Source organism: Populus euphratica, unplaced genomic scaffold, assembly GCF_000495115.2.
Source record: "Populus euphratica unplaced genomic scaffold, PopEup_1.0 scaffold2.1, whole genome shotgun sequence".
In the NCBI taxonomy this organism is placed as follows: domain Eukaryota; kingdom Viridiplantae; phylum Streptophyta; class Magnoliopsida; order Malpighiales; family Salicaceae; genus Populus; species Populus euphratica.
Genome location: NW_011499846.1, coordinates 4,584,838 through 4,652,231, shown reverse-complemented (window position 1 = coordinate 4,652,231; position 67,394 = coordinate 4,584,838). Strand labels below are relative to the sequence as shown.

The 67,394-nt window shown below is 34.8% G+C and overlaps 11 protein-coding genes, 1 long non-coding RNA gene, 1 other non-coding gene and 2 pseudogenes across 18 annotated transcripts in view; 8 read left to right on the top strand and 7 right to left on the bottom strand.

The window, feature by feature from the left end:
* The window catches only part of SKIP4 (SKP1 interacting partner 4), a 2,277-nt gene extending 123 nt beyond the window's left edge, over positions 1 to 2,154 (top strand). The window contains exons 1-3 of the mRNA XM_011037854.1: positions 1 to 188; positions 669 to 1,142; positions 1,432 to 2,154. The exon at positions 1 to 188 is cut by the window's left edge and continues 123 nt beyond it. Of these exons, the coding sequence (XP_011036156.1) occupies positions 718 to 1,142; positions 1,432 to 2,035 (1,029 nt within the window). The 5' untranslated portion in view covers positions 1 to 188; positions 669 to 717 and the 3' untranslated portion in view covers positions 2,036 to 2,154. The remainder of the gene's footprint in view (positions 189 to 668; positions 1,143 to 1,431) is intronic.
* Positions 2,155 to 2,311: 157 nt separating this feature from the next.
* LOC105133741 (uncharacterized) lies at positions 2,312 to 4,270 on the bottom strand. 2 transcript variants are annotated; one of them, XM_011037837.1, is made up of 2 exons: positions 3,811 to 4,270; positions 2,312 to 2,825 (listed from the first exon to the last, which is right to left on the bottom strand). In XM_011037837.1, the coding sequence occupies exons 1-2, from the start codon at positions 4,070 to 4,072 to the stop codon at positions 2,605 to 2,607; spliced, it is 483 nt and encodes a 160-aa protein (XP_011036139.1). In that variant the 5' UTR covers positions 4,073 to 4,270; the 3' UTR covers positions 2,312 to 2,604. The 2 variants fall into 2 exon arrangements, with proteins under 2 accessions (XP_011036139.1, XP_011036148.1); XM_011037846.1 differs by having other exon boundaries at positions 2,733 to 2,852.
* A 4,689-nt stretch (positions 4,271 to 8,959) lies between these two features.
* Positions 8,960 to 9,033, top strand: TRNAV-CAC (transfer RNA valine (anticodon CAC)). Its single transcript has one exon. It is a non-coding gene; the product is annotated as a tRNA-Val (tRNA).
* On the top strand, positions 8,977 to 11,617 carry LOC105133731 (riboflavin biosynthesis protein PYRD, chloroplastic-like; annotated as a pseudogene).
* A 182-nt stretch (positions 11,618 to 11,799) lies between these two features.
* On the bottom strand, positions 11,800 to 14,813 carry LOC105133712 (Bestrophin-like protein). Of its 3 annotated transcripts, none has more exons than XM_011037798.1 (4): positions 14,009 to 14,804; positions 13,572 to 13,739; positions 13,065 to 13,271; positions 11,853 to 12,338 (listed from the first exon to the last, which is right to left on the bottom strand). In XM_011037798.1, the coding sequence occupies exons 1-4, from the start codon at positions 14,705 to 14,707 to the stop codon at positions 12,150 to 12,152; spliced, it is 1,263 nt and encodes a 420-aa protein (XP_011036100.1). In that variant the 5' UTR covers positions 14,708 to 14,804; the 3' UTR covers positions 11,853 to 12,149. The 3 variants fall into 3 exon arrangements, with proteins under 3 accessions (XP_011036118.1, XP_011036100.1, XP_011036109.1); XM_011037807.1 differs by lacking the exon at positions 11,853 to 12,338 and adding an exon at positions 12,377 to 12,744 and having other exon boundaries at positions 14,009 to 14,808; XM_011037816.1 differs by lacking the exon at positions 13,572 to 13,739 and having other exon boundaries at positions 11,800 to 12,338; positions 14,009 to 14,813.
* A 1,805-nt stretch (positions 14,814 to 16,618) lies between these two features.
* LOC105133661 (uncharacterized) lies at positions 16,619 to 18,498 on the bottom strand. The gene is made up of 2 exons (XR_843836.1): positions 18,237 to 18,498; positions 16,619 to 17,059 (listed from the first exon to the last, which is right to left on the bottom strand). It is a non-coding gene; the product is annotated as an uncharacterized LOC105133661 (long non-coding RNA).
* An 818-nt stretch (positions 18,499 to 19,316) lies between these two features.
* On the top strand, positions 19,317 to 20,194 carry LOC105133665 (putative ripening-related protein 1). Its single transcript, XM_011037752.1, has one exon. The coding sequence runs from the start codon at positions 19,476 to 19,478 to the stop codon at positions 20,040 to 20,042; it is 567 nt and encodes a 188-aa protein (XP_011036054.1). The 5' UTR covers positions 19,317 to 19,475; the 3' UTR covers positions 20,043 to 20,194.
* Positions 20,195 to 20,823: 629 nt separating this feature from the next.
* Positions 20,824 to 22,976, top strand: LOC105133671 (neural Wiskott-Aldrich syndrome protein-like). Of its 2 annotated transcripts, XR_843842.1 has the most exons (4): positions 20,824 to 21,430; positions 21,947 to 22,001; positions 22,456 to 22,837; positions 22,872 to 22,976. XR_843842.1 is itself a non-coding variant. In XM_011037762.1 (3 exons), exons 1-3 carry the CDS (start codon positions 20,987 to 20,989, stop codon positions 22,779 to 22,781), a joined length of 825 nt encoding a protein of 274 aa, XP_011036064.1. In that variant the 5' UTR covers positions 20,824 to 20,986; the 3' UTR covers positions 22,782 to 22,976. The 2 variants fall into 2 exon arrangements, 1 of the variants encoding a protein (XP_011036064.1); XM_011037762.1 differs by having other exon boundaries at positions 22,456 to 22,976.
* Positions 22,977 to 24,162: 1,186 nt separating this feature from the next.
* Positions 24,163 to 26,185, top strand: LOC105133683 (scopoletin glucosyltransferase-like; annotated as a pseudogene).
* LOC105133694 (probable serine/threonine-protein kinase At5g41260) lies at positions 25,960 to 31,428 on the bottom strand. Its single transcript, XM_011037780.1, has 10 exons — positions 30,460 to 31,428; positions 30,149 to 30,369; positions 29,465 to 29,600; positions 29,122 to 29,255; positions 28,928 to 29,033; positions 28,167 to 28,252; positions 27,782 to 27,970; positions 27,243 to 27,395; positions 26,876 to 26,989; positions 25,960 to 26,673 (listed from the first exon to the last, which is right to left on the bottom strand). Exons 1-10 carry the CDS (start codon positions 30,539 to 30,541, stop codon positions 26,419 to 26,421), a joined length of 1,476 nt encoding a protein of 491 aa, XP_011036082.1. The 5' UTR covers positions 30,542 to 31,428; the 3' UTR covers positions 25,960 to 26,418.
* A 135-nt stretch (positions 31,429 to 31,563) lies between these two features.
* Positions 31,564 to 32,665, top strand: LOC105133702 (protein PXR1-like). Its single transcript, XM_011037788.1, has 3 exons — positions 31,564 to 32,068; positions 32,152 to 32,213; positions 32,321 to 32,665. Exons 1-3 carry the CDS (start codon positions 32,011 to 32,013, stop codon positions 32,447 to 32,449), a joined length of 249 nt encoding a protein of 82 aa, XP_011036090.1. The 5' UTR covers positions 31,564 to 32,010; the 3' UTR covers positions 32,450 to 32,665.
* A 5,474-nt stretch (positions 32,666 to 38,139) lies between these two features.
* Positions 38,140 to 43,390, top strand: LOC105133650 (uncharacterized). The gene is made up of 5 exons (XM_011037733.1): positions 38,140 to 39,767; positions 40,818 to 40,885; positions 41,491 to 41,622; positions 42,232 to 42,393; positions 42,778 to 43,390. Exons 1-5 carry the CDS (start codon positions 39,353 to 39,355, stop codon positions 43,009 to 43,011), a joined length of 1,011 nt encoding a protein of 336 aa, XP_011036035.1. The 5' UTR covers positions 38,140 to 39,352; the 3' UTR covers positions 43,012 to 43,390.
* Positions 43,391 to 43,821: 431 nt separating this feature from the next.
* LOC105133640 (uncharacterized) lies at positions 43,822 to 45,623 on the bottom strand. The gene is made up of 2 exons (XM_011037724.1): positions 45,060 to 45,623; positions 43,822 to 44,307 (listed from the first exon to the last, which is right to left on the bottom strand). Exons 1-2 carry the CDS (start codon positions 45,621 to 45,623, stop codon positions 43,822 to 43,824), a joined length of 1,050 nt encoding a protein of 349 aa, XP_011036026.1.
* A 2,014-nt stretch (positions 45,624 to 47,637) lies between these two features.
* Positions 47,638 to 52,297, bottom strand: LOC105133632 (putative ripening-related protein 1). The gene is made up of 2 exons (XM_011037711.1): positions 51,722 to 52,297; positions 47,638 to 48,266 (listed from the first exon to the last, which is right to left on the bottom strand). The coding sequence occupies exons 1-2, from the start codon at positions 52,280 to 52,282 to the stop codon at positions 47,781 to 47,783; spliced, it is 1,047 nt and encodes a 348-aa protein (XP_011036013.1). The 5' UTR covers positions 52,283 to 52,297; the 3' UTR covers positions 47,638 to 47,780.
* A 3,544-nt stretch (positions 52,298 to 55,841) lies between these two features.
* On the bottom strand, positions 55,842 to 60,879 carry LOC105133616 (multiple C2 and transmembrane domain-containing protein 1-like). Of its 2 annotated transcripts, XM_011037691.1 has the most exons (3): positions 60,604 to 60,879; positions 60,544 to 60,552; positions 55,842 to 59,103 (listed from the first exon to the last, which is right to left on the bottom strand). In XM_011037691.1, exon 3 carries the CDS (start codon positions 59,016 to 59,018, stop codon positions 56,004 to 56,006), a length of 3,015 nt encoding a protein of 1,004 aa, XP_011035993.1. In that variant the 5' UTR covers positions 59,019 to 59,103; positions 60,544 to 60,552; positions 60,604 to 60,879; the 3' UTR covers positions 55,842 to 56,003. The 2 variants fall into 2 exon arrangements, with proteins under 2 accessions (XP_011035993.1, XP_011036001.1); XM_011037699.1 differs by lacking the exons at positions 60,544 to 60,552; positions 60,604 to 60,879 and adding an exon at positions 60,099 to 60,262.
* Between the last annotated feature and the right edge of the window lie 6,515 nt (positions 60,880 to 67,394).

The following is a 67,394-nucleotide window of genomic DNA, read 5'->3' as shown; positions in this document are numbered from 1 at the left end:
GCCACAAACTTGATTGCTTCACTTGTTATTCCAGTTTTATCCCCGAGAGAAGAATTTAATTACAAAACGCTACCACAGGACAAGAGGTGCACACAATCCCTTTATTTCTACTATTTATATATTGGAAAGTGAAATTAGAATGTTGATTGTTTCCAAATAGAAATCTGCAATCAAATTGCTACAGACAGGTAAGTCCCAAATTATATTCTCTACTTACTCTTTTAATTTCCTCGCATTGATTTTTTAATCATTATTAGTAGCTCAGAATTATTTTATTCGACGAAAAATGGTTCGTCTCAATCGAATTAGGGCTTCGAGTTGATTAAATTTAATTTTCTGTTCTTTTCTTTTTAATACGTTATCCTTCAAACTGCTCACAACCAGATTCTAATTTAGTTATTTTTAGTAATGTTAAATTTGCGATCTGCTTACTAGATAGATCTAAGAAAAGAAAACATTTTTAGATTCTATTATAATGGAATCTAGTATAATAGATTAGATTAATATTACAACCTGTTTTTTTAGCAACTATATAACAATCTTGGAGATTAGACATTGGAATCCTGCGAAAGCAAGTTCGCTTGTTCATGGATGGGTTGTTTCTGGATTGATCAAGGCAATGCAAGTTGGGGGCTTGATGGGTTTCTTTCTTTTTTACTTTGTTGTAGGAGTCGAGCTAACTGTTTTGGGATCCGGTTGGAAGTGGAAGAGAATCAAATGCCGCTGATATGTGGGCTTCCAGATGACATAGCTCTTTCTTGCTTGGCGAGAGTGCCCCGGAAGTACCATGCGGTATTAAAGTGTGTTTCCAAGAGATGGAGAGAATTCGTGTGCAGTGAGGAGCTCTATGATTATCGTAGAATGCATAGTTTAAGTGAGACTTGGATATATGCTTTATGTTGTGACAAGTATGGGAAGATATGGTTTTATGTAGTGGACCCTAATGAATCACAGAGGCGTTGGAAGTGTGTTCCAGGTCTTCCAGCTCGTGCTTTGAATAAAATGGGTATGGGATTTGAAGTTCTAGGAAAAAAGGTTTACTTGTTGGGTGGTGGTGGTTGGTTGGAAGCTACTAATGAAGCCTTCTGCTATGATGTTTCAAGGAATTCATGGACTCAAGTTGCTTCCTTGTCGACTGCTAGGTACACAATTCCTTCCACTTGTGTTCTCGTGCATAGTTGTCTGTGCAAGTGATGCTGAACTTAAATCCTGCCTTTAAATTGCCTTGCAAGTGCTCCTCATTTACTGTGAATTGCTTTTTGGAAATGCTATAGCAACTCAAACGAAAGGAAATTTAGTGTCAAGTCGCTTGTGGAGTCTGCCTTTCGAAATTGTAGATTATATATGCATGTAGCCAGTGGACTAGAGTTCCTCTTTTTGTATCATGATTCTAACTCTTATGTTGATTGGAAAGTTCATGTATTCATTCAGGTACGATTCTGCTTGTAAAGTTTATGATGGGAAAATATATGCCATTGGTGGGTTAGCATCAACAAGGAGTGATCCATATTCTTGGGACATTTTTGATCCCCATACAAATAGCTGGGAATTTCATTCCAATGACTGCGCTGTTCCTGAAGTTGAAGATTCCGTAGTCTTGGATGGGAAGATTTATATCCGCTGTCAAGCTTCTGCTTCTACCATGTCTTCTCCTTTCTATGCAGTCGTTTACGAACCTTCAAGTGGCATGTGGCAGCATGCAGATGCTGATATGGTGTCAGGCTGGCAAGGTCCAGCGGTTGTTGTGGATGGCACCCTTTATGTGTTGGATCAGAGTTCAGGGACCAAGCTGATGATGTGGCAGAAGGATAAAGGGGAATGGGTGGCAGTTAAGAGGCTGGCAACACAGCTTACAAAACCACCTTGCCAACTGGCAGCGATTGGGAAGAAGTTATTTATTGTAGGAAAGGGGCTCAGCACGGTTGTGTTGGATACCAGCCAAACTGGAAGTGTGGACGGAGCTATGGTTGGTACATCCATACCTGGACTAATCACTGCTGATAAAGTGCTCAATTGTAAATGTCAAACAATTTGAATTCGTGGTACTTGTTGTCATTTATTGCTGTTGTGCGATCATGTGATGACGATGAGCTTGCAGCAATGTTATGGATTGGACATTATGGGACTTTTAAATTTTGTTGAAAATGCCCATAATTACTTTGGTTTACAGACAAACCATATACAGATCAATCCTGCAAGAATGCAGTCGATCCTCCATTTAGCCGACTGGCAATTCAATTGGTTGAGGATTGCATTCCTGTTCCAAACACAGCCAAATGAGGTGTATAGATAAGCGACAGCCTAACACAGATGGCCACAAAACAGCTTCTCCCATCATAATTAAATAATTAATGTATCAAGTCAATGCAAGATGTCTTGCTGGAAACTATCAAAACCTATTGTACACATTAAAATTGATGCTTTTGGGTAATTACAGTACAAAGGATGCTCCTAAATCCTAGGATTGCAAGACAACGGTGGTTAGTATAAGCCCTTCCTTTCCACAGCAGGATTCATGGATCCAGTGTACAAATCTAGGACAATCGTAGGCGACCCAAGTCATTCACCTTGAAACTAACACCAAATGCTAAAATTACAGCGAACTCAGCTAGTCCGCTTCTTTTTAAACGCCGGATGTATGCTTCCATTGTAGGAATATAGTTCGTCAATCTTAGAAATACAATCTTCCATCCTCTTTAAAACTACAGGCATAGCAGAGACATTGCTGGAAATTTTCTCTTTCAATAAATGTGTTTTCTCGGCAGTCTTTCGGTCCTCTTCTGTTAGTAATGCTGCTCTACTGGATGTGTCCTGTCCTCCTGAATCTGCATAATGTTATGATATGGTCAATGCTGCAATCACAATAAAAAAACACAAATTTAGAACAAGATAGGGGCCTCTGAAGCCTTGAATGCAAACATCACCATTGAAAAGAACCAAGAAAAAATGAAAAATACTGCTCTGCTCCGCTCTTTAGGATGAAAAAACAACTGCAATCAAACAATTATGCCATTGAATTTTGAAGTGTAAACATAAATGCAGTAAGCTTCGAATTATTTGTCATTTCCTATCATGCTAGTCTTACATTCTATACTTATCACACTATCGAACTAAAGATGCAAATATCTAACTACCTCTAATGCCATAGATATCAGTAGAAAACCACAAACTCCATCTTTATTTCTGTTCTAATCACCACCGCCAAGCATGCAATCCTGCTATTTACATTGCACAACTACACATGCCGAATACCAATCCTGCCACTAACCACTCGATCAATGTCTGCCTTCCTAGCTTTATTTTGTTATCTTTCCAATTTACATAGAATCCCTCTAAAGGAAAGAACCACCGTGGTGGAATATTCGATACAGTTCAGCACAGTTTGTAGATAGCACATCCATCAGCCTAATACGTACCTAAAACTAAAATAATTCATTAACCTTCAGCACTGCAGCATACATTCACTAACTTTAAAACTCGTTAAGTCATCAGCAAATAATTATAAGACAATCACAAAATAATAATTTCATAAAGCTTGTAAAAGGCGCAAAAGCTAAGTCCATAACTAAAATTAAGTTGAAGTTGAAGCTCTAATCTTTTAGGAACTAATTCTAAATAACACTAAAATTAAGGTAACCCAACAAGTCATGAACACTTCTAATCAACAAATTTTGCAATTAAGTTGAAAATCAAAAGATACAACACCTAAATCCCAAAAAAAAATTAAGTACCCAAAAACACTGACACGCAATTTTCACTTAACCCTGATCACATTTAAAACCCTAACAGAGAACACAATAGCTAACCAACCTGGGTTAAGTTCACCGGAGGGTCCAGGATCCGACCCTGAATCGAAATGCGGTAAAACGGGTCGTTGCGAGGAAAGAAGCGAAGCGACGGTAGTTTTGAGTTGATCTGGTAAAGTGGTTCTGTACTCGAGAATCCTCTTTGCCATTTGCTTCACTTCTGTCTCGAGCTTTTCCAATTTCTCCACCTCCTCCTCTTCTTCTTCGAATCCGGATTCCGGTTTTTCAGGGCTCCGAATGATTTCGCTCGGATTGCAAGACGACATGTTTGGATCTGTAAATGTAGAGTAGAGAAGAAGAGCGGAGGGTTTTGGAGGGTATTTTTTCGGGTTTTGAAATTTGAAAACAAATTTTTTTTAGCTTCTCTTATTATTAGTATTTTTTATTATTGTTGTTGTATGTGGATTATAATTTCCGATTGGAGAAACTGAGGTCTCCACTGACAGAGACTGCACCGCGCCACCTGTTCTTTCAGTATTAATTATTTTTAAAAATATATTTTGTTTAGAAAAAATTAAAATAATATTTTTATTTTTTAAAAATTATTTTTAATGTCATCGTTTTAAAACGACATAGAAAGTTATCTTGATCGGGTTTCATTGCTGTGACCGCCTCCAATGAAATCTCTTTTTAAGCTTCACTGTTACGAAAATAAAGCATGCAATCAAATAAGATGAAGGAAATAACCATTGGAAATCAGGATGAGAGTTTCGAGTAAAAAGTGATATTGATCCCATGTTTAATAAATAATGATTAATTCTACAAACTGATTGACACTTCAAATATTGATAAATAATGATAAATTTTTTAAATTGTTTGACACTTCAAAAGTATATTTTTCAAATTATTATCTTATATTATATATAAAGATGTTTTAAAATCGGGTTTGTGAGTATTTGAATAAAGAATAATTATAATATTGATTCTTTATTAATAAATAATAATGAATTTTACAAACTATTTCACACTTTGAGAGGTGTATTCTTTAAATTATTATCTTATATTATATATAAAAATATTTTAAAATTTGATATCCTCGAGTACGAGGGTTTTGGACTATTTGGATAGAAAATAATCACTCATTCATGACAATATTCTCTTCTCTAATATTTATGAAATTAATTATTAGTGATAGAATACATGACACCTGTAAAATAATTATTTTTTATAAGATTTGAGAACTCTTTAATAATAAATCTAGTAACTTTTAACAATGAATTACAATAAATGAATTTTACAAATCTTATAAAAAAACAATAATGTTTGTTTTTATTTATGTATGATAAATGCTTTGAAAATAAAAATATAAATAACTAGAGAGTAGAAAAATAAAATATAAATCTTTTATTTAAATGGTTGAGAAAATATATATAACTTCTGAACTTTATCTTGTTTCTTGAATAAAAGAATTGCAATTTCATTTCTCATGGTAGTACTAATAAGAGATAAATATCACATACATAATATATGAGAAGTATATGTCTATTACATAATATTAATATTAATGAAAATATAGTAGGTCATTATAAGAATTTTATACACCTAGAGATGTAAAGAGATGATTATTTTTTACTTTTAATATTGTAAGTTAAAAATTCTAATAAATAAATAAATAAATCCTTGTGATTCGATACGATGTTTACAAAGATTATCAGTTTCATATACATTTGAACTTGGAATGATTACAAATTTAGGGGTGATAAGTCTAATAATTTATTAGATTTACATATACTTGAGTTCAATCCGTAAATAAACCCAATAATATTGAATCTTAAAGTAAGACAAGCCCATATTACATGGATTTACTATTCTATCAAGTCTGCATATATTAAATTATTACTTTGTTAGTGGCCTTTTTAAATGTGGACTTTTAAGCAAGATATATATACACAAGCACACACACACAATTTTGATCCATCAATGTTACGTGTTTATTTGTTCTAGTTTGTCAATTTATTTTTTAAATAAAAAACATGTTTAGAAGCATAAAAAAAAAACTAAGACAATGGATTGTCAATATATTAATTTTATTTAAATATGACATCATCGTCTTTTTTAATGTTTAGTCTTTTAATGATGTAATGTCATTTTATTAAAGTAAATAAAATAGTAGTAATTTGATGTATAATATCATTTTATAAAAAAAATTAACCAAAAGATACTTTGTATTCTTCACTGTTATCACCTCTTAATACCTTTATTTTATTGTTAAGTTGATTTTTAACTTTATTCTTGTAATGTTTAAATAGTTCAAGAGCCTTACCTTTGCTTCTAAATAAATAGATATAATAATCTTTTGTATTATCATCAATAAAAATAATATAAATTTTTTTTCCACCTCTAGTTTGCACAAACTGTAAATAAATGATATTCCAGTGAATTAAGTCAAAAATTTCACTACTTATTTTAATTATTTAAAATAAAAGTTTTGTGAGTTTTGATTCCACACAAATCTCAAATTTATGATTTTTCACAAAAATCATACTTGATAATAATTCAAGAACAATTAATATTTATATATAATTATAATTTATATGATTTAACATACCATATAGCATATTACAGGACTCCAACAAATAAGAAAAGGAGACAATCTAAATAATACTCTTATAATTTATTACAATGCTCATTGCATTTATTGTAGAGATGTCATCAATAAGATATTATTTTTTAAAGACATTATACTTTTAAAAAGAAAAAAATATCACTTTCAAAGGCTATTATAAAAGTATTTTTACAAAGAAAATATAAGTCACATAAAGTCATTTTCAGAATGATCTTTTTCATTTCTAGTACCTTGAAAGTCGATGAATTCCTCTTGTATAAGTTTTCACCATGCTCTTATTTGGAAGTGGAGATATCCTCTTCTCATCACACATGCATGTCTTGTTGTATAAGGATTAACTTATCACTTTTTAGGATTGCTGACTTCAGAAAGACTAGCTGATAGATCCATAAATTTTTATTAATTATAATGAATGTTCATAATTAATGTTAATTAATAAATTTTCATGAATATTCATATTTCATACAAATCAAATATATTTATTATATCATAAATAAAATATTATTCATATATTAAGATGCTAATGGACTAGCAATTATTAATCAGATTAGAATTTAATAAGGAAATTTTTTTTATTAACCAAACCCAAGCCCAAACTCAAAAGTTCACAAATTTATTACTTCATCCATAAAAATATTTTAAATTTAAAACTTTAATCTTGCTATCCAAATATTTTTGAAAAATAATTTTTTATTCATCTTTAATTAATTTAATTTAAGCTTAAGAGTGCTCATGCTTTATAAAACCAAATCCAACAAAGAATTGTGCAAATAAATAAAGCTAAAATAAAAAAAGTTATTTTTCATTATCAAATATAACTCTCGATACCAGCGAGGCCTTTCGATGCATGTCTAGTCTCTCCCCCTCACGCCGGTTTGCATCTCCTTGCAATTTCTGGCAAAGAGCCTAGAAAGTAAATGGTTAGCCAGCTTAGTCCGGATATGAACGAGCATTTGGCATAAATAACTCTAAGAATACAAAATAGCAGGACTCCTTTGCTTTTGAAAACATAGAATCGAGGGAATGTTTAGGCGTCTGTCGAGGGATGTGAGTGAACAAACCAGTGTTTGCTTGCCTCTAGTTCTTACCTTGTGTGGAAGGTTGACTGTATGAGGATTTTTTTCTGAAATGCCATGAACAACAACCTTGTATGTTGCCTTCTGCCTTCTGAACATGAACTGTCCTGGATCCAAATCAGAGCCGACTCCTGTATACCTTTTTTTCTTTTTAAAAAACAAATCCCTTCATGTGTTAGAGCCTAGTTGCAGAATTGGGTTTATGTAGGACTGTGACAACGCCTGCAATTATTTTGAAGATTACATTATTAAGATATTCAGATTCTTGTAGATATGGTCACTGTCACAGAATATGTTTTCTTCCTTAATCTTCTTGATTGCGCGCAGACCAATCTTTTATAGAAGGAAAGAATCAAATTTCACAAGCAATTACACCTCCAGCTCCTATAAATATGAAATAGCTTTCCATGTCAGATCAACACATAATCTGGGATTGCTTCGATCAGATACTGTTTGAAAATACTCAACCCTTCTGATTGTGTATTCATTGCTCAGTCTCCAGTTGCACGCATAGACCTCCTGTTAATGAATATGGATAATGATAGATATTTTTTTTTAATTAAATGTCTTTATTAAGTGACGTGCTGTTATTCAATTCGTGTTTTATCGATTTTTATTACTCTATTAAATATAATACAACCAACATTTCATGATTTGAAATTATTTCCTAAAAATCAGGACTGATGGTGCTGGTTTTTTTGTTCATATATATATATATATAAAATCCATCTGGTCCAGGGCCGAAACAAAGTGAGCCCAAAAGGGAGACAAAAGAACAAAATGCAGAAGCCCAATGCATGAATATTTTCACCCAGAGAACAATCCTCGCCACATTTATGTACACATGCATGCAGAGAAGGAAACGGTGCTAGAAATAAAAAAAAATAATTTTTTTAAGAGTATTTATGTAACATAAAGCAAACTGGTTAATCAAATCCATTGCATAGATAATTAAAATAAAGGGGAGAATTGTATTATTTGATTGGTGTGGAACTGTTACAATATAGTGAATACAATACGATAATACATCAAATCAAATAATAATAATAAAATATTCGTTCTTATTTTTAGTTTCCTCTAAGATCTTATTTAATTTATTAGTTGATTCTAATTGCTTCATAACATTCTCTATATTATAATTCTTAATATGATCCAATACAAGTTATGGAAACAGCCTAGTATTTCTAAGCAAATCACATATGGATCTGATTAATCTCTATGAAAAAAAACCATGCTCAAATGGGTTAGAATTAACGGAAATGATTTTTTTAAAAAAATATTATTTCTCCAAAATTTGATCAATCTTAAAAACCCATAAATTATTTATTTACGACATGTTAATTCTACTATCAATCAGGCAGGTGAATCGGCGCCTCAGATCCTTCATCAGATGCCGCCGTGTGTTTGAAGAAAATTATTGTCCATGGACAGCTAGATGGCCGAGGTATAGTGGTCCCCGGATACTTTAGATTTATATAATTTTAAATTTTTCACACATGAAGCATCGAATTGTCTGGGTGGTGTAGTTGGTTATCACGCTAGTCTCACACACTAGAGGTCCCCGGTTCGAACCCGGGCTCAGACATTTTGTCTTTTCACCAACCCCTCACTAAACGACTTGGTATGCTGGTAGCGCTGTATTTTTAAACCTGCTTCCATGCATGCACTCTCCTAGTCCTAGATTTCTGTCCAAAAATGCAGGCTCAGAAACTGACACTCCCATTCAATATTCTCACACCACTCAATTTCTCACGTTCTCCTCATATTCTCCCTTCTTTGCCACCACTACAGTACCCCTCCTTGAATCTTGCTTTCAGAATCAATCCAAAATCTGGGTTTTTTCAGTTCAGTCGAAAGGATGTCCGAATCACAAATTGGTTCTGGAAAACATGGAGGCGTGGTTATGATCAGTCGTGGAGCGAAAGAAGGTGACAGTGGTGATAAAGATGTTGGGTTTTATATGAGGAGGTGCGTGGAGTTAGCGAGGAAGGCAATTGGGTGTACGAGTCCTAATCCTATGGTGGGTTGTGTTATTGTTAAAGCTGGCTAGCCTCATGTTGAGGTAACGAAACCCACTTTTCTTTTTTCCTCTTTTCCTCTTTACAAGGATTTCCCATTGCAAGGGAAATTTAACTTTTCATATTGAAGTTTGAGTCTTGTTAATGCTTTATCTTGTAACTTGAAGAAAAATATTGGATTTGTAAGAAAATTGAAGGAATTGGTTAGCCTTTCGAGCCAAATTGGTGAATTAGGATTAGTTGAGTTTATTGTATTGTTAATTTTTTCCTTAGGCGGAGTTTAAAGTTTGGGTACTCTAGCTTCAATTCTGTTTTTAAATCTCTGGAGTTGTGTATTGCTTCTGGGAAGAAATGATGAATTTGTGCCTCAAAATTTGACCCTTTTTTTTAAATCTTGAAATGATGCCAAATGTTCCTTACGACTCACCTCTTTTGTTTGTTAAGTGGATATCGATGCCTTCTAGTTTGAAATATGTTTCGCTCTCTTGAAGCAAATATTTATACTTCAAAAAGTAAAAGAAACACTTCTGAAATTTCGCTACAAGATGTCTTAAAGTGCATTCTATTTTTGGGTTGTTAGCTCAAGCAACTAGTATGCTTTTATCTTATTCTCGTGCCGTGCTATTCAACTTGGCGTGTTTGTTTAACAAACTACTTGCAAATAATTTGATTTCAGGTCTTTGCCCTCAGAGACGCCGGGATTTGGCTGAGAATGCAACAGCTTATGTCAGCTTGGAACCATGTAATCACCATGGGAGAACCCACCATGCAGTGAAGCCATGGTAAAAGGCAAATTGAAGAAGGTTGTTATTGGGATGATTGATCCAAACCAATTGTGGCTTCAAGAGGTGTGCAAAGATTGAGAGATGCAGGAATTGATGTAGTTGTTGGTGTAGAAAAAGAATTGTGCAAGAGGCTCATTGAGGTCTTCATCCATAAAATGTTGACAGGGAAGCCCTTTGTTACGCTTAGGTAGTATTTACTCCAGTCTATAATTTCAAAGCTGAAAGCAAACCAATCATTGGACATGTTTATTGAGCTTTTTGAATTGGTTTGCTTGGATAGTTCATATTTAGCCTCTTTTTCCTTCCCCAATGATCCAGTTTCTTAGTACAATAGTTTTGGGCAATGCAATTGTCAGAGTGATCTGACTTAAGGCCTCCCTTTAACCCGCAGATACTCCCTCTCAGCCAATGGTCATCTTTTAAATCAACTTGGGGAAGGAGTCACTGACTCCGGTGGATGCTACTCTCAATTGTTACAAGAATATGATGTATGATGCAGTTATACTTTCTGCCTCGTTGACTGCCAATTCCCCATTCCCTACATCACAAGAACCTGGTGCCAATCAACCCCTTTGGATTCTAATGGTAGGAGGCCCTAGTTCTCCAATCCAAATTCATACTCACCGAAAATCCAGCTTCTAGAGTTATAATATTTACAGACAAAGAGGCAACTGAAGAACCAGAAACTGCTAAAAAGGGAATTGAAACTGTGGTTTTGGATCAGATAAATTTGAATGGGATTTTGGAATGTTGTAAAAGCCGGGGACTGTCAAGCGTTTTGGTGGATTTGAGAGGAAGTTTTGTTGAGCTTGAAGCGCTCCTAAATGATGGTACTGGGCAGAATTTATTACAAAAAATTATAGTGGAAGTACTGCCTTTGTAGAATGAAAGCAGTGGTGAGAGTTCTCTCACGGCATTGAAAGGCTATGGGCGAAGACTGAAAGTCAATAACTTACAGCCCAAGATCTCAGGTCAGAGCATTGTACTGGAGGGTTATCTATAGTGCTATAAGATTTGGGAACTTATATGGAGGCACTATTTGTTTTGAGCTATCCCAAGAGGGCAACCGCATAAATTTTGGCGATTTATCTATCACAACAAAGCAACCTCGCCAATTTTTTGTTGGCCTGGGAAAGTAATCGAATCTCATAGCACCTCCATTTTTCATTCTATCACAAACAAATGGCATGCCCCTGAACTGACAGTTTGATCTTCCACATCTTTGTGCGAGCGAAGACTACTGTTATCCTTGAAGCTGCATTTCAAATTGACAATAAAGAACAACATTTCCAGAATAAAATCTGATCGCTACACAATCAAATTCAAACGTTATTTAATCATTTATCTGAAACTGAAAAGGTACTTGAGAGATCTCTTCGCCAAGGGAACCTGTTGAATACAGCATCGAGGGGTAAAAGATTAAAAGAAGATAGAGCAAGCATGAACAGCGAAACAGGATACTGAACCCTGTACGTTCTCAAACGATACCACTTATTTCCACGTTTACATCTCAGTTCTCTAAAAACAGATTCCCAGGAACCATCTGTGGGCGGTCAACAACTAGGTGCCTCTATTTGATGCTTTCTGGGTCACAACTGCCATTTATGCAAGTGCTATTGGTAATTCCAGTTAGTTTCTTTCAAGTCAGATCATTTAGAAGAAACTACAAACGCTTATTGAATATACAACGGGCGTATTTACTGCAACATTGATCTATATACTGAACATATACTTGCTATGAGATTCCTTGAGGGGGGAAATGCATCCTACGTGTATATTTTACTGCTGGAGCTCAATTATGATACGAGATTTACATAACAAGGGGAAGGGGCAGGCTCCGTAAGATCTTGGAAGTTCACTGTCTTGTTCCTTGATCAAATTTGAGAATATTCTTTACACTATTCCTTCTGCTTAGGAGATGGCCAACCGTTTGTTGAGTGCTCACAGGAATGGCTCTTTCTTTTCGCAACAAGGCGCGCTTGAATCTCCTTTTCAGTTGCAATTGCTTCCCAAATGTTGTTCTGAACTACATTGCATAGCTCATCAAGGGCTAACATTGGAAATGGCTCCTCAATAAGAACACCAACCTGTGTAAATAATGAGTCTAAGTTACAAACTTATAAAATAAGGAATAAACAGAAAATGATCTAAAGCTGTTGAAATTTGCACAAGTTGGAAAAAGCAGGTTATTTGACATCTCTCCAACAATGTGTTAGGAACTATTGGGCACATGTAATCGAATATGAAACATGTGCAATGCACACAATCACTAAGACATACAACTAATTGCTAATCAAAAAAGAGGAAAGCAGGTGCGAGAACTTCACTCCCCTTTGTTCATCTAAAACGGTCAAAAGCTTAAGCTTGGAGAGTCTATTTTGGCATATACAAACTTTTGAACCATATGTTGGACACCACTTCATTGTTGTTTGTTCTTCTTCATGTGTAATAATATTGACATGATCCCTCATCTTCATTGTGGTAACTCCACTCCTTTATGCCAAAAACCAACATTATTTTGCATGTTAAGAAAGGCATGTTTTCACTTCCCATTGAAAGCAGAAGAAAATCTGATCTAGAAATATCGAATAATTGACTCATAAATCATCAAAATGCAAGAGCCGTGGAAGTTAACTAGTGTGTGAAAACATTTTAAGTTTTAAGTCAAGCGGTATTCCTTTCAAACTTGAAGGGAAAAGGCTTTGTGTGGGTTTTGTGGGTGGCAACTAGTCCATTGTTTAGTGCCTACTAGTTAGATGCATAATACAGCAAGAATCACATATAAAATTCATAATAAAGAAAGAGAAGCATACTTCTTCTATGCAGAACAAGGAAGCAGCACTGATAAAAGTGGAAGGGACTACAATCCAGTGGCAATCATCCCAAAGTATAATAGGAAGAGTCAAATGCCAGAGGACCAGAAATCTTGATGTTAGGCGAGTGTATGAGAGTGGAATGGGGATGCCCATGAGTTGTTCACATACACCAATTCCTTCATGGAAACAAGAAATTTTGGACTCCTGCACCATTATGAAGATACAACTGATTGAAGAATGGTAAGTTAATTATGATGGGAAATTGAGTAAAAGCTTGGGGGATACAAATTTTGGAAAATAAAGAAACCAGTTTAAACCTGATTAATTTTCAGCAATTTTCCCATTTCAAATTTAACCAACTGTATTATATCATGTGGCGATAAAGAAAAGAAAACTTCAAATATAACAGAGATAGCTCCAGGACAGCTTGTGGAAATTACTCCAGATAGATTAAAAAGTACAAAATAAAAATCAAGGTATCAATTTATCAAAGAGGACAAGTACCAGTAAATTTCTTTTTGATTCATCTACGTTCAGCAATTGAAGGCATTGAGAAATGAACTCAATAATGCAGCGAGGCCGATGCCGAGATTTGAGAACTATTGCTAGATCACCTGCTTCAAGCAGATTTTGGAGGTCTTGGCCAATATTTGAACCGTAAGTAACATGGCACTGCAAATAACAATATGTCATGATCGAACTGTTTTGAATTTCAGAAACAAATTACACCATTTCACCAACTTTATTCAAATAAAATATTGTGAACATCATGAGAAAACTTCCCGTTCGCGGTAATTTGAAATTCTAACATGTATAATGTAACTATAGTGAATGGCCCTAAACATTAAATCATAATCATGGACGTTCTTAAGATTAGATTGCTTCAACTTTTCATTCATCTATTAAGACCGCGGGGGGGAGACCAAGAGTAAGAAGCTGACCTTAAGTGCTATGGGGAATGCCATAATATACCGCAAGAGCTCACTTTTAAGGGCAGAGTTACTGGAACCATCAACCCCAGAAATAACCTGCCTAGCAAAATCATTAGTCCCAGAAATCACCTTAGTCCAGGCCGTCTTCCCATCTTCAAACCTCGAATAAGATGCTTCAGTCCTAAACACCAACAACAGTGCTAATGCAGGAGCTGTCAACTGATAAGGCAGTGAAGAGGTTCTTAAAACAGGGAAAAAACCTGGCAAGAAATGCATTTCCACAGCAGAATTATAACTTGCTATAACCACAGCAACCGAAGTAAAGGCAATAACTGGAGGGACCAATGATAAAACCACCCGCGAAGATAAACTTGAAAGTAAATGCCTTATGTGGCGAAAAGAACTTCGATGTTCAGCCCATTTTTCATGGTTGTACAAAGATCTCTTTTTTTGCATCCCTCTCTCTTGTACTCTATCAGCCCACTCAGGGATAGCTCGTAAAAGAGAGGTTATGGTTATAGCTTTAGAGGGTTTTTTTGGCGGGTTTTGGGAGTTAGAGGAAAGGGTCTTGAAGGAAGGAGTGCCGGCCTTCAGGGGTTTGGAGGGGCAGGTAGTTAGGGGTAGTTTGAGGGGAGTTTTGGGGGTAAATCTGGAAGAAAGCGAGATATTGGTGAGTGGCGGTTTGAGAGGGTTTGAGGGTTGTGACATTGGTGAGCGTTAGGGTTTAATGAGAGAGGAAAAGTGGGGAGATGGACATGTTCAATGGACTTCTAAGTGAGAGCATTAAGTGTGAAGTTAAAAGGCAGAAGAGGATGGGTTGTTGGAACCGTTTTTTGTGAAGGAGGATTTTACACATGTTCAAATTTCTAATTGGTTAAAAACTTAAAGGGTAAACTTCGTTTTTACCCCTGTAGATCTAACAATATTCAACTTCTGTTCCAATAGTTTTATATTTTCCAAACTACTCCCTACCTTTGAAGAAGTTTCAATTTTGCTCCTTGCTATATATATATATATATATATTTATTTATTTTTCTTCTCCAATCCCCACAAATGTCAGAAATAAGTAAAGAATATTTGTAACCCTGCCATTCATCGTACGATGAAGCCGTCTGCTTGCATGATGCACAGGGAATGCTTGAGCATGGCATGCATGGTAAATTAGGTGTTTTTTCCCCTTCTTCTTATTAAATAATTCCCTCAGGGAATGCTTGAGCATGGCATGCATGGTTTTGTTTCTCCTCGGGGCCGAATTGTGTTGAAACTTGAAACATCAGCAAGATGGTAAATTAGTTGTTTTTTTACCTTCTTCCTATTAAATAATTCCCACTTCTTTATGAATAAAAGGTATTTTTACTTATGAGGAAAAACATTTTTTTATTGGAGTAATATTTTCATGGTTTTAATCAACATTAATGACATTAAAATATTTTTATCAAATCCATTAATCATTAGCAAATTATAAGGGAAAAATTAAGTTTTTTTCAATCTCAATTGAACAGTTAAACAATCAAAATAGCACTGAAATAAAAACATTTAAAATTAGAGTTAAAAGGAAATTTTATATTTTTTTAATTATTTTTTTTATATAATTATCATCTCAAATGAAAGTTAATTTGGTATTTAACTAGATAAAATAAAAATAAAAATACAAAATAAAACACACATTGAAAAAACCAAAATATTCTTAGAAGCAAAAAAATAAAAAACCTCGAATAACTTTTTTATATCAAGAGTCAATTTGATATTTGACTAGATAAAAATAAATAATAATAATAATAAAACACAGAGTAAAAAAACCAAAATAATCTTAAAAGCCAACAAAATAAAATTAGTTTAAAGGGTTTTCTTTTTCCTTTTTTTTTTATCTATTAAGATAAATTGAAATCTGAACTTTTTTCCTCTCATCTAGGGAGAAATGGATTTTTCGGACCAAGTAACCCAGGCTGTTCAGTCCATTAACTGAGAGCCTATGGCATTCATATGGCCCCTACAGAGCACACTTTCTACATTCACCAGTGAAGATTGTAGATTTTTATGTCTTGTTCGGTGAGCATTATTAGAATGTCACAAGGATTCATTCCAGTTTTGGTTTTCTGGCACCGGAGATGAACAACATGCCTTCCAGTTTTGCATAATTTTCGTAACACCAGCGGTAGTACCAATGGCTTGGCTTGTTTGAGATTAATTATATCTTCAGATTTTCAAGTTTTATACCACAATATCTACTTTCCTTGCCTTTTGTGCTCTCACCACTCTCTTCTCGTATGTGCTCCGAAAGTGTACCAGATAAAAGAAGAAAACGAGGGAAAAAAAAAAAAAAAACACCGCCACCAACGAGCCATCATCATTTTGGTTAGGAGAGAACAAAACGAGAACACAAGCCAGGGACTCTGGTTCCAGTCCCTCCCGGGAAAAGAGTCTGGGGTAACGACAAAGGCAATCTTGTATTGATAATCACTGACCATCCATATTATGGATAGCCAGGTTCACCATCAAGCGAGTGGTGGTTCCCAGGCATGAACACTGAACAGCCGAGTAAATGCTCTATTTTTCTGCCTTTAATCCGATATCAAAAAAATTGGTCACCAGATGACCATGAGGACCAACCTCTAGATTATCCAAAAACTTTTGGCCACTTTTACGTAGTCAGCCACAATGATATTCCAAATCTAAATTTCAACCATCCAAGCAGGGAGAATAGCGTGTCTTAAGAAAGAGTGAAAAGGCAAAAGATGGACATCAGCGTCCACTTAAATTATGTGGCTACAGAAAGCATCCTAAGTACTGAGTTTGGCAAAAACTGTACAGATATAAAGAAAGTTTCTAGCAAAGCTAAAAAGGAGCTTGGTCTCATGATACCTCTATTTGACAATGGCCATAAGAAACTTAGCCTAGAACCATCATGGTGCCATGCAAAATTGTGTCCCTGTATCCTTGTTAATGCTCTTTAGCACTGCTAGAGCTCACCTTCTCCATTTGACTAACTCAGGGCTCTTTTCCTGATCCAAAGATGAACTCTTTCACAGAACTTTGTGCTGATAATATGGCCCTTTTGATCTGCCATTGCATAAGGATATCAATAGTAAAAAACACCAAAAATGTAAGAAGAACATTCAAGAAAAAAAAACCACTATAATAAGGCAGGCAGATAGTTGACATCACATGAAAATTACCTTGAGCAAAAGCTTGCTACCTTATCACAAGCACGAGATAAAGAAACAACAGTGCAAAACTCACAATTCAGACTCATAATGCCATATCCCCAAAGTATATTACACGACAAGACTCATAATTCTTACTCCTAATGTTACTCCTAATGTTCATTTTGCTATAGTTTTTGACTGCAGATTGATGCCAAATTTTCATGTGTTTTTTTTTGGCTGCTATTGTTGCTGCCTTATTTCAGCGACTTCTCCCTGGATTATTGCTATCCAGTTTTAGTTAGAACCAGTTGTTGCTGCAGGTTTTAGACTGCTGTTGTTGCTGCCTATGTTTGATTATATTAGGTTTTGGTACTTGAGTTCTTCAACTCACTTAATAAGTTGGGCATAGAAGATATCCACACACCAACTTGAGGGGGAGTGTTGGAAAGGATTGTCATTTAATTCACGACAACGTACAAGACGGTTCAGTTGTAACCAAACATGTCCCTTCATCAAACATGATTGCGAATGCCCTCACCAAGCCATTTGGAAAAGAAACTCTCTCAACTATGATATGGAAGTTGGGAGTTCTCGACATTCACTCTCGGACGATATTTAGAAAGACTAAATTGTTTTGAATTAGGATATCTCTATGGGGGAGGTGTGTAAGATTTTGGATTAAGACTCTAGTCATAATATTGAAAGACTACACATCTCGTTGTAGCCAACCATAATCATTTTCATTGGGATGATCTCTGTGGGGGAGGTGTGCAAAATTTACCTAAGACTCTAGCTCTTATAGCATGTAAAATTAAGGATGGGGGTAAAGAAAAAAAAAACAAAAAAGCTAAGGATTTAATACAATCGTCAGTTTTATGATAAAAAACATGAAGAAATTTCCATGAAAAGTTTCAAAATTTAAAACCCCAAAGAACCCACGAATTAAATCCCCAAATAAACCCTCCACGATCCCTTATCAAACATTTGGTTACTGATGATAAATCAAGAAAGAATTAACCATTTCTTATCAAGAAACGACAAAAAAAAAAAAACAAGAAACGAAAAGGAATAAAAAAAAAGTAGTGACTTACGGGTTCAACAGCATTGGGTTGAGGACCATAGTCAGCAGTTAAGAGGAAATAAGAAGCAACAGCAGTGGCTACCATTGTTGTCCTCCTCACTATCTTGTCTGTTCGAGGATTCATCGCCCTGTATATCATACGTGTATTACAACTTGCTGCTTTGATTTTAGATTTTCTTACCGAACAAAGAACTTCATAAATTAAATGAAAGAGTACCTGCCTGCCTGGATTTTGTTTTGTTTTTGTTTTCGCTTTTCAAGACGAGAGCGCAAAACATTGCGCCTGCACTTTGTAGGATGTTTTCATGAAGGCTCAAATCGGCCCAATTACAGTAGAAGCCAGCCCATTTTTGCTTTTCGAATTGGGCCTTTTATTTTCGACTGGGGAAGTAAGAGGGCTTGCTAGTTAATCATTTTTTTTTACAAGGGTGTCTTGTATTAAAACCGACACGCCGGTGACCTGATCTAGGTTACAAGTTCAAATTGAACATTTTAATTTAAAATTAAAAAAATTAAAAAAAATCAAAGTAGATTTCGCATGTATTGAACATTTTAATTTAAAATTAAAAAAAATCAAACTAGATTTCGCATGCCAAATTCTAAATTGACTTTTCTTTTATATCTAGCCCGGGCCGGGATCTAGCATACCAGGTTAACATCTAGTTTTAGATGAACACCAAAAACTTGAGCACGCTAGGAAACATGTTACCATCCAAACTCTGCGACCATTCCCGAATTGTGAAGTACTATCATCTTTGTTCACTGCGGTTACGATTTCATTTATAGATGGCTAAATTTGTCAATGGAGAACATCTCTACTCTAAATTTGTTAAATTCAGATGCATTTCTGTTTCAGCGCTCAGAGCTCTTGTCCTATCTCCAGCAGCTTCGGGAATGCGACAAAGCTATGTCAAGCGGATGGATTTTGCTTCCATTGTAATGGCCTGATCTGATTTTGAAAAGAAGAGGAACAGAAACTCACTGTAAGACACATTGTACAAGCTAACAATCTTCTGTTTCTGCGTTCCGCACAAGCTATATTGTCACTGTATTGGGCTCTCTACACAAAGGAATCAACGATAGATACAAAATTATGGCTCGTATGTATGCCGTGATAAAAAGGGCATTCTGGCCGTATCACATTTCATAAAAAGCTACTAAATTGTCCAAATTTATCGTTATATAAGGATTGGCAGAGATTCAAACTCTTCAGACCAAATCATCGCTGAACAAAAGGAGCAAACAGAAGATGAAGAATCAAGTTTGTTCAACTGCTCTCCTTTTCTGCTTTCTTTTTCTTGTTACATTTTGTTTAACAATTCAGGCTCAGATTTGCAAGCCCAGTGGGAGCATAAAAGGGAGAAAGCCTCCTCCAAACCAATGCAATCAAGAGAATGACTCTGATTGTTGTGCAGATGGCAAGCTTTACCCCATTTTCAAGTGTTCACCGCGAGTGACCAGCAGCACAAAAGCAACCTTGACATTGAACAGCTTTCAGAAGGGTGGAGATGGTGGCGCGCCATCGGAATGCGACAACCAATACCACTCGGATGACACACCTGTGGTGGCGCTTTCAACGGGATGGTATAACAACGGGGATAGATGCTTAAACTCCATAAATATCCATGGGAATGGAAAGAGTGTCAAGGCCATGGTAGTGGATGAGTGCGACTCTACAATGGGATGTGATTCTGACCACGATTACCAGCCTCCGTGTGCCAAAAACATCGTTGATGCCTCGAAAGCAGTTTGGAAAGCATTGGGAGTGCCTGAAAGCGACTGGGGAGAAATGGATATTTACTGGTCTGATGCTTGATTCACCCTTTTCTGTTTTCTGCGGTAATTTGTTGTGGCATCAGGTTGATCCAGGCCTTATACAGTGTAACCATTACATACCAAGTTTAAATTTCGTATGAACTAGAAACAAAACTCTTGAGTTTTTAATCTATAAAACTATCAGTTAAATTATGATTACGTGCCTTTAATATTAGACAAAATCCGAAAAACTCAGCATGTTCCTAAAGATCTGCGAGCTAACTATTACATAAAAATGATAGTGATGCGCAACGTGAGGTTTTGTTTGGAATTAATTTTTTATTGTAATTAAATTCAATTATAATATTTGATTTGGATTGAATTCAATTTTCTATACCTTCATCTTATTTCTTCAAATATTTTTTTAAGAGAATTAGATAAATATTTTAAAAATATTAAATTTAGTATTAATTTTTTCTATTTTGAAATTGTAAATTAGAGAAGTTTATCTCTAATTTGTTTTTACAACAGTCCATTTGGAACTTAATTTTTTAACATTAAAAAATATTTCAAATATAAAAACTCATAAAAACTCTTGAATTGAATTAATTAAGAGTTTTCTAAATAGTCATTTAACCTTTGGTTTTAGTTTGATTTATAACTGGCCTTTTCCAATATAACTGAAGAAGAAAAGGGATAAGTCATTTTCTTTTGTGGCTAAACCCACTATTTCCAAACACACATGAGGAAAAATCAATATAATCAATTGAGCTCAATTAAGTATATTTTAAAAAATTAAAAATAATTTAATACTCTTTTTTATTGAATAATTCATTGTAAACGTGTCAGTGTCTCTCATCCATGTCTTGGCTTATCAGACAAAACCTACAACCAAACATTTCTCTCTGTTAGTTCAGTAGTCAGCAAAGCAATCATCCAATCTTTATTAGTTCAAACTCAGAATTCATTCCAAAATCAACTCGCAGAACACACTGCATCAAATCAATGGAAGAACCACAACCAGTCCATGACCATGACCAGGACCCACTAATCCCCCAAAACCCACCCGTTCAAAACACAGATCCGAACCCAAACCCAAACCCAGACCCACCTATCACTGCCCCATCTGACCCTCCAGTCGAACCAGCACCTACACCAGCGCCAGCACCGCCAGCAGCACCAGCACCAGCACCAGCACCGCCTCCAGCAGCACCAGCGCCAGCACCGCCTCCAGCAGCACCAGCACCAGCGCCAGCACCGCCACCGCTTCCATCAGCACCAGCACCGCCACCGCCTCCAGCAGCGCCAATACCACCACCACGACCACCACCTCCTTCTGTCCCTTCTGAAAGCAAGAAGAGACCTCTTGACAATTGTGATCCAGTTCAAGAATGCAGCTACTTCAAGATGCGTGCTGTTGTCAAAGTTATCAGACCCCATGTTCTTGAGGTACATTTTTAGACACCCATCGTTAAATTTTAAGTCTTGGGTTTTAATTTAGGCTTGAATTCATTTTGTTCTTTTGTTATTAAACTTTTCTTTTTGGTAATTTTGGTTCGTGGGATGATCATGCTTTTCATTTTTAAGTTCCATTGTGTTTTTAATTTGTCATTCTCATAAAATTTCATAATTTACTGTTGAAGTATGACCTTGAAATATAATTTTCACTGCTTGCAAGGCCTCGGTGGAGTGTACTTGAAATAATTCCTTATATTTGCCTGCTTGGTCAGATTTTGAGTCCTGTTCTATTAATTTTGTTTGAGATTACGAAAACCTTGTCTGAGAGTGTTAAGTGACACAGAATACACCAGTGAATGGTTTCTTTGTATCATTTGGAGAGTTACAGTGAATTGCAGTTGGTGACTACATGTCTCCATTTGTTAGTGCATCGATCATTAGGTTAATTATGCATGAAATGTTGATGTTAAGATGGGATGGGATTAAACTTCTTCTGTTTTGTTGAAGATGCTTGGAACAGTGGACTTCCGGAGTTGCAAGGGAGCTGAGGAACTTCAAGAAAGTAAGTTCGTCAATTTGCACTTTTGTATCATCGAATGTATGCATCGTTGACCTTGTACAATAGTTGAATGAAAATGTGATCTTGTTTTCATTCATCAATTTACCTCATGTGGAATGATTGCTAATAGCTGTATAAGACTTGGAATGTACATGCTGTATTTAAGTCTGTCCTGTTCACTGATGCTTTGCTATTACAACATTTGCAGTCTTTTCTATCTGAAACTCTCTCTTTAGCTTCTCTGCATTTCTTATGGAAAGAGTCATTTTAGCATGATTTGATGGAAAATTGGTAAGGTTTTGATCCTATTAGGACATTTAGCGTCTCTTGTGTGCTAGTCAGAAAACAATTAGATTAATCATTTGCAATAATCCAGATCGCTCTTTGATGGTAGATGTAGCAATTTGCATGTTGGCTCATAAGACATGCTTTTGACCATGTAACTTGTGCTTCGCAGAGCTGAAGTTGCTTATGGAATTATACAAGCAGATGACAGCAGAAAAGGCCACTATAACCAAGTGGAAAATTACACCAAATTCCAGTGAAAGTGGGGTGGGACTAAAGCCCCAGGAGCAGCTCCAAGAGACAGCAGATCAGTCCCAGCCAGGCCAGGTTTTTGCAAAACCATCTGAAAAGCAGCAAGCTGAGCACAGTGAGAATCAAGGGACGCATATTGTTGGAGGATCAGCTTTTGGCTGGAACTTTATCACCTTTACTGGCAGTAAGCCAATCTACTATGGAAGAACGAAGGAATTATTCCGAGCTGCTCGAGTGACTTTGTAGGCTAGTCCTCCCTACTCACCCAAACTGTTAGTTGAAAGGGAAGTATGTATCAATAAGAATATGTGGAGCCTCACCCATGATCATAAGGGGATGCTGTGAATGATTTAGAAGTTGTGATGCATATAACTTTTGCTGGAATGGCTGCACAATTGTAGGTTTTACAAGAAATAATATGAAATCTCCATATTGGATTCACATGCTTGTTTTAGTCGCATAAGCTCTATTTGCTTCGGCAAGATGAAAATTGTGCACAAGTGCCTCGCCAGGTTGCTGAACGGAGTAGTGCTCATCCAACGCGTTTTGGATGATTTAGTTAGTGTTTGAGAATCTAATAGATTTAAAAAAATATTAAAATATTTTTTTTGTATTTAATTTATTTTTGAGTTTATCATATCAAAATAATTTAAACTTATAAAAAAATAATTTAAAGAAAAAAAGTTTTTAAAAACATTTTTTAAAGGAAAAACAAATACACTCTAGTTTAATTATTTCATTAAAGCAGTTCAATTTTCAACTCTGTTTTAGTTTCTTAAAACCAAATAAATTGTAAAAGAAGTGATGTTTCACTGATTTGATTTTTAACTACATAAAGCATGAGTTCCATTTTTGTTCATTGTTCCAAAAAAAAAATACAGATATATTTTGATTAGAATGTTTGAGGGTGGTGTAGTTGTTATTTTTTAAAGTATTTTTTATTTGAAAATGTATTAAAATATATTTTTTGTTAAATGATTTTTTATATTAATATATTAAAATAATCTAAAAATATAAAGAAATATTTTTAAAAAATTAAATTAAAAAAAACACTATTTAAAATGCAATACTGAGCAAAATTCCCATTAGCCTGTTAACTTATGCTGGACCAAGGTCATCTCGCAATCTAGGTCTATCTCTTTGATATATCATATGATTCATGAGATGAGCTTTAGACTAACCTATGATTGAGTGGTAAATGATAAATTAGCCCCTCTAGTTTTAAGAAATAAATTAAATAATCATTCTAGTTTCAAAAACTAATTAATTAGTCCTTTTATTCATTTCATGTTCTTTTCCATTTTTTTCTTTTTAAGAAATAGATAAAGGAAATAAAAGGTTAACATTGGTCAATGAACTAATTAATTTTTAAAATTAGAAGAACTATTTAATTTATTTTACTAAACTAAAGAGGCTATTTATGAGGTATTAGAAGTGTGATCCAACTATGTTTTTTAAAAATCTTGATTTTTTTACTTGAAATTAATTTTTTTAATATTTTTCAATTATTTTAATGTGTTGATGCTAAAATAAATTTTAAAAAATAAAAAAATATTATTTTAATATATTTTTAAATAAAAATAATAATTTGATATGCCATGTATCACCATCTAATCGAGGAGGGAGATCTATTTTTCAGACATAATATAAATCCCCATCCCCATCCCCACCCTCTCCACTTCTTCTCATAGGAGTCCAGAGTACTAGCTCGATCAGTTTTCAAGTCTATACTTCCATCAGGAGCTTCCCATCATCCATGGATAGCCAAAAAAAACCACCAGCTTCACATTTTCTTGTTGTCATTTATGGCTCAAGGTCATACAATTCCAGTCATAGACAAAGCCAAACTCTTCTCTATACAAGGAGGCGCAAGGACAAGCATGATCACAATCCTGGTCAACGCAACTCATGTCTCCAAGCTGTTAGAGAGAACAAAGAAAGTTGATATTCTAACAATCAAATTCCCTTGTGTGGAGGTTGGATTGCCTTAAGGATGTGAATCTTTAGACATAGCTGAATCTTCTGAAATGAAGCAGAAATTCCTCAAGGCCACAGGCCCACAGCCATGCTTGCTGACCCTCTTGAACGGCTCCTGAACAGGTACAGTCCCCCTTAGTTAGTTTCAGACCGGTTCTTCCCATGGTCAACTGATGTTGCATCTAATTGTGGAATTCCAAGATTTGTTTTCCATGGAACACGTTTCTTCTCTTCATGTGCTATAGAATGTGGGGAGATTGTATGGGCCTCACAAGATGGTATCGTCTGACACAGATCCTGTTTGTCATCCCAAATTCTCCAAGCGAGGTCAAATTGACAGGACAACAACAGCCAGATTATGTTAAACGAGAAACTCATGATTTATCAAAGATGTATATAGATATGAAAGAATCAGAGATCAAGAGCAATGGAGTTCTTATCAACAGCTTCTATGAGCTTGAGTCAGGTTATGCTGATCATTACAGAAAGATTTTAGGAAGAAAGGCATGGCATACAGGCCCCTTTTGGTTTTGGAACTGTGAACCTCAGAACAAGGCAAAGAGAGGTAAAGAAGCCTCCATCGACGAACATGAGTGTTTGAAATGGCCCAGTTCAAAGAAAACAAATTCAGTTGTTTATGTATGCTTTGGAAGTATAGCCAGCTTTGCTGCTTCACAACTTCTGTAAATCGCAACAGGTCTTGCAGTGTCCGGGAAGCAATTCATTTGGGTCGTGAAGAAGAATAACGAAGAAGACAAGGAAGATTGATTGCCTAATCATAAGAGGATGGACACCACAACTTTTGATTCTTGAACAAGAAGCAGGAGGATTCGTGATTCACTGTGGATGGAATTCCACACTCGAAGCAATAATTGCTGGAGTTCCAATGGTAACATGGTCTGTTTCTGCGGAGCAGTTCTATAATGAGAAGTTGGTGACTGGGACATTAAACATTGGAGTAAGGGTTGGTGTCCAGGTGGGGGCTGCATTGGTTGGTGATCGTGTGAAGAAAGATGCCATAGCGAAGGCCATCATGGAAGATAAAGACGCAGAGGAATTGAGAAGCAGAGCAAGGAAGCTAGGAGAAATGGCAGAGAGAGCTGTTGAAGAAGGTGGGTCTTCTCATTCTGATTTCAACGCTTTCTTTGAAGAATTGATGAGCAAGAATTCCATTCAACCCTCAAGAACCCCTGTTGTAGACCAAAAATAAAATCTGTTTCTTCTCTCCGTCTCACTCTCTTCTCTTGTATCTTAGAAATCCAAAGCCATCCCTAAAGCACACGTCAGATGAGATACTCCCCAGAAGTGGATGCGAACTTCCAGAGTTCATGCTAGCAAATCCATGTCTACTTCTTTCTGTAAAGTTTCAAAATGTGAAACGCAACATGAAGTATGAAATGCCGATGTAAGCAAACTGAAATTTTAATGCCTCAAACAATCAACATCATTTAGCAAGAAATTGCCAGGGACTAGATGTATCTTTACACAAATTACAATCTTGTCAGTGTTTTTTTCCATCTCGTCAACTTCTTTTCTCCTCAAAATAAATAACTTTTTTCCCCAATGGAAGTGGCAGGACAAATTTTGGAATCATACTACTTACATAATGGAGCAAACCACACAAAGAATGAAAGAACTTGCATACCTACAAGAAAGAAATGCCAAAGCCTACCCAAAAAACATATTTTGAGACACCTCAACTCCAAGATATCGTCATGAAAAATTCAAAAGAAAAAAGAGTTGCTTTCTTTGACAGCAATATGGAGTTGACTAAAGCTTTCACTGCCCTGATGTCCATGGAAGTAAAGATCCCACAATCAATGCCACATGGTTATCTTCATAAATATAACACCACAATAAGATAGGGTTGAGGAGATTCATCAGCCACCAGAAAGCATTTTACGTTTCACTTTTGTCCAGAGTCCGCATTCTTCTTGGCTTCAAGATTTGTACCCTCCTTGAGTGCTGCATGTGCTTCATTTTCCATTCCAAGTGTAGCAAGAGCAACAGCCTGAAGATAAGATGCCACGTGCCATACAGGGGAAATGACTTGGGCTTGCATTGCATCACTTAAACCTTCCTGAGGCATGTCACTCATGAGATAGGACAGACTCCGCCGTGCAAAAACAGTTGGGGAAACCATAGTACCCACATCAATGAACTGCAAGTCATAGAAGAAACTCCATCAAATAAAATATGTAAACTTGCCGTTAAAACAAATGGAAAAAAAATAATCTAAAATCAGGTAGCTTGGTATGATAAGGAAATTATATTATTAACCAAGAAGAGCATAAATTAATGTAGAAGTAATTCCTGACATAATTCATGAACAAAAACTGACAACTTTGAAATGAGGAGAAAACCTGAGTGTAACACTCAATTGCAACTCTAAAGTCCTTCTGCTTGAAAGAAGCATCACCCTTTTTCTTTGTATTTAAAGTTTCCTGCATTTCATCTGTCCACATCTGGAATGAAAGCTGCAGCATAATGTAGGAAAAATATTCAGGATACAATCTTATCTGGGTTCCTGGCATGTCAGAGAACATGCAAGCAGAATGAACCAGTGAGCAATTGCAATTTATATGAGAGAGAAAATAGCAGAATACTTCGGTGAAGAATAATTGCTTGAAATATGAGTACAACAAGAATCAATAAGCCTGGAGTGAAAAGTATACAGTAAATGATATGGTTAAACATCTGCTATTTGAGCTTTAATAGGAAATAGAGAACCTCATTTGCCACTCCTTGATCATCTTTATATCCAACATTGTCTAAGATCTCATGTATGGCTGTCAGGTCCTTTCTTGAGCACGCCTCGCCAAATGGTGACAAAGGAGAGGATGAAGCACTATGTGGGATTCCCATCAGGATATGAGAAGGAACCTGCACAGGGAAGGAAATGAAAAGATAAAAGCTAATTAATACTTGCTTCAACTTTGAATTTTGGTTACAAGCAGTCCCTGATGGTTTAAGCGAATGGACAAATCAACAGAAGAACATAATACAAATTCCACTGCCATTTCAGGAATTCATATATTTATAGTCATCCACAACCAAATTTTCATTTTTTACAGCAAGTTTTCTCTCTAGAAATCAGTCCAAAGGAAATTACCCTCTAAAATTCCTAACAAGTCTTCATCCAACAGAAGGCTCTAGACTCAAAAAGTTTTCACTACATGATGAAATTATAACATAGGCAATCTGCAGGCACCAAAACAAGGAGTTGACGAGAAGTATAGAAGATATGACTGATAAATGAACAAACATACATCAGTTTCCTTCTGAAGAGGAGTCAAAGCAGCAACTAAGAATTTCAGACTTGGTCGTTCTCGGAGTTCATACTGCAAACATCGAGAAGCCAAGCGTACTAACTCGGTCCCGTCATCATTGGAAAATTGCCCTTCCAAGCAAGAATCTGTCAACATCTGAAGATTTCTATCCCGTATCAAGTCAAGGGCCTGGAACAATTTACTTTTGAGGTTAGATTCACTGGACAAGCTTCTGTAATAAGAATTTGTAAGCATGGGAGGAAAATACATAGTATTTTTTTCCTTTTTGTTAAGAGGGTTAATTTGTAGGTGGATCCATAATTTCAATCAACAGATCCATATGATAACTAACTAATAAATTTAATTTTGAATGATAAGCACTTACATGGCTTGGAGGGATATGCTTTCCACTGAGGTGGTCAAGCAAAAGAGTGCCAAAGCTATAGATTACACTCTCTGGAGTTACTCTCCCTGAAACAAAGACAAGGGATATAAGCAAAGTCTTGGATTAACTTATAATCCAAGGAGTAAATAATACTAATGCCCAACCCATTGCAGGGCATCATGCAAGAACACAATCAAACAGGCATGTTGACCTAAAATTAGCACCACTACAAGATATTATGCAGAAAAGTACAATTTAGTCCAAATTATCTAGTCTGGCATTGCAGGTGGCATTAATAGATATCATCACAATCTTATCATACTCTATACATTCCAAGAAAAGCATGCCTGCAAAGGAATTCATCAAGGCACCGCACATCTCTCAAAACTTTAATAAACTGCATTATACTGGATAATATTATATGAACGTCAATAACTAGATTTAAATTCTGAAAACCTTTTTTGGCAGGTCAGAAGAACAGTAATGTAATGCAGCATAACTTTTTTTCAGCATGAACACATTAAACATTCCAAACAAAGTATATGAGAACTACTAATATGTGGTGCTTCAAGAATCTTGATATATAACACCGAAAGCAGGTCAGTTGGCAAGGCCCTTCAGAGGTGGTAATGTAAAGTGGTCTCAACATTAGATTTAATTACATAAATCTGTCGGCTAGTCATGTATCTCCTGATTTCAATTTCAGGAAATCACAAAATCAAAGCAGTTAATATATGGCATTGTTTACAAGAATTACGTACCAGTTCTCAAATACTCTGGAGGAGTAAAAGCTAGATTCGTACTATAACTTTTTCCATCCCTGCTGTTTTTCATGAGGCCAAAGCTTGATAGTTTTGGATTACCATCCTGCATAATTCTAACATGTAAACAAAGAATGCAACTAGAATCCAACAAGAAAAAGGTTTCAGAGAAATGGAGACAGAGAAGTACCTACCTCATCAAACAAAATTCTATAGGCATTAAGGTCATGGTAAAGGGCACGCCCTTTACTTGTGCAGTATTCTAAAGCTTCTGCAAGATGTAGAACAACTCTTAATCTCATCGCCCATTTTATAGGTTGTGTTTCCCCTGATTCAAGAGAGAATTGGATTGTTTAAATCCCGTATAATCAAACTTGTAGAAAGATTGTCATTCAGTTTTTACAATAGAAACAAAATTGTTACTATTATACCATATTAAAGATGGAAATTTCAATCAAATCACCAAAAATATTATCACAAATATGCAACCAAAATTGTAGCCTGAATCCTTGTCCATGGATGGGAAATAAGCCTTACAATGGAAAAGGTGTTTAGCAAGTGTCTCATTGGGCATAAATTCTGCTACAAGCAGCCTCTCATCACCTTCACAACAGCAACCAAGCAAATTTACCAGTCTATTGTTCCGTAGCTGGCCAACAGATCTTGCTTCCTCCTATTATTGTAACAGAAAATGGTCTTCAAGTTAAGACCACGGTAAACTCAAACCATGGTATTTCTTCAAGCAAGTCTTTATGAACTCAATGGGCATATACATAAGCAGATTTTGACATTGCACATCATATATACAAGGTTTGTTTCATGAATAGATGACCTCAAATTGAACAAAGATACGGCAGAACTTGGCTTATTGCTGACTGATGGATGTAAAGTAAAGGGTAAGCATCATGCACCAAAACAAATGGGAATTCCTTGCAGAGAAAGAGGAGGGGGTCGATCCTAGATATACTAATCCCCATTGAAGGGAGTCCATGGCTCTTAGTATAATTCAAAACCATGGTACTACACTGAATGAAAGCAAAACAATCATTGACGATGAACACCAGGCAACATAAATTTGTAACAGCTGCTAGAACAAAGTGTATGTATAGACAGATTTGATGCCAATTTGTTAATGTTTTATAAAGGGCACACTACAAACTGAAATCAAAATTGCAAACATATAATTGAAGTACATCAGCAGATGGGATAGAAGTTAGGCACCAGAAATTGTCGAGCATCAGGCCAAGCCATTCTATTGAATCGTTTAACAGCAATCCTTCTCTGATTTTCCAGCTTCCCCTTATAAACAACGTTAGGAGCCTTCTCCCCATGCTCAGACACGATATTTTCTACCGCAAAACCAGATGTTGCATTTTTCAGCTGCTCAAATGTGAATTCACGGAATGTAGGCAAGTCATTAACCTCACTCTTCTCTTCATTTCCTAGAACAAGACAAAAACCAAGACACAACAGTTATGACCCATCAAAATATAAACTTTCTTTTCCGAAAAAAACCAGAGTTTTTGACCCACCACCACTGGGAACTTCAACAACAGCTGCCTTGAACTGTGAATCTACGCAACAATGTGTAAACTTAGTGCACTGACTCCCCATCTCTCAATAATCACAAATAAAAGCTTATTACAAATATGGTCCCCTCACCAACTCTCTCTATATCTCCCTCAAAAACAAAACTTTAATTTACTGCCTCTTTTTAATACAATCCTGCTATACACAAGTAACACAACCAACCCAGTAGCTGAAACCAAACCCAGATCATAAAATAAACAAACTTAACAGATCTAATCAAATATTAGTACAGAAAGATTCAAACTTTTCTAGTCAAGTCAACCCCAACAGAGACCCACTTAAGCTATATAACTGCAAGGGCTTAACAGCAACTCGAACTATATATATTCGCACACCCTTTTTTGTTTTAGTTACAAATCAAAGCTCAAAGATTCAAGATCTCTAGTAAAGAAATAAATTAATAAACCCAAATAAAAAAAAGGGGGTTTGATAGAAACAAGATCAAATGGACCAAAGATTTGATGAACAACCAAAGAAAGATAAAAACTGAAGAAATTAGAATTTTTGAAACCAGGATCAGATCAGATCAAATTCGTATAAGGTCGTATGAAAATATGGCTAGTATTTGTTTGAGTAACTTATAAAAATATAACTCAATTATAACCGACAAGGATAGAATCTTGCATATTATTTTAATAAATATTTTCATGTAGCAGACAAGTGACTATTATTATTATTGGAACAAAATAATTAGTTTTTGCAAGCTGTTTTTGTGACTTTTTTTTTGGGGGGTGGAGATTGGACTAGAAAGAACTGGTCTTTGTTCAAAGAATGGAACAGTTTCAAGAGGTCCAAAAGAAAACATGTCATCATTTCTCTTGCTCCCTCCCGCCGTAATCATTTCCATTTTTGCCACCTTAATTATGATTTGTTGGCCTAACTGCGCCGTTTCACTCCTTTGACTGCACCTTTTGACACCCTTTTTTTTCTTATGAAGGACAGGCACGAGGCGAGCATCTGTTCCTAAGGAGGATTTAATGACCATTTTAATCAAACCTAATTCAATCTGGCAAGTTGACATGAAAACTAGAGGGCTTAAGGCACGGTTCCTGTTTTAGTGTTGAAAATCTACCATCTTGTCTGAATCTTTAAACTTATCAATGGCTATGAAGCTTTAAGATTCATCAAGATCGTTCTGTGTTGCTGTAACCTATCCTACGAATTTGAAAGCAGGGGTGGTGATCTTAGACCGACCCCATGGATGCCTTGCTCTGAGAAAAAAAAAAAACTTGCGGGGTGAGGTCGGTTCGGTGTAACCTCACCAGCAAAGAAATCGGTTCGATTTGTTCTGTTTGCAGAAGATAAATGGGAATTATGGAAGTCGGCTGGGACCAAAAATCGAAATAAATAAAGTTTGAAGTGGAGAGAAATATGACCATATTAAAGACGAAGGACTAAAGAGTAAAACAAAACCAACTTTCGTTTCGCCGATTAAATCAAAACTTTACAGTTCTAGGGTTAGGGTTTATCTTTCCCTAGGCATTCCGTACAAAATGTCGAAGAAGAACGATTTGGCTCGTAGAAAGAGGCAACACGAATTCGAGCTTAAACGTAAATTTTCCTTTCCGTTCTCTCAATCTCTCCATTTATATATCTTTTTGCTTCTTATTGATTCCTTTTTTTGGTAATATTAGGAGAGAAAGAACAGAAAGAAAAGCAGAAGCAGAAGCTTCAAGCAAAGAAAAACAAGATGAAAGTAAGCTTATTTCTTTTTTGTTTATGTAATTTCTTTGCTTATAATTAACATATATGAATTAGAATTAAGGTTTTTAGTTTAATTTTTGGGGGTATTTTTGTGTTTAGGTTGATGGTAAAGACAAGAAAAACAAGAAAGGTGGAAGTGGGTTTCAAGTAGGGAAAAGAAAGGTGAAGACCAAATTGAGCGCATTGGCGAAAGCTAAAGCTGATCAGGCAATGGAACTTGATAAATGAGCTTCATGTTTATATCTTCTTTTTTTCTTTTCTTTTTCTTATGTTGAAATGCTAGTGAATTTTAGTAGTATATTGGGTGCTGAATTTGCAGCTTCGTCTTTTGTAATTCAGATATAGGGAACTTTATGTTTCGTGTTATATTTACAAAATCTCGTGTTTGTTTTGTAAATTTGCATCTCGAAGATAAGCAAGGCAAATTTTGGATTTTTCACAGTATATTGTTGTTATGCAATTGTGACTATACCATAGGTTAAGAGGGTGTTGAGCAATATATGTTATGAGGTGAAAATTTTTAATGCTTTCCTTGCCATTCACCCATGATATTTTGCTTTAAGAGGAGGGATAGTATGCTTCCGACCAATTGACTGAAAATTTTGACTATAGAATTAGATTTTAAGATAGGTGGATTAAGTTATTAGATTGTTTCTGGTCTTTATGTCTGAATGCAAGTGAGGAATCCTAAAAGCTCAGATTCTGAGGCTTTTACTTATTTGTTTGAAACTTTATGGTTGGTATGAGGATTGGTGCATTGTTGCTATCATTGGTTTTGCATATCCTGTCATCGGAATTAGAATGGTATTATTTTAATCGTTCTTTCTCAAGATAGTCTGTCAATCTGCTGCCTCAGCTAAATAAGGTGCACAGGGATTTTATGAAAACTTTTAACGATTTTCCTCTATGCAAAGTCAATCATGGAAGCTAAAAATAGATTTATTTTTCTAGCAAGAGTTTGTCAGAACTTTTGCTGTGATGTGTGATACAGCTAACAAGAATCGGTATAAGTTCTGTGCGATAGTTAGCACTGACTTGTATTAAATTGGTTAGTTAATGTATTTTGAAGCTCCTAACTGACAAACAAAGTTTGAGAGTCTGATAAATAGAAGGGAAGTGGCATCAGTTTTAGCTGCTGCAACCATAGTTTATTGAGCAAAAAGATTGGGAGTTTCTGTGGGCGGAAGTCTAATGTGCGTATGCTTTTCCTGTGGGTATGTCCCTATTGATTGACTTGTTTTCATGGTTTCTTACTCAATGAAACGTTTTTATTGAAAATCTCTTCATCAGGGAGGATCTTTGTATCATAGAGGACCTGCATAGTATTATACAGTTTGTGCTTATCCAGCAAACATTTTTGTTTATCTTGTTTCAATGAGCTTATGAGTTTTTCATGGTTCAAAGAAGTCATGCCATTGTGTTCCCCATTGTTCTGAATGGAGATTAGAAGGGATAAACGAAGCAGCGGCAGACCCTGGCATGGAGCTGACAGGCATGATGAACTTGCCAGGGCTCGCTTCCTTTGAAGGCTGTGCTCCTTCGAACCCCTTGGGGCTCGTGTATGTGAGAATATACTTAGCATAGTGTTAAGGCCCATGTCGGCCTCCAGTCGACCAAAAGAAAAGAAGACAGCAGCATCACGGCTCTTTTAGGCTGTTTTTAGCAAATCCTTGAAATATCGTACAGTACATGAAATCTTCATAATCAAACATTCCCTTCGGCTTTCCGCAGCCTTGTCATCCCTCACCGCGTGCGTCTTGAAGAAGAGCATAGAACACGCATCACCTTCTGCTCTACTGGAAGAATTCGAACCCATAAGATATCAGACACCCTGACTTACTTTTTTTTTTACCTGAACAAAGACACCCTGACATCGTGCAAGAACTGCATGGGGATTGAATTGATGCTGAGCCTATTCTTTGAACAATCAAGTACCAGCTGCAATTAATCTTCATTGATGGCGCATGCTGCTAGGGTTCATGAGTTCCTGAGCCATAAAAGATGTGGCGCTCCCATACCCGGGCCGGGCCGGGCCGGTCTATAAAGTTGTACAGTTCAAACCCTAGGCCTGAGAAAACGAGAAAAAGAGAGGGGAAGATTGCTTTGTATCTGTGATCAAAACAGTCGTTTTCGTGTGTGTGATTGTCATTTTCACGGGTTCATCCACTTCAGAACAACGTTAGATGCCTGTGGTTTACATTTATGCAAATGGTAGATTTTATAGCTGGGGACCGTTACATGTCAAAATCCGAAACTCTAATAAACGACTTCCCTTATCCACACGAGAAAGTCTTTGATTTTTATTTTTATTTTGAGAAGAAGATATGATTCTCTTCTGGTTTTTTTTTTTTTTCCAGAAAAACAGAATAAATTCGGATAAAAATCTAGTTTTTCTCTTTCTGATTCATATATTTTAATTTTACTTTTACACTTGAAAAGCGGACCCACCCAGAATCCCTTATTTTAGCAACGATGTTCCTCCTCGTCCATTGTATTTAATAATTGTTGATGGTTCGAACAGTGACTTCACAGCTTATTCTAGGGAAAGGAAAAAGGCAAGGATAGGCGAAGGAACAAATAGAGTTTCGTGGTCAAACAACACTTGTTTTATTCTTAGAAACGCAGTTACATTTCAACAAATATAGGTTGAGGGTTGATCCACCAACCAACATAATCTTTGCTTTTCAACTCCTGCATCCTTTTCTCTTTCCCCCCCTCGTATTCACTCTCCACTTTAAGATATTGGATGCCGATGAACGGCATTTTCCTTTTTTCCGATTCACTGATGTCCCTTTTTATTGCAGTAATAATCATCTTCAATTTACATCACCTGCCTCCCCTTTTCAGTGACTGTAACCCCACCAGGTTTGAAATCTTGTGCATGTTCCCATTGCCCTGCGTTTCATGAGTGACAATTATTTGCAAGCAAGGCTGGCCAGGTCAAACATCGGTGCAGTATGTGTCTGGATGCTCGACATGGAGGCCTACAGTAGAATAGCTCTCAGCTTTTTGCAATTGCAGGGTGGATTTTGCTGGTGCAAGTCTTGGTACTCGGTCAATTTTTACTAAATTAATGTTTCAGCTAAATTTTTCATTGAATCCCTTTTGATGGAACCTGTTTTCAGACAGCGATCTGTATACTTTGATAGTGATAATTATCTCAGCATCTTTTACTCTACTCCTAAACCTAAAGGTCAAAATACTCATCAGCACCAAAAGCCATGTCTCATTGCTCAACTAATTTTCGGCAAGTAGGAAGGATCATGTCACAAGAGACTCTAGATTTGGTCATCTATCCCGTAAAAACCATTTTTTTCCTTTGGATGTAGGGATAATCCAAGAGTGCATTCTAATGTAAGTATGGAAGCAATCATAATCAATTAGCTGATTCTATGGAAGTAATCATAATCAATTAGCTGATTAAGTACTATCTAGAGATCTTGAGAGAGAAGGTCAAACTCAAGACTGATATAAGAAACCCATCTTGGTAGGCCAGTGATCACCAGAGACTCTCTGCCGCTAGCCCCTTGCAGTCCCACTTCGTTCAAAGTTGGAAGCATGTTGGGTGGTCATAACTTTTATCAAGAGTCTCAAGAGTCCATTTTATGTGAGGTCAACATCAATAAAAGCATTGGTTTTGAATCTATTGATGATGAAAAATTGATGTGTTCAAAGGGTAAAACCACAACTATATCCATAATCTCCTCCTCAAGTTTTCTTTTTTTTCTTGATCAACCAATCATTCGCAATATTTTCTTCCCATAATTGCATGGCTCCTCAATATATCCTCGTGATTCTGCAATTTCTTATTGGCCTCAATGAAAACCCTTTACTTCTTCTATACAAACCCAATACATTTTCACTGTGAGAATTTTGAAGAGAACAATTCCATGATATGAAGCACGCGATTTTAGTGAAATTCTGATTTCTATATAAAATGTTGGATTCCATTAAAAAGAAAAGAAAAAAAAAAACCATCTAAAAGTTTGCGACAATGTTGACTCGAATTTTTACAATTTTTATTTCTAACATTGAATAGTTTTATTTATTTAATAAATTAGGATTTAAAATATAGAAAAGACATGTATTTTCAAATGAGATCTTAAAACTATCTATAATTTATTGCTCGTATTTATTTTAAACTTAAATTATAATTTTTTGATTATCTATCATGATAAATAATTTTCTCAATTTAATAATTTAATTAAATATAATTTTAAAATATAATTTATATAATTCTTTAATATATATATATATATATAAAGTACAAAAGATTGTTTCTGCTTGGCTCCGTTCTCCAGTACCAACAAATATCCCCAGCTAATAAAAAATTGCGAAGAGAATTCCAAGCTCCACCAATCCTTAAGTGTTCTTGATTCCATGCATGGCCCAGAAAATAAATCCCACAGCCTCGTACCTTAATCTATTAAAATAAATCCGACAGAAAATTATTTCAATATAATATAAGCTTCCTCTTGTTTGCATTCTGCATGGAAAAGAATGCAAGCATCTTGGTCCTCCGTTAAGGGCAAAATTATCAAGTCAACCTTGACCTGTTAACAAATATTATTATTTGTTTTACCTGAAAAAAGAATTATTTAGGAAATCTAGGAGAACTTGCTCGAAAACTGTTCTTGACAAAAAGCCTAGCCCCGTAGCTACCATGGTTACAGAATCAACCTATTTTAATCTCAAATTCCTTTTTTTAAGTTTCCAGGTTACACCTTTTCATAATTTAATACAAAATTTATTTTTAATTTCAGTATATTAAAACAATTCAAAAATATTAAAAAATTATTTTTAATAAAATTAAAATTTTATGGAATTCCAATTGTACCAACTGTTTCAAATAAGCTATTAATGTAATAATTTTTTTAGCTGAATCCGTAACTTGATAATAATATTCTTGAATTTTAATATCCTAATAAAATCCTGAAATTAATAAAAATTCTATATTTCATCGAAAATTCGAAGTAGCCTTTTTTTTTCCTTCTATATAAAGAAAAAAATACCATTTAGTGGAAGGAGGAGTAAAATCATATTTACTGGTAATTAGATTGGATTAGATTAGATTGATGCTTTATTATGAACTAATGGGTGACTATGGATTAGGTACGTGCTATGTGGGGTGGCGTTATCAGCACACCTCATTTAGATATTTTGGATAGAGGCGACGTCGGGGCTCAATTAGTGGTCACAGAGAAAAGTCACGTGCAAACAAAGTTCACGCTCTTGCTTCTGGTCCCATACCTATTTATGTGAGCTCAAGCACTCTACTCGATTCACTGGCGCGTAGACTACACCACCGCAGTCGGTATTTGACATCATGCAGCGAAGACGGCTTTTAAATTAAACGTGAGCCATCATTAGCGTGGTGGGCGGTCAACCAATGCTTCAAATTTAAAATAATAATAATAATAATTGTTTTTTTTTTTTTATGCATATTCATTCTACTGTTTCAGAATTTGGATTCTCGTGAAGTTAATGCATAAAGAATACAAGGATTTTAGAATTCTGACATAATTTTTATTTTAATTATATAAATTTCGAATGTACTTGTTTTAAAGCTTGTTTTATATAATATATATATTCCAAAAATCATTTATTATTCCACAACTATTATTAGTTCAGATAATGTTTATTTCGGTAAGGAATAGAGAAAAAAAAACGTTAATGTTGATCTCATTTAGTTTCATCTCCACATAACTCAATCCAAACCGGGTTCTTTTGAGGATTTATCAGCAATCTCCAGAGCCAAACGTGGGTTTAAGGTTATGTATTTTTTATATATATAAGAAAAAACAAAAGAAAAGGGGGAGTGGTGTCTCACGCTCCAATGGCTGCGGATTGGAAAGGAAGTTCTGGCACACCAGTTGCAAGGGCTACACATGCACAGCCAGAAGCATTCATTATTTTGCAAGATAGAAGATATTCAGTATTATCCAAGAATAACCATTTTTTTCTGTTCAAAGTTTTTGTTTGTTTCTCTAACTCTATTAAAACCAAGAAAGCAAATCATCATCACTCAACGAGGGGGGGAGAGAGATAGAGATACAGAGATGGTAAAGCTTTTTTTGGATAAAGCTTTTTTATTTATTAGAACTTAGAACAGAGAGAGAGAAAGAGAGAGAGAGAGGTCTGCCATAGAAATGTGCGTTCTGATGAGGACTTGTGTTAATGAGAGCTAGGAATAATTACTTCTTCCTTCACACACTCATTCTTATGCCCTTTCTTTCTTTGTGTACATTTATCAGTCCTGAACAAAACTGCTCGACCTTTAGTGTCTTTCGTCCGGTTTTTTTCAAAACTTTCCACTAGAGAGCTGAAAAATGTTCGACTTTTAACACCGTTCATTATTTTGAGTTATTGTTTTTGTCCTTGATGGTTGACACCTTCTTGGTCCCGGAGAGAAAAAGGGTTGTCTTTACATTTTTAAATTCTGGGCTTTGAGTCGTTTAGACAGTGGCATTGACTTGAGGCAAATCTTGTGTTGGTTTAGGGGTTTGGCTTCATCTTTAAGGTTTTTTTGAGTAATGGTTTGGTGAGATTGTGGACCTGTTTATCTTCAAAATGAAGGGTTTTTTTTTAATATATATTTTCTATGTTGTTTCTTGTTTGGTTTGGTAAGCTGTAAAAATTAGCTAGCATTTTTGTCTTATCTTTTAAGTTCATAGATTCTCAGATTTCAATTTCTTTTCCTTCCCCTTCTTGTTGCTTAAGATTCTTAGCTTTTCCATTTATTTAGCCTTTTTTATTTATTTAATTTTGCTGTTTACAATCTTCTCCTTTTTTAAGTTTCTTTAAACCTTGGAGTTCTTTTCTTTGCTTTTTTCTGCATTTCTAGCTTGTTAGATTCTCATCTCTTGAGAAAATGTTGCTTTTGTAGTTTTGCCCAGCTTGAATTGAAGTGCATTTTTTTTTTAGAATGTGAGCTGTATGATCCAGTACTCTCTATAGCACTTGTCACCATCATTTGCCTCGAAGGCATACCGTGTAGAAAAGTTCCCTTCTTCGCTGTTCATACCAAGGCTTCTCACTAAAATTCAAAGAAGATAAGATAAATCTATTTTTGCAAATAATTGAAAATCAGGTTCAATTTGCTCGGGAGCGAGACTAGCAAGTAGTACATGCATGGATCGAAGGGATACTATGGCGATTTCGGGCTCTGCCTCATTTTATATGCACAGAGGGATTACTAGTTCTGGTAGTATGAATGTTTCATCTAACATAAATACTTTATCTAACACAAATGTAGCATTTCAACCAAACATTGGAGCCAATACCATGGGATCGACATTACCAATGGAGCATCCAGTAGCAATTTCACCCCATGGAGTCAATGTGGGTGTGCCATCTACAATGCCACCCTCCGGTGAACCTGTAAAAAGAAAAAGGGGAAGGCCCCGGAAATATGGACCTGATGGGGCTGTATCATTGGCACTGTCTTCCTCATTTTCTACTCATCCAGGGACAATAACCCCATCCCAGAAGCGGGGTAGAGGGCGGCCACCAGGGACTGGGAGGAAGCAACAATTAGCTTCCCTTGGTAAGATTTCTTTGTAAAAGTTGCTCTGTGTTTCGTTTAGATGGACTTAGTTGAATTGATGGTGGATTTTACTGAAAAGGTTATTGCCTTGTGTAAGGCATTGTGTCGACATGCTTTAGGTGAAATATTACCGCTTTGTGCAAGGGATCATGTTGCATGCTTTAATTAAAAAAATTTCAAGCATCATAATGCATCTTCTGTACTGTGAGTGATCTTCTTTTTAATCTAAAATAGTTGACCAAATTGCTTGTCATTCATCCGAGATGAATCATAGGCTCTTACTTAAGGAGAAGATTCTGTCATTGCAATTCAAACATGCCAGGAAGTGCACAAAATCTTGAATGCTTCTCTTTCATATACTTAGAGGTGGAATTGCACGAGTAGAATTTAAAAACTGTTAGATGCATCCAGTGACATTCTAACCTAGATCAAGTAGGGATAAACAGAGCCAAAAATAGGTTAATTTAATTTAAAATGATGGGCTATTAAATTAGTATTCAGAAACAAAAAAAGAAAAAGAAATGATTAGTTATTTATGCAACCTTTAGTCAACTGTAAAGCGCATATTATAAGCAACTAACACAGGTTAGGTCAACAAACAAGTCTCCGAGTTAACCATTAATATGGATGAAGCTTCAAGGAGAAGCCATAGCAGCAGTTGATAAAGCATCCTGGATTGCAAAATTATGTTCTTGATGAAAAATTATGACCTAATTTATAGTGTTCGAAGGTGCGGAAAATTCCACATGCAGCAGCGTTTGCTATATATGTTTATGTACATATGGGTGCGCGCACGCATAACAAAAAATACATGTATCTATATGCTTGTATTTAATTGTTTATGTATCTTTGATATGGGTATCTAGAGGTGTTCAATTCTTGGATAATTTCAAAATCCTTTCATACGATAACTGTCTAAGAGTGATCCTATTAAAATGACACCCAAGTATTGGTGGATTTATCTGAGATCTATAATTTGAACTAAAGTTTGTTTTTTCTGCTGTTGTCCTTGCGGCATTTGAATGATGCAAACTGTAATTGTTTTGCTAGGTGAGTGGCTGTCTGGTTCGGCTGGGATGGGTTTTACTCCCCATATCATCACTATTGCAGTAGGAGAAGTATGCTGTTTCTTATTTAATAATCTTTTTTTTTTTTGTGTACCCTGTAACATTTATTTGAAAAGGGCCAAAGCTATAGCAACACGCTCTTCCCTCTATAATTATTCTGGTCAACCTATGATGTGGCTGGATGGAGCAGGGTTGATGCAACATATTAACTCGTGTTATAAAATCTTTACTAGCAAATAGGACTCACCAAGTACTCTGATAATACTACAACTGCGTATTTATTGTGTTCTAAGAGAGAATTTGAGAAGGATGAAGCAGGAGTATGCAGATGACATTGGTGTGCAACAAAATTCAGATGAAAAAGAAATAAAAGGGATCTACTCTTGGCTGGTCTGATATCATTTGATTTTTCTCTGATGACTATTATCTATTTCATCTATTCGTTCTCTGATGGCTATTGTCTATATCATTTAGTCTTTATCTGGTGCAACATAGTGCATGCACCGAAGAACAATATCTACATGGAAAATAGAAAACAATAACGCCTGATTTGTTTTTTATCTTACCCCAGCATGCTTGCTTCATCAGTGTCCTTTGATATTTTGGTTCTATTGGCATTTGTTCTTTCCTATTGAAAATGCAAACTTCTTCTGCAGGACATTGCAACAAAAATAATGTCATTCTCACAGCAGGGTCCAAGAGCTGTATGCATCTTGTCAGCAAATGGTGCTGTTTCTACCGTGACACTACGTCAGCCATCAACCTCTGGAGGCACTGTCACATATGAGGTCTGATTTCTTAATCTTTAGATGTGCGAGCTTTATACCTCGAGGTCGAGCTTCAAGAATATGCTCACATCCATAGAAGCATGTGACTAAAGGTGTTATCCTAATTGACACTTGTTGTTTTACCCAAGCATATGCCTCGGGCATTATGGATCCTCTCTTCTCAATGACTGATACAAGGAGTTGTTTGAATTTAGGAAAGGTTAATCTGACTTATTTGATTTGGAGGAACTCGCCATGTGAAAATTGGTTTTTGCTTCTAGAACTTGTTAAATGCTTACTCTGCACAAGTCTTTGTTGGTTGTTGAGGGGATTTAGACTATGATAGCTGGATACTTTCTTTTTTGGCTAGTGAATTTTGAGACCATTCTGGCGTTAAGTGATCAATGTATCGTTCCCCGCCCTCCAAATCCACCATATACAGACAGGGATGTAGATTGACCTGAACGCTCATTTGATTTTATAATAAAACTCTCATCTTGTAACTACTCAACTAGATGTGCAGAACTGTCACCCTTATTTTAGGCCTTTGCTTTGAGATATCTAGTTGTTCTCTTTCTCTATCTTTTGCGGATCTTATCAACTGAATCCCTTTTTTGTGTGTTTCTATAGGGACACTTTGAGATTTTATGCTTGTCAGGCTCTTACCTGCTCGCTAATGATGGTGGCTCTCGCAATCGATCTGGTGGTTTGAGTGTCTCCCTCGCTAGTCCTGATGGTCGTGTTATTGGTGGAGGAGTTGGTGGAGTGCTTATTGCGGCAAGCCCTGTTCAGGTAGCATTTTGCTTGTTCTGGCTCTCTAGTATTTTTGCTTTGCACTCAAAACTGCAATCCTTAAATTGCTCAGAAAACTTCTCGATGGTGAGATATTAAATGGATTTAGTGCCATTTTGATATAAATGTGAAAGTTTTATAAACAGGCATTCAATGATAGTACAGAAGTAGATCTACTTTGTTAATAAAGTTTCAGTTCAAATTAATTTCATTGTCCATGATAGAACAAGGCAGGGAATGTTTCTCCCTGATTGTCTGTTGCAAATTAGCCCTTTGCTTTGTGCTCCATAGTTAGGCATCATGTTCATGCCATGAGTCCATGATAAAATCAGGCATGATATATGTCATGATGTAAAATGCTTTACTTATTTGATGTGATTCCAGGTGATAGTCGGGAGTTTCTTGTGGGGTGGTGGTTCAAAGACAAAGAACAAGAAAGTGGAAGGTCCAGAAGGAGCAAGAGACTCGGACCATCAGACAGTTGAGAATCCAGTAACTCCAACTAGTGTTCAACCAAGTCAAAATCTTACTCCAACCTCCTCTATGGGCGTCTGGCCTGGTTCACGGCCAGTGGATATGCGTAACACCCATGTTGACATTGATCTGATGCGTGGATAAAGATTCTGTTGATTATTCTGTGAGCAATGTATATAATTTGCTGTTTCAGCACAGCTTGAATATAATCTTCTGAAGTCCAATGATGAAGATTGAGGACATCTGATTCCGCACTTGACATTTCTCGCTTCATTTACTTATGATTGACCATGGGTCGAACTCATCAAATGTAGCTTAATGACATTGTAGTTCCACGTTTTAGTGTTGTTTCAACTTATCTGTTTTTCTGGAGGTAAAAGCTTTTTTCTATCCTACAGGGCACTTAGGCTTAGTGATTCTTCATATCTTGGCAACGTCACCCTTTCTGTTGTTATTGGGCAAGTATGCCATTGTCCTGTACAAATCAGCAGATTGCTTTTTTATCCTTCCCTCAATTTTTCCACAGAAAGAGAAATGCTGCTTTGTTCTGGTTATAATCTTTCAGTTCTTTCTTTATGTGATTTATAGGCCGTGGTCATAGAGAGACACAAGTGACATAACCTTTGAATTTCTTCCTTTTCCTTTCCTTTTTCTTCGTCGACAAGGACGAGAGCAAGAGCAGAAAAAAACAAGCGCTTACAAGCAATCAACGTGCAAGTAGACACAAAACAAACAACGATAAAGAAATTGAAGTAGAAAATGTTGGCGATTCTTAAGCTTCTCCTAGTTTCCATGCAAATGTCTCTTCTTATTCATAGAATTTCAATCAACTACCGTTGAACGCATTATTTGTTACCTTGAAAATTTCCTGTTAATTGACCCCAAGAAAAACAATCGTGCATGATTTTGTAAAACCAAAAGACATTGTTAAAAAACTAAAACCTGCGGCGTGAATCAAGCATCAGACCAGGTAATATCTAAATCACCCCAGTCATCACTAGGCACACCCAAGGCTACCCAGACGGCCTTTGAAGCATCAACAATGTTGTTATCACACGGTGGTTGATAATCATGGGCTTCATCGCAACCTCTCATGGAGTCACACTCATCCACCACCATGGCCTTCACTTTGCGTCCGTTACCGCTGATGATTATGTTGTTGAAACACCTACCTTTCTTGTTAAACCAACCGGTCGAGAGTGCCACAATTGGTATGTCATCAGAATGGAATTTTTTGTCACATTCAGATGGACCTCCGCCATCTCCATTCTTCTCGAAGCTGTTGAGAGTGAGATGTGCCTTGGTATGATGAGTGACTGGTGGTGAACAATTGAAGGTTGTGTAAAGCTCGCCTTCAGCGCAGCAAACAGAGTCGTTCTCTTTGTTGCATTTTTTTGGAGGTGGTTTTTTGCCTCTGATTTTGCCACTAGGCTTGCAAGCCTTGGCTTCAATCTCCCAGAAAGAATTTGTAACAAAGAGCACGAGTAATATAATTATGTACAGTGCCAAGCTGAAATTCTTCATCTTGTCCTCAATCTTTGGCACTTGATGCATAAAGGGAATGATGGAGGCTATATAGAGAGATTGCCTTAAGTGATAAACAATATGCAGAAGTAATAGACTTGGACAATGAGCTTCGTAATAAACAATCCATGGCTGGCCTAATGGATTTCTCCTTTTTAAATTACTGGTGACAGTGCCGTTTTTACAAGGTGACTAAAAACAGATTGACAACATAGCAAAGGCTCGACAAGTAATGTTTGTATAACATGTACTCGAGCAGAAACAACGATGCCACCAATGTAATCTTCTTTATTAATTAATAATAGGAAAAAATTACCCAAGTGAACCTATAAGTCGTTTGATTCTTGTAATGATCGCATCACGTCAACATGTCCATGTTCTAGGTAGCTTTATCAAGTAGTTCCAATGCTGGATATTCTGGGGTTGTGTATGGACAGAGTTGTAGACATGAAATAGCAGGGTAGCATCTTGGTTTAATCACTGCTGAGAAATGCTAAACATTACTGCTAATAAGATTTACACCTTCAATATTGAAGTGAATAGATATGATATTAATTAGCATGATTCACTACAGAAAATCTGCAAGGCTACAAACTTCCATGTACTTAAACAACAATAATACTAGGGATTATAGTTTTATTCATAGGAAAATGATATGAAAACTAAGCATGATCAGTCCATGTAATTTCAAGCCAACCCCAATTATCTTCCGGCACGCCCAAAGCTTTCCACACCGCCTTTGAAGCATCAACAATGTTGTTATCACATGGCGGCTGATAATCATGGACTTCATCACATCCCATAGTGGAGTCACACTCGTCGACAACCATGGCTGCAACACTGAGTCTGTTTGCTGTTATGGTGATGTTGTTATGGCACCTACTCTTATGATTAAACCATCCAGTTGATAATGCAACAATTGGTGTATCATCAGAATGGTACTGCTTGTCACATTCTGATGGACCACCACCATCTCCACCTGCCTCGAAACTATTCAGAGTGAGGAAGGCTTTGGTCTGGCTAGTCACCTGTGGTGAACATGTATAAGTTGTGTAGTACTTGCCGTCTTTACAACAATCTGAATCATTTTCTTGGTTGCATTGGTTGGGAGGTGGCTTCCTGCCCCTAATTTGGCCACTCGGACGGCATTGCTGAGCTTCAATGTCTAAAGAGAGTGTGAAAAGGAGAACGATTACGAGAAGAACAGAATGCTTCATGCTAAAAACCTTCATTCTCCTCAACAAATTCTGCCTGGCCCCTATTAGTTGTGTTTGCTTATTGTGTTTGAGGTAGGATAGGATTTCCCCGTCAGTATTTATAACAATGACTTGATCCCATTATTGTCAGAATATTATAGAATGACCAGGCACGTCTTGCAGAATATTATAGAATGACCAGGCACGTCTGTTTTCCTTATCGTTTGAATTTTGATGGTTAAAATGGCATTGTGCTGCTTGGGTTTTCCAGCAAAATCGAAATAAAGGCATCAGAATTAAGGGCGGCGGCATACAACGTCTGCCTGACGGACCAAAAGGGGGCACCATCAGAATAACTGTCGTTTGTTTTTGTGTGGTTGTTTTATGCAGACCGTTTTAATAATCTTTTCTGATGAAATTGAAGAGTATTTTAATGTTGCAGTGACACGACTCAGGATGTATAACCAGGATTATTAACTCTATTCAATTTAATAATTTTATTATTTAAAAAAATATTTGATGATATAATAATAAAAATAGATATTTGTAAATTAGAACACCAATCAAATACTATAATTTTTGGCTGAGACTGAAATAATTTTATAGAAAGTAAATCAAAATAAGTTATGAAGACAATTAAAAATCAATTAAATATTGAATGATAAAATAAAAAAAAATTAATCAAAAAAAAATTGAAAGATAAAATTAAAAAATAAAAATAAAAAAAGGTAAACCTAGGCAATTAATCTTGAGACCTCTTGACTTAAAAAAATTAATAAAAAGAAAAAAAATTAAAAGATAAAATTAAAAAAAAAAAAGAACAAAAAAGGGTAACCTAGGCAATTAATCTTGAGACCTCTTGACTTAATTCCTTGCTCTAGGTTAAAAATTAACATTCTTGACATAATCTAATCAACTTGATTAATACAAAGATAACACGAATGATCATTAGAAAATGTAGTTTGTTTTTTTAAAAAATAAAAGTGAGATTTTTTTATAATATTAAAATAATGACATATTAGATCAACTTGAGTTTTATAATTTAACTCGTCAAACTCATAATACTAACCATACACTCCATTAAATTTAATATAATATTAAAATAATAACATATTAGATTGACTTGAGTTTTATGATTTAATGATTTAATTCGTCAAACTCATAATACCAACCATAGACTCCATTAAATTTAATTTTTTTTCTAACTATCTCTAATTTAATGAAATGATAAAAAATATATATGTTTACAAAATTAAATATTAACCAAATATAAATTTTTTTGTTTGAAAATTATAATAATATTATAAAAAAACAAAATAAATTATGAAAAATAATTTAAGATTAGTGTAATATTTAATGATAAAATTTTAATAAAAACAAACTAAAAAAATTCATTTGAGGAAAGAAAAAAAAATAAAAAGAAAAAAAAACAGCTCCTTCATTATTCATATGAACAGACTTCAGACCATTTTCAATACAGTTTGATGAGGTAATTAATCGATTTTCAAGTTCAAACCTGACATAATAGTCTCAGAAAAAAATGTCAGCATAATTACGGCGCCATACCTTTTATTCAACTTTCCATCGGTAAAATTCTGACAAATTTTGATTAAATAGACAAGAATTTCCTATCAATCTTTTCTCGATCTACATTGGATTTCGACTGAAATCTCACTGACGTAAGTGTGTACTTTGTTAGCCTAAGATAATAATGCGTGGCTTGTTACTTCAACAAAAATTCCTGTAGTTAATTGATCTGCCTGAAAGCATGATATCTTGCAAGCAAATGTGACTTCAGCATGGAAGGTTCCACGAACTTTCTCATGTCCTCCCCCTGTCTCGTGAGGGGAAGATAGCTGATCCGTTTGAGAATTCAGAGGCTGTCACTTTGGAATTATGGTCACAGTGTGGTCATTAAATGCTTGTATAATCAGTAGTCTGGTCAAGCTAACAACAGTTCTTGCTGAAGTTGTATAATCAGTAGTCTGTCAAGCTAACAGTTCTTGCTGAAAACATCATTTCTTTTATTCAAATAAAAACAGAATCACATTTTCATAATTAAGATTTTATGGATGAAGATAAACATAATATCACAACCCTTTTCTAGCTTTAACACACAGTGTACCGGTTGCATAGTATAGGGTATGCATCAACCAGATGCCACAAAAAAATGAGAAAGCCACCGGTATCGGATCAGGCATCAGACCAGTAAATATCCATTTCACCCCAGTCGCTTTCAGGAACTCCCAACGCTTTCCAAACAGCTTTCGAAGCATCCACAATGTTGTTAGGACAAGGAGGCTGATAATCATGGTCAGAATCACATCCCATTGTAGAGTCGCATTCATCAACTACCATGGCCTTAACGCTCTTTCCATTACCATGGATATTTATGTAGTTTAAGCATCTATTCCCTTTGCTGTACCATCCAGTTGAAAGCGCCACCACAGGTGTGTCATCGGAGTGGTATTGATTGTCACACTCTGATGGTGCGCCTCCATCCCCACCCTTCTGAAAGCTGTTCAGGGTAAGGGTTGCTTTTGTGCTGCTGGACACCGGCGGTGAACATTTGTAGGTTGTGTAGTACTTGCCCTTTTTGCAACAGTCCGAATCGTTCTCTTGGTTGCATTGGTCCGGAGGAGGATTCGTTCCCCTGATCCGGCCGCTTGGATGGCATTGCTGAGCTTCAATATGTAAAGTATAGGTTAAGACTAGAATAGCTAGGAGAAAAACAGAGTTTTTCATGCTAAAAGCCTTCATTCTCTCACTCTTCTGTATGTCTGTTATTGCCTTATATGAGTTTGCTGGACAGGATATCCTGGCCTGCATTTATAGCAATGACCTTATGAAACTTACCACGTTACTCTTGAAATGTTACAAAATGACCAGCTATACTGTTGTCCCTTCTGAGTTTTCGTCGAAACTTGGTTTTGTTAATAAAAACAATATAAAGGCATCAGAATTGTGGAAGCACGCAGCGTCTGCCTCAGGATACTATCAACAAGATTGTCCTTTCCTGGTATAGTGTGAACTAATATTCCACTTCCAATTATTTACTCTCTTTTATGTGTTTATTATATATGACTGCTGTCTTCAACTTTTTTGATGAACTGCTGAAAGGCATCGTATTCGATATGCAGGTAGGAACGATTCCTGCTCAGTCGCATCACAATGTCTCGTGGCAAGGAAAATCACAAATGGTCATCTTGTCACATCTGCATCATAAATCCATGATCAATACTTTGTCTGCTTGAGTAATTTTAGACCATTTCGTTTAGTGCCTCAGAGTACCGGCTTTAAAATATTTTTCTTTAAACATGGAAAGGCACTTTTTACACGAAATATATCAGCTGTGTTTACTATATGTTGGATTATCTTTATGCAATCATAAGCTGGAATAAATTTTCTGGTAGTGGCAATATACCCTGAGTTGCTACCTGAAATTTTTCAACGGCTTCTGTAATCTTTGAGCCTAATTTATGGTACTACAGAAGCTTTAAATCAATAGTCTCTCTGGTTTTCCATGTTCTTAGAATTCCCATTTTATGAAAAACATTAAAAATTATGTCATCTGATATCCAGTGGGTGCTTTTCCTGTCCATGATCCTCATTTCCAGGTGATTGAAACCAAACGCTGTCACAACCTTTTGGCTTGCTAGTTTCAATTGAAGCTTGAGTTTTTTTTAGATTCTATCTCAACTCATAGCAAAACCAATAATAAGTTTGAAGCTTATCCTGCGGTGAGTTCTTTGCTTTTTCTTAGTTGCATCATGCATGGTCTTTCTGAAAATATTGGTATTTCTGACTTGATTAAAAATAACAGCTGCGATATATGGCCACTTAATGGCAGAATCATTAGGACTAAAAAGCTTTTTCAAGAAAAGAATCTTCATATTTAATAGAGGATCATAGAGGCTGAATACAGGCCATCTAATTGGATTGAACCTGACAATTTTTTTGGAGAAGAGTTTATGTTTCCATTAAATCAAAATGTCATGGAATCACATCTTCATAATATAGAATCACAAACATAATCCTGCAACTCCTTCTAGCTCCATAATACGTTTAAACAGAGAATATAATCTAGAGTGTGCATCAAACCGATACAAGTACAACTAGACTACAGATTTGATACATCATGCATCGGACCAATGCACTTCCATTTTACCCCAATCAATTCCAAGCACTCCCATGTGGGGATGTGCAAAAAACCTGATAAATGGATTAAATCAAAAAAATTAAAAAAAAAAACAAACAAAAATAAATTGAATTAATCAATTAAAAAATCACAAAAAAAAAATTAGTTTTTAAAATTTAAAATTGATTGAACCGAACCAAATCAAACTAGTTTAATCAGGCCAGCACATAAAAAAAACAAATATAAATATGATTTTTTTTCTAACCCTAAATCTAAAGTAGCATTCCTAAACACAAAATCAGCCGCCATCCCTCTCTTTATTTTGCTCTTTGCATCTCTCCTCTTCTTTTGCTCTCTGCATTTCTCGATTCTCTCCTTCTCTGGATCTTAATCAGCAAACCCCTCACACAAGCACGTATATAAATACCTACTTGATAAACCTTGCAAACTCTTCATTGACTTTTTTTTTTTTTCATCAAACTTGAACATTCTAAATTTTAGACTCAAAGGATTATAAATATAAATTTTAATATTTTTATTTATTTAATAAAAAATAAATATAAAGTAATATAAACTTATTTTATCTTAAAAACACACCTAATAATTTAAAATGAATTTAAATTAATTATTTGACAGTTATCACGTTCTAGCGGTGAACCACCATCTCCACCTTTCTCAAAGCTGTTCAGTGTGAGGGTTGCTTTTGAGTGGCTGGACACCGGTGGCGAACACATGTAAAAAATTAATGAAAATTAAAAAATAAAAATAAAAAAAGGTAAACCTAGGCAATTAATCTTGAGACCTCTTGACTTAATTCCTTGCTCTAGGTTAAAAATTAACATTCTTGACATAATCTAATCAACTTGATTAATACAAAGATAACACGAATGATCATTAGAAAATGTAGTTTGTTTTTTTAAAAAATAAAAGTGAGATTTTTTTATAATATTAAAATAATGACATATTAGATCAACTTGAGTTTTATAATTTAACTCGTCAAACTCATAATACTAACCATACACTCCATTAAATTTAATTTTTTTCTAACTATCTCTAATTTAATGAAATGATAAAAAATATATATGTTTACAAAATTAAATATTAACCAAATATAAATTTTTTTGTTTGAAAATTATAATAATATTATAAAAAAACAAAATAAATTATGAAAAATAATTTAAGATTAGTGTAATATTTAATGATAAAATTTTAATAAAAACAAACTAAAAAAATTCATTTGAGGAAAGAAAAAAGAAAAAAAGAAAAAAAAACAGCTCCTTCATTATTCATATGAACAGACTTCAGACCATTTTCAATACAGTTTGATGAGGTAATTAATCGATTTTCAAGTTCAAACCTGACATAATAGTCTCAGAAAAAAATGTCAGCATAATTACGGCGCCATACCTTTTATTCAACTTTCCATCGGTAAAATTCTGACAAATTTTGATTAAATAGACAAGAATTTCCCATCAACCTTTTCTCGATCTACATTGGATTTCGACTGAAATCTCACTGACGTAAGTGTGTACTTTGTTAGCCTAAGATAATAATGCGTGGCTTGTTACTTCAACAAAAATTCCTGTAGTTAATTGATCTGCCTGAAAGCATGATATCTTGCAAGCAAATGTGACTTCAGCATGGAAGGTTCCACGAACTTTCTCATGTCCTCCCCCTGTCTCGTGAGGGGAAGATAGCTGATCCGTTTGAGAATTGAGAGGCTGTCACTTTGGAATTATGGTCACAGTGTGGTCATTAAATGCTTGTATAATCAGTAGTCTGGTCAAGCTAACAACAGTTCTTGCTGAAGACATCGTTTCTTTTATTCAAATAAAAACATAATCACATTTTCATAATTAAGATTTTATGGACGAAGATAAACATAATATCACAACCCTTTTCTAGCTTTAACACACAGTGTACCGGTTGCATAGTATAGGGTATGCATCAACCAGATGCCACAAAAAATGAGAAAGCCATCGGTATCGGATCAGGCATCAGACCAGTAAATATCCATTTCACCCCAGTCGCTTTCAGGAACTCCCAACGCTTTCCAAACAGCTTTCGAAGCATCCACAATGTTGTTAGGACAAGGAGGCTGATAATCATGGTCAGAATCACATCCCATTGTAGAGTCGCATTCATCAACTACCATGGCCTTAACGCTCTTTCCATTACCATGGATATTTATGTAGTTTAAGCATCTATTCCCTTTGCTGTACCATCCAGTTGAAAGCGCCACCACAGGTGTGTCATCGGAGTGGTATTGATTGTCACACTCTGATGGTGCGCCTCCATCCCCACCCTTCTGAAAGCTGTTCAGGGTAAGGGTTGCTTTTGTGCTTCTGGACACCGGCGGTGAACATTTGTAGGTTGTGTAGTACTTGCCCTTTTTGCAACAGTCCGAATCGTTCTCTTGGTTGCATTGGTCCGGAGGAGGATTCGTTCCCCTGATCCGGCCGCTTGGATGGCATTGCTGAGCTTCAATATGCAAAGTACAGGTTAAGACAAGAATAGCTAGGAGAAAAACAGAGTTTTTCATGCTAAAAGCCTTCATTCTCTCACTCTTCTGTATGTCTGTTATTGCCTTATATGAGTTTGCTGGACAGGATATCCTGGCCTGCATTTATAGCAATGACCTTATGAAACTTACCACGTTACTCTTGAAATGTTACAAAATGACCAGCTATACTGTTGTCCCTTCTGAGTTTTCGTCGAAACTTGGTTTTGTTAATAAAAACAATATAAAGGCATCAGAATTGTGGAAGCACGCAGCGTCTGCCTCAGGATACTATCAACAAGATTGTCCTTTCCTGGTATAGTGTGAACTAATATTCCACTTCCAATTATTTACTCTCTTTTATGTGTTTATTATATATGACTGCTGTCTTCAACTTTTTTGATGAACTGCTGAAAGGCATCGTATTCGATATGCAGGTAGGAACGATTCCTGCTCAGTCGCATCACAATGTCTCGTGGCAAGGAAAATCACAAATGGTCATCTTGTCACATCTGCATCATAAATCCATGATCAATACTTTGTCTGCTTGAGTAATTTTAGACCATTTCGTTTAGTGCCTCAGAGTACCGGCTTTAAAATATTTTTCTTTAAACATGGAAAGGCACTTTTTACACGAAATATATCAGCTGTGTTTACTATATGTTGGATTATTTTTATGCAATCATAAGCTGGAATAAATTTTCTGGTAGTGGCAATATACCCTGAGTTGCTACCTGAAATTTTTCAACGGCTTCTGTAATCTTTGAGCCTAATTTATGGTACTACAGAAGCTTTAAATCAATAGTCTCTCTGGTTTTCCATGTTCTTAGAATTCCCATTTTATGAAAAACATTAAAAATTATGTCATCTGATATCCAGTGGGTGCTTTTCCTGTCCATGATCCTCATTTCCAGGTGATTGAAACCAAACGCTGTCACAACCTTTTGGCTTGCTAGTTTCAATTGAAGCTTGAGTTTTTTTTAGATTCTATCTCAACTCATAGCAAAACCAATAATAAGTTTGAAGCTTATCCTGCGGTGAGTTCTTTGCTTTTTCTTAGTTGCATCATGCATGGTCTTTCTGAAAATATTGGTATTTCTGACTTGATTAAAAATAACAGCTGCGATATATGGCCACTTAATGGCAGAATCATTAGGACTAAAAAGCTTTTTCAAGAAAAGAATCTTCATATTTAATAGAGGATCATAGAGGCTGAATACAGGCCATCTAATTGGATTGAACCTGACAATTTTTTTGGAGAAGAGTTTATGTTTCCATTAAATCAAAATGTCATGGAATCACATCTTCATAATATAGAATCACAAACATAATCCTGCAACTCCTTCTAGCTCCATAATACGTTTAAACAGAGAATATAATCTAGAGTGTGCATCAAACCGATACAAGTACAACTAGACTACAGATTTGATACATCATGCATCGGACCAATGCACTTCCATTTTACCCCAATCAATTCCAAGCACTCCCATGTGGGGATGTGCAAAAAACCTGATAAATGGATTAAATCAAAAAAATTAAAAAAAAAAACAAACAAAAATAAATTGAATTAATCAATTAAAAAATCACAAAAAAAAAATTAGTTTTTAAAATTTAAAATTGATTGAACCGAACCAAATCAAACTAGTTTAATCAGGCCAGCACATAAAAAAAACAAATATAAATATGATTTTTTTTCTAACCCTAAATCTAAAGTAGCATTCCTAAACACAAAATCAGCCGCCATCCCTCTCTTTATTTTGCTCTTTGCATCTCTCCTCTTCTTTTGCTCTCTGCATTTCTCGATTCTCTCCTTCTCTGGATCTTAATCAGCAAACCCCTCACACAAGCACGTATATAAATACCTACTTGATAAACCTTGCAAACTCTTCATTGACTTTTTTTTTTTTTCATCAAACTTGAACATTCTAAATTTTAGACTCAAAGGATTATAAATATAAATTTTAATATTTTTATTTATTTAATAAAAAATAAATATAAAATAATATAAACTTATTTTATCTTAAAAACACACCTAATAATTTAAAATGAATTTAAATTAATTATTTGACAGTTATCACGTTCTAGCGGTGAACCACCATCTCCACCTTTCTCAAAGCTGTTCAGTGTGAGGGTTGCTTTTGAGTGGCTGGACACCGGTGGCGAACACATGTAAAAAATTAATGAAGATATTAATTACTTTTCCTAATTGAACTTTAGTAAATAATTAATTATTTAAATTCAATCAAAACAATTTTAATGAAAGGTATAATGGGAATATAGATGAATACAAGCCCTTTTTAATCCTCGCAAAAATTTAAACTTTTTATTCTGTTTATGTAAGATATTAGATGTCTCTGAAATCTAACAAGCCTAATCAATTGAAACTTTATAGATGAGGAAATATCTGCCGAAGTTGAGAGCATAATCGAAAAGATCAGTTGAAGCCAACGAAATTAAACGGGAGAGTTTAAAGACAGGAGGCTATTTATGTTACGGCACATTAGCCTTGTTCTTGAATTCATGGATGAGTTTCTGTCTTTGTTCTATGACAGTGACTTTGGAATTTTAGAAACTCTAGCAAACCTAAATGAAAGTGCATCTGGGCTAGATAAATCTTGTATGGGACAGAGTTTACTCATGTTAGGGCAAAGGTTGATGCAGTGGATTTCTACTTTGAGATGAATCTCAGACAGCCAAAAATAGAGTGCAACATTTGAGGGATTCCAGCTTTAAGAAAATGCTGCCTTGTCCTAAAAGAACTGGATGAGAAAGGGATCAAACTAGCCGCGTTGCATGATAATAAGAAGTTACAGAGCACAGCATTTTGGGGATTGTGATTGAGCACTTATAAATTGATTCCATCAAATGGAACTATATTAAACTAAATGGTGCTGTTGCATTGCTGAAGAGTGGAGAGATGCCTCAAAGGCAGCTTGGTAGGCCTTCGTGTTCTGAAATATTGCATCCTATCTGTAAAAAGTTCTCAAAGACTAGAAGAGTAAGGTGACTGATGGTTGCAGGCTTGCAGCAATGCAGTTTATGAGCCTTTTGTTTTCGAAGTTGTTTTAGGTCTCATCAATTTGAAAACTGACAAGCCCACGGAGCGGTGTGTTGGGTGATCAAGGATTTCAAAAGTTTCATGCGGTACATTTTTCTTATTGTAATCTAATCGCCCTTGTTTGCCATTTACTCATTGTCTATTTGTCTGAACAACTCAATCCCCATGAGCACAAATACCTCCAAGCTAGCACAGGACTTGCCGAAGGAGCTATTGGTCTCTGCCAACAAGAGCTATTTTCGTGACCAGAAATGTGATCAGACAATTTTCTGCAAGAGAAGCCATGCCCTTCACCCATTCCCAAAACAAACCCCTGTTAAACATAAACGTAGGCACCATCCTAATACATCATAATTTCCTGCAAGGATTATGCAGATTTTTTATGCATTAACATCAAGAAGTAATTCATAACACCAGTATCACTAACAATTGCACAAAATAATATCATGATTCTGCTCAGAAACCCAGAAGCAACAGTGGCACCTGATGCTGAGTCCGACAGTGGCACCTGATGCTGAGTCCGCTCCACTACATACCAAAAGCATAAATACAAGATCACTATGGTTAGCTTAATTTACTGTCATGTATAAATTTGTACCGATATCCAGGGAAACAAAACACCAAGTGAAAAACAAACATCCAGAGATTCACAAGCACTACTGAGACAATCCAGATCTGACACCCTTGCAAGGCTTTTGCCTGAACAAACCAATTACAACTTCACAACATGCTATCTGTCCTCGCCGGCAGACGACGGAAGAAATTAATTGGTGCTGATGGAGTCTTGTGACGAAACATGGGATGCCTCATAAAGTAAAACCCCCCAAGAAGAGCAAGCACCTGAAAAGGTGTTGCATACAACACTATGGCAACCACTAGACAGAAAATCAAGAAGATAGTTGTGGCGCGAGGATCCCTCCAGCTTAGTAGCGCTTGAACCCGCTCTCCTTGGGTAGCCACATCACCAACAACAGTCTGGATCCTCCCAGCCACACTCCTTAGTCGATCATACCTAAAACGAACTATATCTGGACTCTGTCTTGATGGAAATGTGTCGAATTCCTCGTCAAGCTCATCAGGATTCACTGCATCTGCATGAGAAATTCTTGTGTTCATGTGAGGAGGGTAGCGTGGTCGGAAACGATAATTCCAAACCCCTATCAGAAACATGTATAGAAACACAGTTGGCAAAATCAGTTCTGGAAAACAGATTAGCATAACAAAGAGGATTTGTACTAGAACTGTAGTGATGGGATTCTTCCACATGCAAACTTCACCGAACCATTTTCCTACAGAAAGCAATCCTGAGAAAACTGACATCAGCCTGAAGAAGTTTGCCTTGCTGCGCCTCATGCTCCAAAGATGCGAGTCTGCATCAGATATGTATTCTATGACTTCTTTCCTAAGAGGAGGTTCAGACCGACCAAGACGAGCTGCTACTAAATTGACAGCCTGATGACGTAGCATGTCCTGCTGCGTTACAGTCAATGGCCTTACATAGTGCATCTTTGGCAAAAGTGGTCGTGCATATTGAAACAGCATGTTTGTGAATGATGTGTTGGAGAATCTTATGGCTAGATGTAATTCACCCATCTTCTTGACACCAGAAGGGTGAAGGACTAGTAGCGGGTATGAATGTGTATAAACACGACCAGTTTCAAGGGTAGACAGTCGAATCCGAACCTTGCCAATTCTTGTGTCTTTATTACCATTGGAACCACCAAGCTGGTTGTTATCGAAAACCCCTACAATGAGAACTGTTGCAGGATCAAAAACCTCCCATGTGTACTGCTCGTTGTATTTTGGGCTGAGGCTGTTGATTATGGTTCGAGTCCGAACCCATTTCTGACCATACTTTGCCACACAGTATGTATCTGAGGTACCCTTCCCCTCTCTTGTTTTTGTTGGGTGGAGCCCTTCAGCATTTAAAACCCCAAGCTCCAAAACACCTATTGATGGCTTCCAAAGCTGCTTTGCTGTTGGTCGAAGATCACTGCTGTAGTGAGTTGACTCGTCAAGCACATGGTACCCTCCATCAAGCACAACTTGCAGATGGAGTCTACTAGAAAACTTATCCTTCTTCACCTGATGCTCATCCATCGCAGCTGACATAGACTTTTCAAGGCCGAACCACCGACTACGAATAATGTGATCATCAGCACGCTTCGCAATGGTGTTCAATGGTATAACAACCTTCCCTATGCTCTCATCTTTGTTAGGCCCAGTGCGTTCTTCAACCACAAGGATCAGATGATCATCAAAGGGTTCAGCAGCAACAAACATTAGCTCCTCATTCCACACTGGATTCATTGTCCGACTCTGAGCAATCTTTGTCTTCAAAACCTGGTTACCAATCTGTACCTTAACATAAGCATCTGGAAAACGATTCTTGTCAGATACCACTAGGTCTTGAGCCTCAATCACCTTAACACGGACATACCACAGTCTTGGAGAATGATATACTTTAGAGCGGATGAGTGTAGAGATGAAGGAAGAACTATCAGGAGAAATTGCATCTGAGTGCCAAGCATCAGGGAATGCCTCATCAGCTTGAGTACCATACCAGACAGCAAGCATCAGTTCCCCTTTTATTTTCTCTCCTTTCTTGTCTTCAAGCCGATACCATTCTGGAGCCAATGGACTATCAGGTGGAACCCTAGTAGGAACCTCATTCCTGTCAAACCTTACAATCCCAACAAAGTCATCCTTGACCAGGTCCTTATCCTTGACCATGACTTCCAATAAAGATGACTGCAATCTATCACCTGCGAAGGCGAACACCTCATTCCACTCAGGGTTTTTGTTCTTCTCAAAGTGTTTTGTGATTCCTTTATAATTCCCAACTTTTACTTCAACATATGGATCAAGGCTCCCAGTCACATCCATGGTAGGAAGGTCACGAGCCTTCACAACTCGCACATAAAGGTACTTCATCTGTTCAACAAGATCATAGCTGCTGGAAGGTCTATCTCCACGTATGACTCGCCCTCCAACTACTTGCCCCCCTCCAAGAAAAGGACTAGTCTCTTTGAGTGCGTAGTCGACAGGTTGTGCTGATGAGCCTGACAACATGCGAACAACTCTTGGAGCCTGAGGTTCAGATTTCATCTCATGAATCCCATAATCCATTGGTAGCTGAGTTGCTGCAGGTGGAACATGCTGCTGTTTCTGTGACTGACTAGGGTTTGGAAGGTGATGAAACGTTTGTCTTGACTCAGATTTGTTGTCAGATACAAGTTTTTGGGCCACATTTGGAATGTGTTGTTCTGAAGCTTGATGAGAGTCTGAAAACAGAGAAGATTCCATAGCAGGGAGTGGGTTTGAGGATCTTATAGAAGGACCATCCGTAACAAATACTTTCAAACCGAGCTCTCCTTTGACACGAGATAAAATGCCTTGTTTTTCAAGTGGGTAGTGCAAAACTACAGCATCCGAATAGGGTACAAAAGATGTCCCAGTGAGACGAATTTTTCCAAGGATGGATTGGGAGCCGTTCTCTCTGTTATGGTGGTAGACGATGGCCTCAAGACTGAGGTTAGAAAGTTTGTTTGGATCAGAGATGTTGAAGTAGAAGCTTTCATTCCAAACAGGACTGAGATCTTTGTCTTTAATAGCAGTACGAAATTTCTGACGGTCAAAACGAAGCTCAACAAAAGTATTGGCTGAGCCCTGCCCATCTTTGGGCATAAGGTCATGAGCGCCTACTACCTCCACTCCCAGCTTGAGATTATTCATCAGATCTCTATATCAAATTGACAAAGGACTACGTACGGGGAAACGTAATTTGCTTTTGCAGGAATTGACAGGAAACAACTGATACCTGAAATGAATGAAACATAGAATTACAGTGTAATCAGATTATAATAAAAACCGATATAAAGGTGGTCGCAACAACATTGATTTAAATGCTTAACAACCTTCGGGACCCAGAAATAAATGGAAAACAAAGTGCAGAAGACTTCAAATTCATGGTGGTGCCAAATGGTATAAATTAGAAGTGAACAATTGCAAGGGAGAACTCAGAAGTGAAAAGATTCAACAGCTGATTAACCATACGCAGCCATGTGAAAACAGAAATACAACATGTACCAAACATTTGCAAAATAGCCTAACAGACAACCAATTACCAACTTCAATCTAAACTGATGGTAGACTAATTTATAAACAAGAAGTTGTTTCATACAGGTATTTCAGCAGAGTTTTAGCCTAGATTTCCACAAAAATTTTCCTACAGATCCCTGTAAAATTACTTCAAAAACAACAACGGTTGTTAACATTTAGTTTGCAAGCTAAATGTAATAGTAAGTTCAAATCTCTGATCTTGACTGCTTAAACACCATAAATAAAAATCCTTTAATTCATATGAATGACCCTCCCTCCAAAAAATAAAATCTACACACCATAGGAAATTTGTTTCACAATTTCCTTTCCGTTAAGCGACTAATATTATCAAGAGAGCTAGAAGGAGTACCTTAATTAGCTCAACAAAAATACGTTCAGTTAAACAAGGGAGATTCTCTTGTATAAAGCTTGGAGGCTTTTCTTCTTCTTATAAGAACATACAAATCACAAAGTAAAGAAATTTAAACAAAAAAAGGGAGAAAAAGGACCTTCGGCTGACCAGATTCCATGAGTGATTTAACAAAAGAATTTTCCTTTTTTTCCCACTTGGTCTATTACCAAAAAGGTGGACCAGAATATCTGGAATCATCCCATTTTACTTTTGCAATTTTCTCAGCCACCAAGCAGAGCATAAAAGGAGACATGGCGCAGGAATTATTTTATTTTATTTTATTTTATTTATGGAGTATTTACCACTTTTCTCGAGTTAACAGAAAATCAACAAAGCTTCGCTTACTACGGCCACCTAAGCTATTACTTGCTTTCTTTTCTTTCTTTTTTTCTTTCTTTTCTTCTCGTTCCACGGAAAAAAACTCAAGCAAAACTTTTCTCGTTCTAGCCAAACAGAAACAGACAACCTGATCATTAAAAAAAAAAGGCCCAGAAAACTGCTCAAGACCAAAGTTTTTTGCTTAATCTCTCAAGACTCAAACTAACTTTGATTCCATCAACGATCAAAGAGCCACGACCCAAAAAAACAAAAGAAGATTCCACACAAACGTGAAGCAAGGACAAACACAAAACATGTCTTACTTAAAACTCATTAAACCCAGCAAAAAATACAGGTTGCTAAACTCCCCAGACAGCTCAGAAGAAAACAATAAAGACCCATTAAAACAAAAGACCAAGAGAGGCATACCTTTTTTTCCTTCAAAGCTCGAGAATTAAGTTGAAAATTTGAGGAAGTGAGGAGAAGTTCCTTCAAAGCTCGAGAATTAAGTTGAAATTTGAGGAAGTGAGGAGAAGAGAAAAGAAGAGAAGAGAAGTCAGAAAGATTGTTGATATGCTTGAGAAGTCTTTAAAAAAAAGAAGCGGGGACTTAATAGAGATGTTGCAAAGAGGATTAATAATTTCTATGATGCTTCGCAGAGAAAGACTGCAAAATAGTCGTCGAAAACGAGTTAAATGCTCGTTTTATTTCATTTCATGGACGAAAAGGATAGGAAGGGTCTCCTTTCCTTCTTGTTGAGAAAATGAAACTACTTGGTTTCTCGTGTTCGTTTTCTTGTCCCACGACAAGACAGATTGATACGAAACTAAATTACGAAGACCATAATTAGATTCTTTTTTTATTTTTGAAAAAAAAAATTGCTAATAGGACCACAATTCACGGACAAATTGTTACAAGACAAAAAATGAAATTACGAATTATCATACTCATGAAAATAAAGTTAAATAGTTTTTTAATTAATAATTTTAAATCAACAATATCAATTAAATATTATAATTTTAAAAAAAATATTTATGTTATCATTTGTAACCACGATATAAATTAAATCCATAATTAATTTATAATAATTAATTAAATTGATCAACCAATTCAATGATAATAAGTAAAATCATAAAACTATTAAAATCAAGACTTCAAGGTAATATTTTTTAAAAAATAAAGATTTGATGGTCCGTTTTGCAATTTCATAACTACTTAATAAAAAATAACTTATAAAAATTTTTATAAAAATTTAAATATAATCTAACCGTTAAATCAAAAATTATATGTTTTTTGACATTATTATAATATAGTGTAACTAAATATTCTCTTGAATTTAGACTTATTATAATGGTTTATAAATATATTTATTTAATTATTTACATAGAACATGTTGGGTATCATGACAATGATTATTTTTCAAAACTCTTTTAACTTTAAAATATATTAAAATAAAATATTATGACATCAATCTTTTCGTCGTGTCAGCTTGCATGCACCATGACTAATTCTCACAGCCCACTAAATACCTTATCAACCCAATAAATATGTAAAGCACAATGAGATAAAGATATACACATCAAAACTTAAACCCAGATACAGTGAAAAAATACAAGCCTCTTTCCATGAACAAGCCCTTAGAATGCACGTACTGTGGTCACTTAATTACTCGGGCATCTAATGGCGGACCTGAGATGTTGCTTTATTAAATTTAACTTTTATTTATCGATATATTGCTAAAAACAGTGTCGCTACCTTGCTATGCACTGTTTTAATTAACAAGTCTTGTCTTTCAAGACTTATATTTATTGATTTTTATTTTTTATTTTTTTGTTTCTGGCTGCGAGAGTACTATTACATTATCTTTATTTGAATCGATGAATTATCAAAAATCATTTCTCATCTTAAATAATTATACTCGATATGAAATTTGAAGTGTAAGATGATAGATTCTCAAATCCTTTTTTTTTCTATTTCTGGATTTGATTTTTTATTTGTAAATCAATGATGAGTTTTTTAGCTAAAAATCGAAATTTAGGAAATTGCATAAATATCCATAATTAAACCCAACATTCACTGAAATTATTTTAAATGAGCAGTATATATAAACGTAAACATATGATGCAAGCATGATAGAATATTGCACTAAACATTCTCCTTTTCTTTTTTAAAATAATAAAGCAGTTCAAATTGATTGATCATAGCTTGTTTGGTGGCATTATGATTAAATTAATTGTTTTTTTTAAAGTATGGCTGTGGTTAAATTAATTGTCTTTTTTTAGTAGGTTCTGGATCTTTTATGGTGTTTTTTATTTTAAAATAAATTAAAATAATATTTTTTATTTTTAAAATTTTACTTTTAGCATAAAAAACATTAAAGAAAAAAGTTGTACATAGTGACAAATATGAAAATGATAAATATCTTTATGTGTATATTTAAAAATATGGTTGTAATTACTTTTCAAAATAAATTTTATTTTAAAACATGTTAAAATAAATTTTTTATTTATTAAAATTTATTTTTAAAATTAATATATTAAAATAATATATAACATATAAAAAAATTGATTTTTTTTAAAACACGGTTATCACATTCAGCGTGCTGTGCACAACATTAAGGAATATGAAAAATGACTGTTTCGCCCTCGGAATTTGACTTCGCTGATAAGCATGCCTCCACCACAATGAGCGAAGTTGTCAGCTGTGAAGCTCCTATCAGCATCCAAAGGAGTCGTGACAACTGACAGAAAGTAGGGCCCACTCCACGTAGATAAATGTGGTGGCAACCAAGCTACTTTTTTACTGGGGTCTTTTTCTTTTGTTTTATTTACTGATTCTATTCTCTCATGTCAGGTTTTTATTAAATTTTATTATTTGATATTTAATTCAAAATAAATTAATTTTTATATTATTTAATAAAATTAAAAATAATAATTTAATCTAATACAGTCTATAACATGATTTATAGGATGATTAGAATTAACCAGGATTATTTTTTAATTCTTAATTTTTAATTTTTTCAATTGTTGAGTTCAATAACTATCTCAAAAAAAAATTAAATTCAGTGAATATATTATTTTTTAAACTTTCGAAATAATTTTGGTCCAGACCACGATAAGAGCGCGGAAATAGACTAGCTTTTGCTAAACCAACCAGGAGGCACAGAAGCCTTGACAAATATGTTACCACGTGCTGCAAGATTGGGCTACCACTGCTTTTTAGACACCTGGAAAGCAGAAGATATACTTTTATTAAAATTAAATTAATTGTTTTAAAAAAACTATTACTTGTAATCTAAAATATATGGATAAACATCATGCACACACAGTATTATTTATTCTCTTACATTTTATTATGGATATGCTGTTTATAATTAATTTTTTTAATTTAATTCTTAAATTTCTTTTGCTTTACTTGATTGCAAATTTTTTATTATAGATTTAAAAACAATTAAATCAAATTTATTAAAAAATAATAAAACTAAAAAACATGAGACCAGATTTGAAAAGGCTCTATAAACAAATAATAATTTCAAAGTTTACACAAAATGTTTACTTTAATACTTGAGACTTTACAACCTATATATATATATATATATGTGTGTGTGTGTGTGATCCTTTGATATTTTTTTAATTTTATTTTAATATAAAAAATATTTTTATTATTTTATAGCCTTTAGTCTAAAAACAAAAGAGAGACAAGTTGTTAAAATTCAGCAATAGCATGAAAAGATTGATGTTTTATTAATTTTAACCATCAAAATAATTAATCATTGTGTCAAAGATTTCCATTTCGAGAGAAGATCCTATTTGTGTGTTTTTTAACCCTAAAATAACCTAACAAACTAAATCTAAACTCTTGAAGATTTTTTATTTCAATTTGTTTCGGTTTGTGAAGGTAATTTACGAGGTTTATAAAAACTTATGTTTTTTTCTATATGTTTTAAATCAAAAATTGATTGATTGAAGTCATAAAAGCACATACCCTGTTTTCTTGGACACCATAATGATTCAAATTTGAGGAATCTTATATGAAAAATTGTTTGGGATATTTTTTTTCAAAAAATACCGGGGTTCATTTACCCTGGTTATATTTTTAAAAAACAGGGCTCCACATACCCTGTTTTCTTGGACACCATAATAATCCAAATTTGAGGAATTTTATATGAAAAATTGTCTGGAATATTTTTTTTAAAAAAATATCAGGGTTCATTTACCCTGGTTATATTTTAAAAAAATAGGGCTTGTGCGCCGCCTATTCTTAAATGGATTAGGTGCTGGCCTGGCCTATTTCTTTATTTTTATTTTTTGTAGTTTTTTCTTTAAAAAATCTTATTTTTTATGTGTTTTTTAATATTTTTAAAAATATATTTCAATTAATATCCCTTTTTTATGGTTTTTATTTTTTATTTTATTTTTTTAATTAGTGGTTGTTTTATTATTATTTTGCATGTACTTAATTTTTGAAAAGGTTATTCTAGTTCTTTTTTATGTTATATATAATTGATCTTCAAAAAAAGTATTTATTTTTTATACTATTTTTAATAAGTGCAACACGGTAAAATAGTTTTTATTAATTTGATTATATCCAATTAACTTTACACTTTACACGTGTTTATTTACATTATCATTTTATTAAATAAAAAAATTAATTTTAATAAGCATAATAGTTGAATATGATCGGATAGATAATTGTATTACAAATTCAAACATCTCGATTTAATTTTTCCTCACAACTTTTATAGAAATATATTTAATTATCATTATTGTTTTTTTATTTATTGACATAAATTATTATTGACTTATTAATTTGGATGCGTTCATAAGTTTTTTTTTATCTATACTTAATATTTTTTTAATGTAAAAAGACATGTTGAAAAAGATTGTATGTTTAAAATATCTATCTCCAAATAATATTTTTAATATATATAATTTTATTTTCTTACATCTCTTAATTAAAAAATAATATCAATGTTTTATTTTTTTATATTAAAAATTAACTTGAAATTTTATCATGCGCTGGGCATCCGTGTTAGTTGTTGTATATAATTTCTGATAGCTTCTCTTGTATTCTATCTCAGACCTTGCAAGAATAAAAAGGAATTTAAAACACTCTTCTCTATCCGAAAATATTAAAGGGCGGAAAGTGTTTGTCTGCCTTGGAAAGTAGATTTTAGGAAATTATTTTTATTATTTTTATGTATATGTATTATTAAAAAAATTAATTGATAAAAAATATTTTTTAATGCTTGATCTGTAGAAAATTATTATTTTTTATTTTGAGTAGAAAATATTTTTTAGAAATTATGAAAAATTTAAAAATATCATATTATTTGTTGATTATATTAAATTTGATCCTTAAATTTTTGATTGATATATATTTTGTTTGAATATTTTTTTAATTTTATCCCTTAAATTTTAATTTAATTTTTATACTAATTTCGGTCCTTATTTTTATGATTATTATTTATTTTTCTCTTATTATTTTTTAATTGAAAATTTTTTATCTATTAAATTTGATTCTTATTCTTTTAATTATTACTTATTTTATTTGAAATAATTTATAAAATTATAATTATAATTATTTTAATTTTATTATCTTTTAATATTCTTATTTATTAGGTTTGATAGCCATTATTTTAATTATTATTTATTTTATCTGAGATAATTTATAAAATTATATTTTTTTAATTTCATCCCCATTTAAATTTTTAATTTGTAAGAATTTTTTCTTATTATTTTAATAAACTTAAAAAAATAAAATATTAATAAACTATTTCTAGCTCATTTTCAATATCATAACCAAATATTGAAAAGTATTTTTCAATTTATTTTTTATAATATTATCCAACATCACAAAATAATTTATTTTTCGAGAATTTAATTTTAAAAAACCTATTTTACAAATAAAAACTATTTTCTAACAAATAAATGGATATACAAAAGATTTATTCCTCATTATTTTAATAAATTTTTAAAAAATAAAATATTAATAAACTATTTTTCAGTTTATTTTTAATATTATAACTAAATACTAAAAAGTATTTTTTAATTTATTTTTTATAATATTATTAAATATTAAAAAATATTTTTTTAGCAAATAAATGGATATAAAGAAGTTTTGCCACCTGTGCATGCTTGCTTTTATCCGTTGCAGGCGCAGCATCCTCACACTACTAGCAAGTTTTTTTCACCTTCTTTTGTAACAAATTTGTAATGATGAGAACACGTGTTTAAACTCTTCAAGGTACAGATTAATTATTTACAGCACCTATGTTAGTACCATGCCATTGATAATGATACAATTATAATATTTCTCAAAAACCACCAACTGCACGAAAAATCAGATATATTAACTGCTTCGTATGGTTTTATAAAGGGCACAGCTGTGCGGGCATTAATAAAATGGTCAAGCGAGCTGACCTCTGAATTGCTGGCCCAGAGCTGCCTCTCTTTTTTTATCGTATGGTTTTATAAAGGGCACAGCTGTGTGGGCATTAATAAAATGGCCAAGCGAGCTGACCTGAATTGCTGGCCCAGAGCTGCCTTTTTTTTTTAAAAAAATATTTTTTAAAATTAATATTTTTTAAAATTATGTTTTTATTATATCATTTATCTCTTTTATTTTTTTATTTGATTGCTCGATGAATATTTTCCATAAACCATCCCCAGAACTTGCCACTGATTCAGAACCGCTCCTGCAGGTATTTTTGGCTTCAATTTCAGGAGTTTAGCGCACTTCTTCAACAAATGAAACACACATAATCGTAGATTTTCCTGCATAAATTTGCTTCCTGCCTTTCCAAGGGCCTGTGCCTGTAATTAATTCCTGCTAATTTTCATAAATCAATAGAAATTAGAGAGTCTCGTCTGTATGTACTTTACATGAACTTGATAAGTTCGCCCTTGTCGCTGGTCCTAATGGGCCAGTAGTACTGCCTTGGCACCATGCTTCTACTGAAGAAATCGTACTTCTCGTACTTTTATCTTTTATGTTTTAAGAACTTATGTTTTGAAGTGTTTTTATATATTAAAATAATATTTTTTAATTTTTTAAAAGTTATTTTTAATATTAGAATTTTAAAATATAAAAAATATTAATTCATAGGAATAAAAATAAAAAAAAATTAAAATATTTTAAAAACAAAATTAAATCTCTACCAAAGAAATCGTAATGATCAGGTTTTATGAGCAAAGCCATCGAAGGTGGGTGGAATGGTTACTAACAAAAAAAAATTATTATAATCTTTTCTCAGAAGTTCTCGGCACAAGACAGAAATC

Excerpts from the sequence above, each read along its gene's own strand:
- LOC105133640 (XM_011037724.1), bottom strand. The coding sequence starts at position 45,623 with ATGAAGGTTTTTAGCATGAAGCATTCTGTTCTTCTCGTAATCGTTCTC. Across the intron at positions 44,308-45,059 it reads AAATTACATGGACTGATCAT|GCTTGCAAGCCTAGTGGCAA; the intron begins GCTTAGTTTTCA and ends ATTGAAGCCAAG.
- LOC105133712 (XM_011037798.1), bottom strand. The coding sequence starts at position 14,707 with ATGTCACAACCCTCAAACCCTCTCAAACCGCCACTCACCAATATCTCG. Across the intron at positions 13,272-13,571 it reads AATCAAAAAGAAATTTACTG|GAGTCCAAAATTTCTTGTTT; the intron begins GTACTTGTCCTC and ends ATAATGGTGCAG. Across the intron at positions 12,339-13,064 it reads CCTTGTTCTGCATAGAAGAA|GTTGGTGTTCTTATTGAGGA; the intron begins GTATGCTTCTCT and ends TTATTTACACAG.
- LOC105133650 (XM_011037733.1), top strand. The coding sequence starts at position 39,353 with ATGGATCGAAGGGATACTATGGCGATTTCGGGCTCTGCCTCATTTTAT. Across the intron at positions 41,623-42,231 it reads GAGGCACTGTCACATATGAG|GGACACTTTGAGATTTTATG; the intron begins GTCTGATTTCTT and ends GTGTTTCTATAG. Across the intron at positions 42,394-42,777 it reads TTGCGGCAAGCCCTGTTCAG|GTGATAGTCGGGAGTTTCTT; the intron begins GTAGCATTTTGC and ends ATGTGATTCCAG.
- LOC105133616 (XM_011037691.1), bottom strand. The coding sequence starts at position 59,018 with ATGAATAATCTCAAGCTGGGAGTGGAGGTAGTAGGCGCTCATGACCTT.
- LOC105133665 (XM_011037752.1), top strand. The coding sequence starts at position 19,476 with ATGAAGAATCAAGTTTGTTCAACTGCTCTCCTTTTCTGCTTTCTTTTT.
- LOC105133702 (XM_011037788.1), top strand. The coding sequence starts at position 32,011 with ATGTCGAAGAAGAACGATTTGGCTCGTAGAAAGAGGCAACACGAATTC. Across the intron at positions 32,069-32,151 it reads ACACGAATTCGAGCTTAAAC|GAGAGAAAGAACAGAAAGAA; the intron begins GTAAATTTTCCT and ends TGGTAATATTAG. Across the intron at positions 32,214-32,320 it reads CAAAGAAAAACAAGATGAAA|GTTGATGGTAAAGACAAGAA; the intron begins GTAAGCTTATTT and ends TTTTGTGTTTAG.
- LOC105133632 (XM_011037711.1), bottom strand. The coding sequence starts at position 52,282 with ATGAAGGCTTTTAGCATGAAAAACTCTGTTTTTCTCCTAGCTATTCTT. Across the intron at positions 48,267-51,721 it reads TGGATATTTACTGGTCTGAT|CAATGCCATCCAAGCGGCCG; the intron begins GCCTGATCCGAT and ends ATTGAAGCTCAG.
- LOC105133694 (XM_011037780.1), bottom strand. The coding sequence starts at position 30,541 with ATGGGGAGTCAGTGCACTAAGTTTACACATTGTTGCGTAGATTCACAG. Across the intron at positions 28,253-28,927 it reads TCCAGAGTATTTGAGAACTG|GGAGAGTAACTCCAGAGAGT; the intron begins GTACGTAATTCT and ends TCTTTGTTTCAG. Across the intron at positions 26,674-26,875 it reads CAATTGAGTGTTACACTCAG|TTCATTGATGTGGGTACTAT; the intron begins GTTTTCTCCTCA and ends TATGACTTGCAG.
- LOC105133671 (XM_011037762.1), top strand. The coding sequence starts at position 20,987 with ATGGAAGAACCACAACCAGTCCATGACCATGACCAGGACCCACTAATC. Across the intron at positions 21,431-21,946 it reads TCAGACCCCATGTTCTTGAG|ATGCTTGGAACAGTGGACTT; the intron begins GTACATTTTTAG and ends GTTTTGTTGAAG. Across the intron at positions 22,002-22,455 it reads AGCTGAGGAACTTCAAGAAA|AGCTGAAGTTGCTTATGGAA; the intron begins GTAAGTTCGTCA and ends TGTGCTTCGCAG.
- LOC105133741 (XM_011037837.1), bottom strand. The coding sequence starts at position 4,072 with ATGTCGTCTTGCAATCCGAGCGAAATCATTCGGAGCCCTGAAAAACCG. Across the intron at positions 2,826-3,810 it reads CTCCGGTGAACTTAACCCAG|ATTCAGGAGGACAGGACACA; the intron begins GTTGGTTAGCTA and ends AACATTATGCAG.